This window comes from Colossoma macropomum, unplaced genomic scaffold, assembly GCF_904425465.1.
Source record: "Colossoma macropomum unplaced genomic scaffold, Colossoma_macropomum, whole genome shotgun sequence".
NCBI lineage: Eukaryota > Metazoa > Chordata > Actinopteri > Characiformes > Serrasalmidae > Colossoma > Colossoma macropomum.
In genome coordinates, this window is record NW_023494805.1 from 16655394 (window position 1) to 16727482 (window position 72089).

The window sequence follows — 72089 nt, forward strand, 5'->3', positions numbered from 1 at the left end:
GCAGGAAAGTTAGTTCATGCATTTATTACTTCAAGGCTAGACTACTGTAATGCCCTGCTGTCTGGATGTCCCAGCAAAAGCCTTAACAAGCTTCAGTTGGTCCAGAACGCTGCAGCCAGAGTCCTTACAAGAACCAGAAAGTTTCACCATATCAGCCCAGTTTTATCAGCCTTACACTGGTTGCCAGTTAAATTTCGGATTGATTCTAAAATTCTCTTACTGACTTATAAAGCTCTAAACGGACTCGCCCCTCTGTACCTGAGTGAACTTCTCTCTCACTATGAACCATCACGCCTACTTAGATCACAAGGTGCTGATTTACTATTAGTACCTAGAATTAATAAAGTTACGTCAGGGGGGAGAGCCTTCTCATACAAAGCCCCCCGGCTTTGGAATAGTCTTCCTGTTAATGTTCGGGACTCAGACACAGCCTCAGTGTTTAAGTCTAAGCTAAAAACGTACTTGTATAGTCAAGCCTTTGGTAATTAGTTTTCCCTGTCAGTTCTATACCTGCCAGAGTCTCTTTGTGATCGGTCACCCATTACAGAACTAACTCTGTGTGTTTTCCTCTCTGTGTGTTTTCCTTTCTTTTCTTTGCCGAGTTGAACAGCTGCCCATCCTGTGCGTCTGATGCTGCTGCCTTTTCTGCCTCGATCGGGTGCCACTGCTCGCCAGCCCTCTGGACTGGCTTACCAACATTGAGCCTCCTGCTGTACAACACCGTACAAACCTCACCCTCACAACCTGACCCCACTGATACTACTGCTGTTGCTACATGAACTAATCAAAATTATTCACCTGAACCAATCAATCATTTAAACTAATCAAATTAATCAATCACCCATTGTAGAACTGACTCTGTGTTTTTCCTTTCTTTCCTATGCCGAGTTGAACAGCTGCCCATCCTGTGCGTCTGATGCTGCTGCCTCTTCTGCCTTGATCGGGTGCCACTGCTCACCGTGCAAACCTCACCCTCACAACCTGACCCCACTGATGCTGCTGCTGCTGCTGCTGCATGAACTAAACTATTCAAATTAATTGTTTGTTCCACCTTTTACCCTGTTTTTGTACTATAATACTTTATACTAACAATGTTTTACTATCCGTTGTCGACCAGAGGAGGATGGGTTCGCCTTCTGAGTCTTGGTTCCTCTCAAGGTTTCTTCCTGTTTCTCTTAGGGAGTTTTTCCTTGCCACTGTCGCCACTGGCTTGCTCATGGGGGCTCGGACCCAGATTTCTTTTCTTTTTAATGCTCATTTCCTTGTAAAGCTGCTTTGTGACAACACCAGTTGTAAAAAGCACTATATAAATAAACTTTACTTACTTACTATTTGTGGCTTTTTCTGTATAATAATGTACCATAATGGCTAAATAACATTTAGGGAACCCTAAAGCCCTCCTCAAACTGGCCTAGCCATGCCCCTTACACTGTGTGGTGTTGAATGCATTCGAAACTGATTTTAGCAGTTACTTAGTTTGATGAAAGGTGAGCTACTTTAGATGATTCTGAGGCCTTGTGGTTGGTTATAAACAGGAACAGGAAGCTGGGTATAAACAGGAAGCTGTTGTTTGACTGAAATGGCAGCAGGGAGGTTGTGTGATTTGTGTGTTATGTAAAATATGAACTCACATGCTTCTTTCTCCTTGATTATGGAGTCAAAATAAAGTCGGAAGAGTACTGTCGTTTCTTGAAAAATCATTTCTCACTTAGGATGAAAATGAAGGTCCATCACATGCTTCAACTGGATTAAATGAAAAAGCTTCACAGAAGACAGGATTATAACTTGCCCTGTTTGTTCCTCCACTGTATCTAATTTCAAAGTAATAAAGAGTTTCAGCTTTACGTAAGCTACTGCAAAAAAGTCTGCAACTAAAGCATACATAATTTATGTGTAATTCAATGAAATTGGATTTGTTCTCTGTGGGTGCTGTCATTGTATTGTGGCCAATCAAATCATTATGCTCTCCACAAAGCTCTGCCTTAGCAACCATTGCTGTCCACCACTGCATGGCTATCCGGACATTTCAGCTCCTTCATCATACCCACTCTACTTCATCCTTAATTTTCTGAAAATTTGGCAAGGCTGAAATGTGTTTTGTGAAAATGTCAAAGGAAAGCAGTTGACATATGGGTGGCATGGCGGTGCAGTGGGTAGTGCTGTCACCTTACAGCAAGAAGAGCCTGGGTTTGATTCCTGGCCAGGCGACCAGGGACCTTTCTTTGTGGAGTTTGCATGTTTTCCCTGTGTCTGTGTGAGTTTCCTCTGGGTACTCTGGTTTCCTCCACAGTTCAATGACATGCAGTCAGGCTAATTGGACAGGCTAAATTGCCCCTAGATGTGAATGTGTGAGTGATTGTGTGTGTGGATGTATATGTCTGTCTGTCTGTCCTGCAATGGACTGGCGACCTGTCGAGGGTGTATCCTGCCTTCCGCCCAATGACAGCTGGGATAGGCTCCAGCTCCCCACCGCGACCCAGAAGAATATGCAGTTTAGATGATGTGTGTGTGTGTGTGTGTGTAGTTGACACATCTAATATTTCTCATTTTTAGATTATTTTAAGCTTATTATAAGATTATTTAACTTATTAAAATATTTTATTTGTTCTAAGTGATTTTAGTGAGTCTGATTAACTCACTATATTGGCAGATTCACTAAATTGTCATTTCAGTTGCCAAGATACCTTTTTTGCAGTGCAAATAAGACAAAAGTGGGCCATAAACCTTTTTCATCTTCTCTGTGTCAGTATGCTTTTGCTTACGGTGATTAGGCTTAGGTTTTTAAGTTTGTTGTTTTTCCTTATTTTTGCACATTATAAGCTTTTTGATTTCATCTCAGTCATGTCATCCTCTTTGGGTGCATCCGCTGTGCCAGTATGCTTTAGCCCAGAATGATTAACATTATGTTTATGTTATTAAGTTTGCAGGGTTTTTTCCTTGTCTTTGTACATCTCAGCTGTCTGATTTTAACTGAGTTACATTGCCTTAATTGGGCAAATTTTGATGCATGTTCTATGGTGAAGGGTGTTGCAGTGTTGGTTGTGTTTATGTGAATCTTGCATTCTGGTTGATTGCACTTGTTCTGTATAATGATAGAGTGGAAGCATTAAATAGGTAGGGTGAAGACTGCACTCAGGAATAGGCTACAGCCCAGTATTATGACACTGCTGGACACAACGCATTTACCACACTTACCTTTTTTTCAGTAGTGGCAAATCCAGGATAAAAACTTCCTGCAATGTGCAATGAGCTTAAGTGTTTTTTCTGCCACGTGCGCATTCACTTTTTTTTTTGCTCAGAGAGAGTGTAATAACAGATAATACATTGTGGTTTGGATGTTACTTTGATCTCCTTGTGTTCAAAGCAAACAGAAGGTGTGTGAGTTTTTGTAAAGCGTCTCAGAGACTTTGTATCACTGGGCTCCAACTTGAAGGGCACAATAATAGAGAGCTGTATCTGCCAGTCTTAGTTCTCTAACAGTGAGCTCAGTGGATGATCTGGATGTAGTTGATGAAAATCTAGGGTCTGAAATATGGCTATTACTCATTGATCGAGCACCTTTCCACAGCAGATGCTGCAGTGCTCTGTTAGGATACTGTCTGTACCAGAACAGCCAAACAACATCACTATTTGAGTCATAAGAGCATTTCAGTGTAACAGGTTCTCCCTCTTTTCTAAAAACATCAGTCTCCATATCATTTGGCCCAATTTGATCAGCACCAAACACACCTGAAAGAAAAGTAGAACAAAAAGAATATTTAACATTTTAGTAAAGTGTCATTTTCTAGAGATTCCAGGGCAGCATAGTGTGAGAACCTGATGTGATGATGAGAATGATGAGGAGGTTTCTCTTCATTGTAAATATGATCAGATGGAGTCAGTAGTGTGTTTAAGCTCTCAGTGCTCTAATGCTGATCTGTGTGTTAGTGTGAATCTCTCTGAAGTGAGTGCAGTTATGAGAAACTACAACAGGAAACTCCTGCTCTGGGGAGCTGCTCCACTGTGCTTTCTGTCTTTGTAGAAGATCAAAGCAGAAATAGAAGAAGAACCACAAGCATAAACTAAAATATATTAATATTTAATAGTTAAATGATTACATGTAAAATAAATAAATTAATAAATAGATAAAACAGGTGGAGATTCACACTCAGTAACTCTCAATAAAAACAATACAGGTATTAATTTTTTTTTGTTTGTTTTTAATAAAATAAGTCACAAACCAATGTTCATGTTCAACTATCAAATATAGTTACAAAATTCTGAATCCTCTTTCAAGTTAGTCTGATATGTATTTTACGTCCAGCAACATAACTTTAATTTACTGAATTAAACACAATATTCACTTCATCAAGGATGACATAAGTTGATGATCTCCTGAATCAGGAGACAGAAAATCTATTCTGACAGAACAAACTGTTCAACATTAATACTACATGGCTTAAGTGCTTCAACTAATCTGTACTGAGAACACAAATTTATCAGCTACGTAATATAGTTCTTTGTGTGTGGGGTTCATTAAACTGTTTGTAAGATGATTGTATTTTTAAGCTAACATGTGCATTCATATAGAGCTGTAGAAAGTGGTGTGATGATGCAGTGTCTTATGGGCGATCTGCCAATGTGGCAGGGTTAGTCAGTCTAGCCTGATTCTGAATAGTTGAATGAATCTTTATTTTATACCTTCTTTCCTTGATTTTGGTTGATCTGTAGCCCACAGACTCACTACATACTTTAGCAGAGCTGCCTAGCATGTGGAGCTACATGACTCCAATATCAAAAATCAGAGAAACATCAAGGAAAGCAGGCAGAAAATGAACATTTAGAAATGAAGAGCTCTATTTAACCAGCAAAGCTGTGACAATGCTGATAAACATCAATCTGAAGCTCATTTTTACATCTTAATTTTATAGATTCAACCACATAAAACTTTAAACATCATTTATTAGATTTATCATATTCGGAATCAGAAAGTAACACAAACCCTTCACCGACACCTGAGAGTAATTACTGTACCATTTAAAGTGGAACAGAAAATTCAAACAAGAAGCTGGCGAATAAGAAGCCAATCTCAGCTGTTTGGTGTAGGTACTGATACTACAGCTACCAATCAGTTATCAAAGTTACGCTGTGGTGGCTAATAAGGTTAACCGAGGTATCAGATGATTAGTGTTTATTTGTTTCTCATTAAGATTTTAAACTGATTGCCCTTTCACTGTAAGCTAAAGCCACATGTAATTTAATATGGATTTTCATGGGGTTTAATATAGTGTAGAGTGAAATATGCCAAATTGAGTGAAATGTGCTAGTGGAGGAGTGAAATAAGTCAGATAATCAGTTAAATCAAAGATTATGTGCATCCACTCTGGTTAAATCTGCCAATTGCTGAGTGAAATATGGCAGTAAGTTCACAGAGTTAACCCTCAATTTTTGCATATTTTGCTTAGGCACTTGCATGTAACAAGATACCCATATGATTCATATTAAAATGCTAAGTCTGCAAATTAAAATGCAACTTCAGCAGCTGTAAACTCTCTGCACGCCATTTCACATGTGGCTCCGATGTCGACTTTTGATGTGATGGGTAAGTCCTTTGTGATTTCCTCAGTGTCCATTTGTCAGTTTCACACAAAATGTAGACAGTCACAGTTTACATTAGTGATTTAGCTTTAAACCAGGTAAATTTCAAACTAAACTTAAATCAAAGTTTTTCTAACTAATTATTTGATTATATTCCTATGACTGAGGCAGATTGTGTTGAACCTACTAACCTTATCATATCTTATTGATATCTTTCAAATGATTTTGTGAGGAAACATGAAAAAGTGCTACATACATACACAAATTTAAGTTTTGAATTATTATGAAAGTTATAGTGGACTATTTAAGCATTGTTGTTGTATAGTTGCATAATATTAGAATCAATCTGTGAATATATTTGACAACATTTGTTTTATATTGTTAAAATATTGATTTGGATCTTTTATGTAGCTTTTTGTTCATATTTATACTCACTGATCAAGATCATGAACTTTGGTGTGAATCTAGAATATAGAACATTTTCATTCATAGAAAATGATTCAGTTCACTCTGAATCACTTAAAATAAATATATCATTCCTGAGGAACTACTAAACAGTTCCTTGTTAACCTATTCTGTGTTCACTCGAGGTAAAATATATAACTTTTAAAATTCTTTTAAGCATACATGTTCATAGTATGAGTTACCTAAAAAGAGAAAAAGAATCCAAAGAACAGAACAGAATGTAATGCGTAAAAAGTATTTTTTTTGTCTCAGAACCTGCTGTAATGTCTTAAGCATGTGTAAAACAGTCCTCTTTACTTCAACTTCCACTTAAGAACAAAACAGTTTCAGTTTTTAGTCAAATCTAGATGAAGTCTACCCTCCTGGTTTCCCTTATTACATGCAACTCTATACAACTTTGTTTCACCCTGAAATTACACATGCATAAATCTTCATTTCATAGATCATAATTATGTTCCTAAATATATTGAATATATTGATCAATGTTTTTAAGATTCCAGAGAAACATAATGTTAAATAGACAATCCAAAAATAATGTAAGATCTCTTCAGTTTGACATGTAGTGTATAATGACAAAATAAAAGTCAAACATGTTATCTTCAAGTTTAATCTTCATACTGTAGATAGATTCTGAAAAGAGATCATTATACATTCACAGGCTTTGTACAGAATCTAATGCTTTAAGATGTGTATAGTAGAGGGTATAACATGGAGTTTTTGTACTGTGTAGCTGGGTTTCCTGTGACTGTGAGCTGCAGGGCACAGTAGTAGAGTGCAGAGTCTGATACTGCAGCAGAGGAGATCAACAGATCCACTCGATTATTCTCTTTAACTTCAGCAGACATACGAGGAGCAAGAGGATCACTCTTAGTTCCATGTGGGTAAATGTACAGGAGGAACTCTGGTCTGGATCTGGGAAACTGATGATACCACTGAAGAGCCTCAGTAGTGGTGCTGTAGTTGCAGGAGAGAGTAACTTTATCACCCTCTGAAACATGCATTTCTCCTACAAGTGGTACAATTGTCTGTGCTGATGTGTCTCCTGGAAACAGAAGGTTATTAAAGGGAAAAACCCATTCAAAAGACACAATTTACTTCATTTTTTTTTATGTATTTCGTAGCTTCTCACAACTAGAAATAAAACATTTGTCATGAGTTTTACCTAAATGCTAGGAGAGAAAGGATGGAGAGCAGCATGTTGATAGAGATGTGAAGTGACTGAGAGCAGAGTCAGAGCTGAATGGGATTAGTGCAGCTCTCTGCTGAGATACACAGCTCCACCCATAATGCAGTTCATACGCAATACACTGCTGTCATAACTCATTTCTTTATTTTGTGATCATTTCGGATACAGGTTTATCCTGATTATTATTATTATTTTTATTATTATTATTATTATTATTATATACTATTTATTGTAGTTTGAGGCCTGTTCTCTAAGTTATACTAAAACTATAATCCACCCATAAGGAGGAACCTTATTTGCTGCTAACTGTTAGAACTTTCACTGATCAATGCAGACCAATTTATAGACAGCTTGAAGAAGAAAGTTCTGTTAACAGGTTCAGTATTGATATGTCCCAGTTCACCAACCTGTGAGTTAGAACTTATATATGTTTCTCTATTTTGATTCTTTTTATCTATTTATTAATTTTGTTTCTGTCTGTGGTTCTGAGAGGGGTGTGTGTGAAGTAGTAAATAGCTCTAAATAGCTGTGCACGCTAATTGCAGTATAGAGAAAATCTCACATGAATTGATGAATCTGTCAGTCTGTTAATGATGGGCTGATGATATGTGGTATATTTTCATGGTACCCAGTTGTCTTTCATGGCTTTTTGAAAAGACATTTGAAAACCACAGTACATCTGAATCTGACTGGCAGAATTCAGCTTAATGCACTGATCTTTCATGTAACCAGATATAAATGTAATTAACTAAGCTAAACACAGCATCTTTTTGGACTGTGGGAAGAAACTCATGCAGACACAGGGAGAACATGCAATCTCAACACAGAAAGGACCCTGGTCACCTGGCTGGGGAATTGAACCCAGGCCCTTTTTGCTGTGAGTCAACTGTGCCACAGTGTCACCCAACAAGTGTAGAATAAACATTAAAATAACTGAACACACATGTACCCAGACACAAGATAGATTTCCTTTTAAGAACATTTCATTATTTTCATATTTCCTTTTGGTAGCGTCCTTTCTATGAGGATTTTTCGTATCCAAAAAAAATAAAATAAAAAAAAATAATAACACTCCGAAGTATCGGTTACATTCTTCAGAAATTCCAACCTTGAGGGTCCATGATATAAATATTTAGTATACTTACTAAAAATATTAAAAGACACTAAATAAAGCTGTGTTTTTAAAATAAGCTAATTAGCTAAGAGATGTTAATCTTCCTGTGTCAGAAGAGTTTCTCTGTCTGTCTGTTTACTGTTGAATGCCTTAACTTCATCATTTAAAGCTGCATAATGTAAGATTTGTTTTGTTAAACTGAAAGAAGTAGCTTTACTGAGTCAGAAGAAAAAGGTGCTAAAGTTTGTCATGTGTTCTGTGGTGAAACCCTGTAAATGTTGGCCGTCATCAGAACATCATGAGTCTGATCCCTGGTGATGCTACAGCTGTCTCTGGCCACGAGTCAAACAGATCACAACTGGCCTCATTCTCTCTGGGTGGACAGGGTGGGCCTCTATCACTCTGCATGATGGGTTTGTGGGTTCAGAAGTACAACTGACATTACAAAATGTCCTGCTTTGTGTGGAATCACACATTTAAATGAGAGAGGTCTACAAATCTCAAAGCTTGCTTAGTGTAGCTTTAAGCAGAAGTCTGATTTAGTGATTATGGGTCTAACATTAAACAGAACTTTTGTAATACTTATCTTAATGCTTTCTGAGACAAAGCAAAAGTGACTTCATGCAGGTACGACTCTTGGTCTCTTGGTAGTCCATTTGTTTTTAAACCACCATTTTCAACATTATCATGGAACAATGCTGATATCAGACCTGGTGGAAGAGTGTGTACAACATTGCATAGAAACAAAAATACATGATCAAGTGCAGAGTTTCATTCCACACAGTGTTTTTGTACAGTGTAGCTGGGTTTCCTGTCACTGTGGGCGTCAGGGCACAGTAGTACAGAGCAGAGTCCGATACTGCAGCAGAGAAGATTTTCAGGTTCATAACTTTGCTGTTTTTATCAACTGTAGCAAGTAACTGTGCTGCTTTAACAGGATCTCCAGATTCAGTGGTGGAGAGGAGGAATTCTGGTTTAGATCTGGAATATTGACGATACCAAAACAAGCCATATGGAGAAACACTGTAGTTGCAGGAGAGAGTAACACTCTCACCATCTCTGGCATGTTTAACAGACCCATGAGATGTTATCACATTTTCAAAAGAGTCACCTGTCAGAAAAGAAAATGAAAATGCTAATGTTAAGAAATTCTGATGATAAACGGAATAAAACAGCTGTTTAAAGTATCTCTTACCTGTTAATACTGACAGAATCAGAAATGCACAGAAGAACATGATGGTTAAAGAAAATGACAGTAAGAGGAAAAGTCAGAAATGAGGACTGTCTTCTGTAAAAGTTTCTTTATGAATTAAGCTCACAGGTCCACCTTCTGGCACTCTCTGAGGTTTCCATGTCTGTTACAGCTGTGAGAAAGTTGCACACCCACCCACAGTGTGTTTGAGACCCTATGATAGGATCTACATATCACACTAGAAACAGTGAATTAGAATCATCACAATATCTTCATAGAGTGCACGCCAGTACATCAGTCCTATAGGTCCTTGGTTCGTCAAGGGTTCATCTGTAAGGACAATGGTTTATATAGAGCCATGAACACTCAAAGAACCACTGGCATGCTAACATGGTTCTTTTCATGGTGAAGTGGTTCTTCAGATTGATGGAGAAAATGTTTTTTTGAAAATGGTTCTATATAGCACCAAAAGGGCTTTTCTATTGTTACAAACTTGACAGTGTAACAATAAAGTACCTATTTTGGTTCTATACAGACCCCTTTTTTAGAAAGGTTCTGTATAGAACCATGTACAACACTTTATATTACAGTTAATCAATACAGGATATTCCAGTAAATCAACTTTGCTACTGACTGAGGCTTCAGCAGCTGTACAGCACTACCAGGATCACTGAATTGGGGCTGGCCTGTACTTCCTCCTTTAGGACCCCCAGTCACAGGTGGCCTTTGAAAGGATAGAAAGGATTTGATCTCATCATCTCATGTCCATAGTACAACAGTCAGCTGGTTGTGCCACCCGGAAAATCCTACATTGTACTTATATTCTGTGTCCAAAAAATTTGTTACACTGTTTCAAATTTGTTTTTTTTTTTTTGTCAGAAGTGGGGAAGATTTGTTTTGAGACATGAGCATTTTTAATGTGTGGGCCACCTTTGGCTCACACACCAGTGCTGACAGTGAACTATATCTTTGCAAGAAGTGGTCACATCCACAACACCCAATAAGTCAGCACTGCAAATATTGGATGCCAAATATAGGACTAGCAAAAACACAATATTTTATGTTTTACCTTATGAACTTTTTTTTGTAAATATGCTTGTTGCAAATTTGCTGCTTGCAACATGATCCAAAAAAGTTGAGACAGGAGCATGTTTACCACATTTACCACTTTTCCTTTTAACAGCAATAAATAAACATTTAGTGTATTCAGACTTCAAACGTTTATTAGTTGCTGTTATAAGGAAAAGTGGTATATGTGGTAAACATGCTTCTATCCAGTTCTGAATACAGAATTTTTTGACTTCCGCTGTGCATAGTAGAGTCTTAACTTACTTTGTGAATGCATCGACAGACAGAGTTTACTGATAAGAGTTTGTCAATTTTCGAGCCTATATGGTGACATCAGTCAGAGAAACATGCCCATTTTTTTTTATGCAGTGCCACGCGAAGGATCAGAGGTCACAGGCATTCAGTTGTTTTTCAGCCTTACCCTTTACACACAGAGATTTCTCTGGATTCTCTGATGTTTTTGATGTTATTATGCACCATGGATGGTGAAAAGATGAAGGCAGAGTGAGTAGTTTTATAATAATAATAATAATAATAATAATAATAGTTGAATGATGAGCTAAATATAATCTGGTTAACGTCTTAAAAAAGCCAGTTCTATTACACACTTCTATAACCTAAGAATAGCTCAGCCAGGTGGCATTGGAGTCCCTGTAGTTACTGAGTGTAACGTTTGAGGCATGGAGGCGGGATGCAAATGCGAGTTGCTTTTATTGATTGTAGAGCTAATAGGGTCCAGAGTTGCAGAGGTTTGAATAACTGACAAGTTCATGACGAAAGCAAAACCAAACTACAAAACATCAACAGAGTAACATCCACAATGCAAGACAAAGACTGAACAAACACAGGGGTATAAATACACAGAGGGGAAATGAGACACACCTGGGACTAATGAGGGGCGGAGCTACAGGCAGGTGGAACAGATAACAAGGGGGCAGGACCAGGGAGGAGACACAGAACAACAACAAAAAGCACATGTCACAAGAAAACAAAAAGACACATGGCTACCATAGAGGGGGCGAAAGATGCACTGAGAGGGACAAAGGGAGAATCCTTGACACTGAGTAATAAGCCTTAGTATGTAATAAGCCTGAGATTTAAAGGGATTAAATAATGTGTTTGAATATTACATGTAAACTGTGTTGATTTAAAAGGGCATTTATTAGGACTGTCTTTTCTTGATTCCTGCAACAAGAATTTCACATTAACATTTGATCTGCTTACAGAACATCAGAATAACAGAGTAAATTTGTAAATTATTTTTATATATTTTAATTTTCATGTATTTCTTCTGGTATTTTCATATACTGACAAAGAATCCTGACATGGTCTTATCCAGAAGTGCCCCTACAAAATTATCTTCTGAAACAACTCAGCTTCTGCCCTCACAGAGGTCTGTGGACACCACTGCCAAAATCTGTAATGTTCTTTCAACTGCTGACAATGGGAAACTTATTCATGCCTTTGTCTCACCAAAAAAGCAGCTCAAGGTTTCTTTTGCATGTGTTACCACAAACCATCATTTCAGACAGAGTAATAACAGATAACACATTGTGGTTTGGATGTTACTTTGATCTCCTTGTGTTCAAAGCAAACAGAAGGTGTGAGAGTTTTTGTAAAGCATCTCAGAGACTTTGTATCACTGGGCTCCAACTCTAAGAGCACAGTAGTAGAGAGCTGTATCTGCCAGTTGTACTTCTCTAAGAGTGAGCTCAGTTGATGATCTGGATGTAGTAGATTCAAATCTTCTGTCTGCAGTGTTGCTACCACTCCATGATCGAGCACCTCTATACAGTAAATACTGTAGAGCTCTGTTAGGATACTGTCTGTACCAGTACAGATAGACATAATTACTACTTGAGTCATAAGAGCATTTCAGTGTAACTGATTCTCCCTCTTTCTTAAAAACATCAGGCTTCTGATCTACTGATGGTCCAATTTGATCAGCACCAAACACACCTGAAAGAAAAACTGAAGAGACAGAATATTTAACAGTTTTAAAAAGTGTAATTTTTCAGTTATTTTTAAGCACATCTTCACAGTGAGTACCTGATGTGATAATGAGAATGATGAGGAGGTTTCTCTTCATTGTGAATATGATCAGATGGAGTCAGTAGTGTGTTTAAGCTCTCAGTGCTCTAATGCTGATCTGTGTGTTAGTGTGAGTCTCTCTGAAGTGAGCGCAGTTATGAGAAACTACAACAGGAAACTCCTGCTCTGGGGAGCTGCTCCACTGTGCTTTCTGACTGTTTGAAAGATCAAAATGCAGGACAAAATAGTTAAAACTTTTAAAGCTGCTATGAAAGTCTCAAATGTGTGACTACTAAATAACAGGCAATGAGCATACAACAGTGATTTGTGACCAAGAAGAAACACTTTGACAAAATTCTCTTCTGATTTGAGGAATTTCACATTAGTTACTGCTGCTGTTTTATATCCAGCCACTGGAACTTTAACTCACTACATTAAACACAATATTCACTTCAACAAAGACAACTAAGGTAATAATTTCCTCATTGAAACATGAAATCTATTGTGACAAAGCAGAATATTCGACATGTGCTTTATCATCACAAAAGATAAAAGTATTACGACATGAAGATGTCAGCTAATTCTTGGACAGTTCTTTGTGTTTGGGGCTGAATGCTTAATATTTTTTAAAACTACGTTTGTGTGTGATTGTTGAATGTGATGATGTCACAGTGGCTCTCAGAACAAAGTAGCACATGACAGAGTCACACACATTTTAAATCATCATTATCATATAATTGTGCTATTGTATAATATTTTAAAACAGTACGAAGTTGCCTTGAACAGTTCAGCATTTCAACACTAAAACATGTGTTGATCAGATGATAACTACCTTAAAATGTCTAGCCTGTCATGTACCCCCTCTGACTTTTTTTTAATATGTAACATGCACACCTACAAGCAAACAGTATAATAGAGGATCATTTACACATCTATGTATGTATGCAATTACACAGCTTTTCATATGCAGTCTGTTGAAAGTGATCTTTTTAAAACCTATATACAAATAGAAAATATATTTAGAAAATAATATAATAATAATGTAACTAAAACAGTCAGTTGATTTGTCAAGCCAACATAATGAATAGAATACATTTTAAATTTGACAGACATGCATGTACTGCTGTGAATGTGGTTTAGTCACAGTGGACCTCAGGACACAGTAGAGTCACACAGCTTCTGTATCAGTGAAACTGAAATACCTGCATCAGATCATTTTGTTATTTTCAACTCATCATCATTACTGTATGATTCTGAAAATCTCTTCAGCATGTTCATTCAGAGTTCAGCAGAACACTTTGAAAAATAGTGAAGGCTGAATACTGAATACACTGTCTTTAATGTTTTTAGTAATGTATTCCATTAGAGTGCATAAAAAGAAAACTATTGAGAAAACATTTAGAATTCATTTAAAACATATATTGAAAAGGCAAATGGAAAATCTCAGTCCACTGCTGCTCCCATAATCCCTTGAGCTCCCATAATCCCCTGAGCACTGCTGCTCCCATAATCCCCCTGACTGCTGCATGTCTTCTGAAGTTCCTCAGAAAAAAAAATAATATAAATAAATAAATAAATAAATAAATAAACACTGTAATCTGTCAACCTAGAAATCTTAAAAAATAGAAGAGGTGTCTGGATACTTTGTGACAGACAGTGTAGTCCCTTTTAAAGTTCACCTGCAATCACCTGTCATATTAAGCATTATTACTATTTTGTTCAGTAATAACTTCTGAAATGCAGGTTATAACATCATAAACTGGACACAGTTTTCAGATGTTCATCATTACATGGGGTAAAACATGAAATTATTAAATAATTAACCATAAACTGTATTTATTTACAATAATTTCCTCTTCCTCGACATTTTGTCACCACTTCCTTCATCTGTTAAAAAATAAATTGTGACATAAAGCTCTAATGTTGCTTATGAAACCAAACTGTGTCCTCATTCACCTGAGATAAAATCTAATGTGAAGGTCTTTAAAGTATGTTTGAAACAGTTCTTCTCTTTCTGTCCACTTAAGATTGAACAAAGCTGTTTCAGTGTTCAGTAAAGACTAGATGAAGTCCACCCTCCTGTGGACAGTTTCACTCATTACATCTGTGTTAGAACATTATTTCACTCTGAGACTACACACACACAGGCATTAATTTAGGTCAGAATTGTGTTCTTAAAAATTTAGAGAACTAGATATATTTATCAGGATTATCAGAACTTCAGATAAATGTAATATTGCTAGTTTGAATGTAAGATCTCTTCAGGATGACATGCAGTGTAAAATAAATTTCAGTTTACAAATCTTTATACTGTAGAAACATTCTGAGAAAAATAACATTATTCATTCAGAGGCTTTGTACAGTATCTAATGTTTAAAGCTGTGTATTGTAAGGGGTATAAGAGGAATGAGTCAGCTTTAGTTAGTACAGCCTCATGCTCTGCATTTCTAGCTAAAAGAATGGAATTTAGTGTTCATCATTCAGCTCAGTGTATCACTGGTAGGCTGGCATGATTTCACTAGTATAGCAGACTGACTGCCTGACTCATGTTTCTACAGAGGTATAAATAGAGAAATAGAGTGCAGTTATGAGAAACTACAACAGGAAACTCCTGCTCTGGGGAGCTGCTCCACTGTGCTTTCTGTCTTTGTGGAAGATCAAAGCAGAAATAATAGTAGAACCACAAGCAAAAGCCAAATAAAGTAATTAAGAATAGTTAAATGCATGACAATAAAAATAATTAAAATTAATGTTAATGTATGCTGAAATGCAGATTGTTTATAAATCCTGTTTTAAGTGAATTATTTTGTAACAGATGTAACCACACAGCAAAATCTCCAGTCTTGAATTAACTCTTACAGTGTTCATTTGTGTTCAACAGGACTTTGTTGTTAATCACTCACTGGGGATTTTGCTGTGTGAGTTTCAGTGTTTCTTTTCATTTACTAACATGTTCACACACAAAAGAATTAGCATCATTGAGAAACCTTAACCCCTTAAAATCCCAGGCTTATTACATGCTATGGCTGATTATTCAGTAACTTTAGGGATTTCAAAGCAAACTGGTCAAGCTATTTTAACATTATAGAAGTGTGATATAAAACTTTGGGCCTGCTGGTGGGCCATGACCATCTTGTGGTTCAAAGTAAAAGTTTCGGACTGGTGTATCTGTTTACTCCACAGTCAGCCTCCTGCAGTCATTAATGCGCTAAAGCTTTACTTCAGCTTAGTTCTATTCTGGGCTAGAGCTGTGTAGCCTCACAGATTACACATTACACATTCTCCTCTTTGCTCCATAACAGTCTCTTTAAATCATAAGCTCCGCCCTTAATTGGGTCTGAACTAAATGAATGTTAAAAGACATGCAATTACAGCGAGGTTGAATAAATCAAGCCTTGTAAAAGATTGTCATTATCATTCTGTATATAATCACTGTCATGGTTCTTTGCATGGCAATTTTCTATTCTTTTTTTCTTACTGGTAAGTGTTATTTAACTAGCTTTATTGCACCTCTGTCTACAGTCTCACCTTTGCTATGCTTCCCCCTCTCGCAGGATCACTGTGGATTCTGACAGTTCCTAGAAGAGGACACATTCAGTAGCACCGCCATTCTATTGTAATTAATGTAAGTATGTGAGTATACACAGTTCTTTCTTTAACCCATATACACACACATATGACAGATGTTCCTCTGACATCATTACAGTTTGGTTTGTAAGATGACTGTAACGAACAGGTGCATTTATTATTTATTATTATATCCATGGTTTTCTTCAATTCTCAACAGCAGTTGCCATGACGTCACAACAGTTCCTCTAGAATGGGCTAAACCTCCGTGTAACGCTTTTCACCGAGAGTAGTTACGATGCCATCTAACTATCCCAAAAGCACAGGAACGTTATGTGCTGTCAGAGGGTGTCACAACAGCTATCGAAAGCTTAAAACGATGTTGGAAAATGAATGCTACGAACACAAAGGCAAGCACAGATCAGAATGTCAGTGTCTGAGGCCGTTTACGTTGCACAAGATGCCGAAGGAAGACGAGTCCAAAAGGGCATGGCTAGCAGCTCTGAATTTAAAAAATCCCCCCCGAAATATTCATGTTTGCTTCTTCCATTTTGTGGACAAAAAACCAACTGCTGACAATCTGTATTCTGAACTTTGGCTGGGATATGATCGCCAAGCTAAAAAGAAGAGACGAAGACTTTACCGTCCAGACCCAGGTAACATATCAGTAATAACTAGCACATAAGTGTCATGTTTTTAGCCCCTTATTCCTGAGGCTTATAATTCAGTACATAATTAACTACTACGAATTATTCAGTCACTAGTGTAAAACTAGTATGCAAGTTATTATTAAAAGTAGTTATTCAAAAATGTATACTTGCAGTTATAGGTTCTGAATGATAAGCCTCAAGACTAATTTAATTATAAGCTTTTAATAAAAAATAAAATTCTACTTGAAATCATAGAGCTGTACATCACCAATTAAGAACTTATTTCTTTATTTCTTATTTCTTATTTCTTCTCTGCTGAATTTGATGAAGAAAGTCAAGTAGCCGATCAGTGAAATATCCTGAATGATCAGCTACATTACAGTCATCAGGAGGATCACCCCAGAGCAATCCTAAATGATTTAGTCTCTGTTGGAACTAAGCGGGAGGACCCCATTTTGGAGGAACACAGTTACACCTCAAAAAACAAATGACAAGGTGACAATAGACCAGTCAATGCAGTGCAATCTCCAGAAACCGATCTTGGCAAGTGATCTGAATTCGAATTTGTATACTGGACTGCCACTCCACACATTTTAAACTCTCGTAACTGTGCTGAGGCCATATGCCAATGATTATTTTAAGACGGAAATTGAACATCAAATTTTGATCACATTAATGAAGCTGAAATTAAATCTGTTATTGGAAGATCTAGCAATATGATTTAGTATGTCTGTTAGTCAAGTGAGTAAAATAATATCTTTTTGGATTGATGTAATGGCTCAAGTGCTGAAGGATCTGATAACATGGCTCCCTAGAGAGACTATCAGAGCCACAATACCAGAAGCATTCAAATGCAGCTACCCCAATGTCACCTGCATTCTAGACTGCGGCAAAAGTGAAATTCAAAAACCAAAGAATCTGGATTCAAGGTCTGAATCATACAGCAACTACTATTCCCGAAATACCATGAAATATTTAGTTGCAGTTGCACCATGTGGTCTTGTAATGTTTATTTCAGCAGCATATGGAGGACGCTGTAGCGATAAGTTCATCACCTGTGACTCAGGGATCCTTGATTACCTCAGACCAGGGGATGAAGTGATGGTGGATCGTGGATTTATGATAAGAGACCTGCTGTTTGAGAGAAAGGTGAACCTGGTAATTCCTTACCTTACCACCAAAGGAGCACAGCTGACAGAGGTGAAGGTGACACGCAGTCGCAGGATTGCTAACGTATGGATACATGTAGAACGTGCAATTAGGAGGCTAAAAGTGTATAAGGTGTTGTCACAAACCTTTCCAATTAGTCTTACACCAAAAGCAGACAAGATCCTGAGAATATGTGCAGCTCTAGTTAATCTGCACGGTGACCTTATCCGTGACACTGTCGAGTGACTGCAACATTTTTATGCATTGTCTTTATTGCAGCATTTTACAATTCTGTCTTTCAACAGTTAACATCTGGATGGTCTAACTCCAACACAGTTTGATGATTTACTGAGTTGGGTGTGTATAAGCAGGGACATGACCACACTGTGCTGGACATCTGCCCTTTAGGACCAAAGCACCCCTGGATAACTGTACTTAGAAGTAATTTGTAAATAGATCCCAAGGTACATAGAAATGAATTGATTTAAATTGTGTGAGTATGAACATGTGCATACACACAGCGGTAAATACGTACAGGGAACTGGATTACAATAGTATGAATGTGGAAATGTTTGTAGACTATAAATAACGTCTACATAGAAATGAATTGTTTATAACTATGAACATGTAAATGTACAGATACAGCTATTCGTATTTTATAACTTAAAGTATAACTTCAAACCTGCCAGTGAAAAACTGTCATTATTAAACACAATACTGTTATCTCTTGCTACCTGAAATGTTTTCAGTATTCAGTTTTTAGTAGGGTTCCGAAGTGTGATTTCTCACACTCTTTAAACCTTAGTGACAATTTGCAATATCTGTCACACAGTCTGAGTTGACTTGCAAGGACCTCATCCACTACTCTTGGAGGCATTGTAGAAAAGTAGAAAGCCTTGAGATGAGTAACCTGCTGTGTGACATACTCCTCATTGTATGGAACATTAATCAGCAGATTCTCGTTTGGAGTCCAGACCAGCAATTTTGACATTCTTAGATCAATACAAAACATGCCAAGCATGTGGCACAGGGCACATGCCAAGCATGTGGCACAGGGCACTTGATTTTAAGAAGTTCAGAGTTATTTATTATGCCATCGGGACTTCCTGACATCCATGGCTCTTCTAGACTGACTCTTATGCTTGAGAGGGACACCTGCAAGTCTTGCTGAACTAAAGTGTTTCGTGCCATTGGCTCCTTTTCAATGTCATAGGTTGTGGCTGCATTGCCTCGAAAAGTGGGGAATAGATGCTCACATAAGAATTTGTCAGGATTTGTAGCTGTTTGTACTGGGACACGTTTGGCTGCACTAGCAGTGATCCTTATCTGCCTTGCACTATGCCAGACATCCGACAAACTTTGATTCTGTGTTTCAATCTCCAATTCAGCTGCTGTGGCATTATCAATTTTGACGTACGTATTATAAAATGCTTTACATTTACCGCATGACAGTGCATCACTGTGTTGCTGATGAGCCTGTAGTAGAAGACTGCTATCTCCACCAGCTAGCTTGTCTCCTTGTTTTGATGGGGTGGCATTGTAGCACTTTTCTAAAAGACAGTTCTTTAGACAAAAGAGTGGTTTAGTTTGTGTAGAATCGACAAACTCCCTGAAATCACTGTGTGACCCATAACATGCTGTGGCTGTGAGCCTTTCACCCTCTTCAGTTGCATATACTTCATACACATCATCTGCCCTGTGATGCCTGAAGTTGATCTGATTTAGTCTTTTCTGCTCAAGGTTTCTCTTGGTCCCTGCATTCCATCTGTCATGCTTCTAGCCACGGCATTCTGCACTTTAGCAAAATATCAAAATCAGCACAATGTACTAAGTTAATGACCTCACAGGAAATTGACAACTGTAGTCATATAAAATTTACACAGTTCAGTATTACTAAACCTGTGTGCTCTGATTACATGCATGAAATACAAGAGCCAGTGGACAATGCTGCCATATTTAGAGCTATTTTTTGACTTGCTTTGTTGATGTTTAAACAAACTTACACTGATTTACACTGAGTTGCCAGTTTTATCAGATAGGTGCACTTTATTGGTTTACAACTACAGACTGTAGCCCATAGGTTGCTGCACAATTTGTCAGCCCCCCTCTACTCCACCCATTAATAGAAGTAGGACCACCACTGACCAGATATTCCATATTCAACAATGGAAACCACAATAGGACCAACGTATTATTTGGGTGGTGGACCACAGCAGTGACAGTGATATGGTAGCAATCTGTTAATGTCTATAACTCTGGTAAGAGTGTTTTGTGCACAGTGGTGTTTATGGATTTTTTTTAACATCTGTGTGTCACTGCTTGGTAGAGAATAGTTCACAGAGTCTGATAGGCTTGTACCAGCACCACACACACTAACATGCTGCTATCATATGAGTGTCACTGTTATACTTAGAATGGTCCACCATCCAAATAATATACACTGTGGTGGTCCTATTGTGGTTCCTTTCCATTGTTCAATGAGCTAGAGGGGGACTGATGAATTGTGCAACACCAGATGCAGTCTGTAAACCTAAAATGCGCAACTACCTAAAAAGGCCAATGATCTTAGGTACAAAGATAAAACATAATAAATGCATAAGAGATACACTCTAATAAAAAGAGCGAATAAAGAATGCATACCTAATGGCATTTTAGTCTGCCTACGAAATACTTTGCTGCTGCAGTGCCAAACTAATAAACCATTACGGCTACTGTGGCAGATAACCAATTTTAATGTTTCTCAGAGTAAATGCATCTTAACTAGCTATGTATTCTAGTTTCATTTAAAATCCCTAACCTACCTTCCACAAAACAGCAGCGACGTGGCTACAAGATCTGCCCGGACCAGCGATGCAAGACCATCCTGCTGTCTCTACTACACCGTTGTTTTGAACCATAACCCATGCTGAGTAGTTAGGTTTCCCGACAGACTGGCCTGGCTGTACCTCAGCTTTGAGAAATGTGAACTGTTCGCGATTGTAACACAGAACCAGTTACCACAGAATTTTATTGCTGTGTAGACAATTATAAGCTTCTGTGCTTTTATAATTTCTCAGATCTTCACCGTCTACACCTTCAGAAGAAAACAAAGTAGTTGATAATGTCAACATACGTGACATCTGGCCAGAGTTTCACATCGTCAACCCAGACTCGGGATGGGTTCAGTGGATGAGGAACAGACTGGGTGACACCATTTACAGTTCTTGTTAAACATTCTTGTCCATGATGCCATCACGACACAACTGCCATCTTCTTGTATCCAAAAGGCGAAACCTAGCTAGCTATATAGTTTAATAACTGGCTAATGATACATCTCTTTAGCCTTGAAGCTAATGCGTATGCTATCAGTTGTCAACAACAAACGCATACTGGAAGCCGTGCCCATTCTCAATCCAAAGACGCGCAAAGCGTAGTGGTAAATGTTGTTGTCTAGGAAAACCGTGGATAGAACTGCATGTTTGTGTGTGATGGATAAATGTGACGATGTCACAGTGGCTCTCAGAATACTGAGATACTGATCAGGATACTGATGTACCACTGCAGACTGTTCACACTACCTTCATACTTGCAGGAGAGAATAACTGTCTCACCTTCAAGAGCATGAAGCAGTGTTCTGTTCAGTGATGCTATTGACTGTGCAGAAGAGTCTCCTGTGAAAATCCATCACAGAAATATCACATCAGTGCTGGAAATAACAGATGTGTCCTTTAAACCTTAAATTTCATTGACTTCAAAAAACCAAAAGTATAAGAGTACATAAAAGTATATAAGAGAAAATGTTTTGGTCTATGGGACCTACAATAAAATATACACTATTTATTACTGGTACTTACTTTACACTGATATAAAGAGAGCCAGAGAGCACAGAAACTTCATGGTGATGCTAGTGTACAGATAATGAGGAGATATGACTCTGTTTTTTGATCATGTAAAGGCTCCTCCTACAGCTGTCAGTCTGTCTGTTAGGACGGAAGAACACAGACAGAAATCTCATTTCCTTTCTACAGCCATGTTCCACTTTTACTACTAATCATTATTGTGTTCAAATGTCTCAACCTGTGAGTTAGATCATTTGAATACATGAAGTGATCACTTAGACTTTCAATTTCTGCCTCTGGTTCTAAAAGGTGCGTTTGTGGGCATGATGCAGTAAATAAACCTATGCAAGAAAATGATAATGATAACTAGAAAATGGAGAAAACCTGAGTTCATGTATCTATAAGTCTGGTAGAGGTGTTATGTTGTATGATGCTATGGAGTGTGTTTTCATAGTACACTCTGTTTTGTCAGGGCAACATTTCAAGATGCCAGTAAATCTGAACCTCACTGCTAATCAGGTGTTCAATAGATGAAATCCAAGGCTGCTCATATGATGAAGAATTCAAGCTTAATGGACTGACTTTGCACTGACTAGTGGGAACAAGTCCAAGCAAACTAAACACCAATTCCCTCATAGCTCCACCTTGCCGGTGTATAGTCTGAGACTGTAATGATGAGCAATTTCTGTTAGTCATCTTGCAACCCTTGATCAATGGTAACATTCTGACCACAGAGCCACTTGTGGGTGGATCAGGCTCAAGCAGTGACACAGATGTGTGTAAAAACCCCAGAAACACTGCTGTGCCTGATACACTCATACCAGTGCCACACACACTACCATGTCAGTGTCACTGCTGTGTTGAGAATGATCCACCACCCAGATCATATCTGGTCAGCATTGGTCCATTGATTGATGCAACCACTATGGACTGTGTGTAGAAAGCAGTGAAGAATACTGTTCTTTTAGACAACTTCATAAACATTATGAAAGTATGACAAAATAATGTGTGGCGTTTATGAAGACTATAGAGGAGTTACAAAATACTGACAAACACTGTTTGTTGTCTGTTTTCATTTGATGGTGTTTATCTAAAATCAGCACATCAATTAATATTTGAGCAATGTTTATTGACTCTCAGTGTGCAACTGACTTAGGAAGCATTTGCCTTTTTTGTATAATTTGGCTAATATATATACAAAACTTTATCCTTTGTCAGCTAATAATAAGTATACACTTAACTATATACTTTCATAACTCAGTGTTTGCAACCCTGTTACTTAGTAGGACTTAGTATTCCTTTTCAAATGTTTGGAAAACATACTGTCCCAACAAATTACACTAAAGACAATATTTCACTATGTTGAGCAGATATCTGATTTTTTATAAGTGGAAACAGCAATAAGTTCACTAAGTTCAAGTTAAGAAATGTTCAGACTTATATTAACCCCTTAAAATCTCAGGCTTATTACATACTAAAACTTATTATTCTGTAACTTTGGGGACTTCAATGCAAAGTGGTTGAGCTATTATTAGGTTATAGAAGTGTGTAATAAAATTTTGTGACTGTCAGTGGGCCCTGGCCATTTAAGCACATCCAAGCACAACTGATAATACAAAGCATAAAGCATTATGTAGCACTTTTTATGATTGTTTGCACTGCGGAGTGAATTAGTATTTGACCAAGGGCATAATGGTTATCAGTAGCAGGGCTCTGTTATGTGATCAGGTCTCTCTGTGTATAGATACTCTACACTGAGTTAAGTAAACTCTGAACTTTGTGCTTTTCTACATTAATGACTGTAACTGTCGGTGTTGCTGTAAATATAATTGAACATAATTTAATTCCTCTATTTTTATATACATGTATTTTATTATTGCTCCTGAAAACACAGTTGATAACACTGTATGCTGTAATCAGTCTCTCTTAACAGAACTGCCTGTGTGTTTCTTTGCCGAGCTGAACAGCTGCCCATCCTTGGCTAACTTAACTGGCAAGCAAGCTAAATGTATAAGCTAACATCACTCTTGTAAGCAGTGGCGTGGTGTGGTTTTGCAAAGTGGGAGGGCAGTGCCATTATTTATCAAGTTAAGTGTGACACGTCAACAGAATCCAGACGCTCACGGAGAAAAAGGGCTAAAGTTGTTTTAATAGAGTTAGGCAAAGGTTTGGTCAAAAAACAGGCCTGGGTCAAATCCAAAAGACAAAGGCAAAACACAACGATGATAATATCACCGTGTGGACAAACACCAAGGGGCTAGGCAAAAGGGTAAGTCAAAAAAACAGGCAGAAAGGTCAAAACCAGTGATCAAAATGACAAGCAAAAGTACAAAAAGGGGATAGGCAAAAAGGCAGAGTCAAGTAAACGAAGCAAAGGTCATATACATGGCAAACTATAGATCATACAAAAACGCTCAGCAAGTTCGAAACAAAACAATACCTCGCACTGAACCTCACTAAGCCCAGGCTTATAAACTATGCTGCCTAGATCATATGACATAAGACACAGGTGTAAACAGTTAGTACTCTGGGGAGCGCGAGCGCTGATAGGAGCGCGATAGTCCGTCCGAAGTCATGTGATTCCCCACGGTACTGTGAGTAATGGAGTCCGTTAAGGTTTCCGAGTCAGAAGGAAGTTGTTTAGTCACATGATCTTCCTGAGGGTTTTGGGAAATGAAGTCCATAGCGTCTCGTGATGCTGGTGAATGTGTGACATTAAGAGCAAACAATGCTTCTCACATGGGTAAAAACAAAAATCACAGGCAATTAAGTGTTTAATTACAAACCACAATACACCAATAAAACACAAACACACACAGCACACCAAACATGGTAACATGTTTCCAAGAACACAAAACATGTAATATAATTTAATGTTATTGTGGTGGATTTGAGTATTTAGTAAATATACAGTACCAGTACCAATTATTAGCACCCCTGGTGAAGATGAGTAGAAAGGGTTATAAAAATTCCTTTGGTGAATTAGCCTAATTTCACACTGAAATATAAAGATAAAAAAAATGTGATAAAAAAAGATAAAAAAAAAAAAATCTCATCAAGAACTATGGTGTCTCAGGTTGTTGTTAAGGTCTTCTTACGGTATTCTAGGTTGTTACTAAGGTGTTGTAAGGTACCTTGCTATGGTATCTCTGGTGGTGTGTATGTGTTTGTACATTGTATGAGGGTGTTTATTATTAATAATAATAATAATAATAATAATACTAGTAGTAGTAATAATAATAGTGTTTGTGTGTTTTCAGTGCTTTACTTTGTAACAACTATGTAATTACTGTGTAATTATTGTGCGTGGGTGTATAACAACTGACTAATTACTGTGCATCAGTCTGCGTGTTTGTACGTCTGTATGTAATGTTTAAGGTGGTCAGTGGGAGAGATGTCCATCGTGACATCATTTAGGGCAGTTGTTTTTAACATTCCACCATTCATTTTCTTTGGGGAAAAAATGTGGATGATTACTGCATAAAATCTAAGTCTGATCTGTCTAAAAATAAGTGCATGATTCCCATATATGATGAAAGTTTGCATCAAGGCTGGAAATTTTGACATAATTTGAGCATAGAATAATACTAAGAAAATTAAGAAGAACAGAAAGTTGGCTTTGTCAATTTAATAAGGGACATCAGGACAAACTTACAAAAAAGCTCTAAAAGAAACAGCTCAGCTTCTGGATCATCAGTGGAGCTGTTCTTGTGCTGGAGTTGAGTTTGGAGTGAAATCTCTCTGAACTCTGGAGCTGCATTCTCTTCTCCATGTGAATATTTCAATTAACTATATTTTGGAGAGTTAAGTCTTTTTCTCTCTCTCTTTCAAAACTACAGTATCTGACATTAACAGTAGAGTAGTACTTTATTGATGGTTGACTATACATACCACACAAGAGGTATTTATACAGTCTTCAGAAATGTTCTTCTGGTGATGCAGTTCATCATGCAAAACTCTTAAACAGCATTTTCAAAAGAGCTGCTCTCTGTCTGTCAAATGGCAATTTTAGCATGACTGAGCTTTACTTTACATCATATGACATTTAAACTTACATCATAGTCAACATTTAGAATAAAATATTTGTGATACAAAATTAATATTAAGAGCTAAGGCAACTCTGTATACAGTTTAACTACTTTTCATTATTCTTTGCAGGTGTTCCCACATAGTCTTATCTTTATTGGCTGTTCCTGTGTAATGTCAGTTGTGGTTTGAATTATAAAAGTTCAAAGCAGATAGTCTGATGCTGTTTTTGTACGGCCTCTAAAAGACTTTGTAACACTGTGTCTTTCCAGAGAGCACAGTAGTATAACGCTGTATCTGCTAGATTTAGATTTTTAACAGTGAGCTTAGTGGAGGATTTGGATGTAACAGACTCAAATCGAGGATCAGGTGAATGCCCTAAATGACTCCAAGACCGAGCACCTTTATACAGTAAATACTGTAGTGCTCTATTAGGATACTGTCTGTACCAGTAGAGATAAACATATTCACTGCTTGAATCATATGAGCAGCTCAGTTTTACAGTCTGTTCCTCCTTCACGATGGCATTGAATTCATCTGGTTCAATTCGGTCACCAAGTCCAGCTGGTAATAGAAATTGACATTTCTTATGATAATAGAAATAGACATTTCATATGATAACACAGATAATATATATATATATATATATATATATATATATATATATATATATATATATATATATATATATATATATATATATATATATTTTATAATATTTTTTTTTCGTACCTGATGCTATGATGAGAATCAGCAGCAGTGCTCTCTCCATGCTGAACATCACCAGTTCTCTTTCTGTCTCTCTACAGTTCATAAATGATAAATTCAGGAAGTGCTTCTACAGCATGAGGAGCAAATGCTGCTGATGTTCACTCTTCTGCTCACTAACCTTCTCACTCTTATTTTTCATAACAATCACTTCCTTGTTCTGGCATTATTATTATTATTATTATTATTATTATTATTATTATTATTATTATTTGTGGCAATGTTTCCTATTATAGACAACATTCCCCTCACCAATTAAATTTAGATTTAATTGGATTTTCTGTTATTAAAAAAATGATTTCTATCATACAACAAACAATACAATACTGTAATAAGCACAATACAATTACAACCCCATTTCCAAAAAAGTTGGGATGCTGTGCAAAATGCAAATAAAAACAAAATGCAATGATGTGCAAATCATTTAAACCTTTTATTTCATTGAGAATAGTACAAAGACAACAAATCAAATGTTGAAACTGAGAAATTTTATTGTTTTTTGAAAAATATTTGCCCATTTTGAATTTGATGCCAGCAACAAGTTCCAAAAAAGTTGGGATGGTGGCAACAAAAGTCTGGGAAAGTTGTGTAGTGCTATAAAAACACCTGGTGGTTAATTGGCAACAGGTCAGTAACATGATTGAGTATAAAAAAGCATCTCAGAGAGGCTGAGTCTTTCAGAAGTAAAGATGGGGAGGGGTTCAGTACTCTGTGAAAGACTGCATGATCAAATAGTGCAACAATTGAAGAATAAAGTTTCTCAACATAAAATAGCAAAGAACTTCTACTTTTCATCATCTATGGTACATACTAACATCAAAAGATTCAAAGAATCTGGAGAAATCTCTGTATGTAAGGTCCAAAAACCAGTATTTGCTGGCCATGATCTTTGGGCCTTCAGGCGGCACTGCATTAAAAACGTACATAATTCTCTAGTGGAAATCACTGCATGAGCTCAGAAACACTTCTGAAAACCACTGACTGTGAAAACAGTTAATCGCTGCATCCACAAATGCAAGTTAAAACTCTAAAATTCAAAAAAGAAAGCAAATATAAACAGGATCCAGAAATGCTGCCACCTTCTCTGGGCCCAAGCTCATCTAAAATGGACTGAGGGGAAGTGGAAAAGTGTCCTGTGGTCCGATGAATCAATATTTGAAACACTTTTTGGAAATCATGGATGCTGTGTCCTTTGGGCTAAAGACCACTCTGCTTGTTATCAGTGCACAGTTCAAAAGTCAGTATTCATGATGGTATAGGGGTGTATTAGTGCATTTGGCATGGGTTATGTGCACATCTGAGAAGGCACCGTTAAGTTACGCTTACAGAGTATTGTTAAAAGAAGGGGTGATAAAACACAGTGGTAAACATGCCCCGTCCCAACTTTTTTGGAACGTGTTGTTGGCATCAAATTCAAAATGTGCATATATTTTTCATTTAATACATTAAAATTTTTCAGTTTCAACATTTGATTTGTTGTCTTTGTAGTATTTTCCTTTAAAAATATGGTTTACATGATTGTGTATCATTGCATACTATTTTTGTTTACATTCTACACAGTGTCCCAACTTTTTTGGAAATGGGTTGTAGTATTTCACTTATATTTTTTTTTAACAAAGATAAAATATAAACATATCAGCTACTTTTTGTCAGCTCTTTGTGTGCGGGATTGAATGCTGAATGTGTTTATTGTTGAGAATTTCATGTTTGTGTATGATGGTTGAATGTGATGATGTCATAGTGTCTCTCAGAACACAGTAGTATACAGAAGAGTCACAATCACATTTTCCCTTATTATTTGTAAATGATTGAAATAGAAAATGTATGTATGTGAATTTTTGAGCTGATGTTAGAATGATACTATCCATCTTATGCTTCTTTCAGCTTTCAGATATACAAATGCAATATGCAAAAGACAGATCACCCTACATCGTAAGGTTTACAGCTGACACATGAAAAGTCTCTAACTCCACAATAATCTTAATAACCATCAGCTCTGATTCACTCTTTAAGGAGTGATTTTGTAAATTTGTTGGGAGACGGAAAAAAATCTAATAAATAATCATGTAATGTGCACTCTTACAATATATGAATTAAAATGTAACACTATTTGCATTGTGGTTTGGATGTTACTTTGATCTCTTTGCGTTCAAAACAAACAGAAGGTGTGTGAGTTTTTGTAAAGCGTCTCAGAGACTTTGTATCACTGGGCTCCAACTCTAAGAGCACAGTAGTAGAGAGCTGTATCTGCCAGTCTTAGTTCTGTAACAGTGAGTTCAGTGGATGATCTGGATGTAGTTGATGAAAATATACATATATATACAATGTTAGTTATAGTGTTATGTTTTAGAATAATAAGCATGTTAGTACTTTATTAAACCTAAAGCTTCTGCTTATGATCTGTTGTGATTGCTTGCTAGCTAGCTAGTTAATTTAGCTATTGTGCTAAGCTAATGGGCTGCAAAACTTTGTTGTTCAGCCTTACCTGGCCCTATGTGAAAAAGTTATTGCCCTTAGCTACTAAATCAACCAGTTAACCAAATTCCATTGACTATTGAGTTCAATTTCACTATCCACACCCAGACATGATTACTGTCAGACATCACTTAAATAGAACCTGACAATAAAGACAATATTTTTTTTCTATATTTTTTTACATACCCTATTTCATATACCCTTACTTAAAGTGTTATTTCTTTAACTAAGAGGATGACATCCCCTTACATCCCTCCTTAAATGCAGCCCTATGTATTAGGCAGAATCACAATACATAAACCTACATTACAAATTTGGAAAAAAAAGAGGAAAGTTCACCAGATTTCAAATTTTCACTAAAGGCTAAAGGTATGTCCTCCAGACTTTCAACATACTAAGCTGTTTGTCCCATAATGGTAGAACAGTAACAATGTTCACATCTGTTGTCAGGCTATGGATCCAGGAATGTTCTTGCATGTACCCACTGATTAGACTCAGGAAAGATAAACAATTGTAATGGTTAAAAAAAACAATGTGAGTTTATTGTAGGCAACTAGGTGATGTATGGTATTTCAAAAGAGAATAAAATTATGAGCAGTAGGCTGAGAAAGCTGAAAGACTAAATGAAAAAGCCAAATAGCTCCCCCTCCATTGCAAGCAAGCGAGCAAGCAAGCAAGCAAAGTTTATTTATATAGCGCTTTTTACAACAGGTGTTGTCACAAAGCAGCTTTACAAAGCATTACAGAAAGAAAACCGGGTCCAAGCCCCCATGGGCAAGCCAGTGGCGACAGTGGCAAGGAAAAACTCCCTAAGAAACAGGAAGAAACCTTGAGAGGAACCAAGACTCAGAAGGGGAACCCATCCTCCTCTGGTCGACACCGGATAGTAAACATTGTTAGTACAAAAACGGGGAAAACAGGTGGAGCAAATGATTAATTTGATTAGTTTAGTTTATGCAGCAGCAGCAGCATCAGTGGGGTCAGGTTGTGAGGGTGACGTTTGCACGGCATTGTACAGCACGAAGCTCAATGGTGGTCAAGCCGGTCCAGAGGGCTGGCAGCAGTGGCACCCTATCAAGGCAGAAGAGGCAGCAGCATCAGAACGCACAGGATGGGCAGCTGTTCAACTCGGCAAAGAAAAGAAAGAAAGGAAAAACACACAGAGGGTCAGTTCTGTAATGGGTGTCAGTTCTGTAATGGGTGACTGATCACAGATTACAGTGTTAGCAAGGCAGCAGAGACTCTGGCAGGTATAGAACTGACAGGGAAAACTAATTACCAAAGGCTTGACTATACAAGTAAGTTTTTAGCCTACTTTAATAACTTTATTAATTCTAGGTACTAATAGTAAACCAGCACCTTGTGATCTAAGTAGGCGTGATGGTTCATAGTGAGAGAGAAATTCATTCAGGTACTGAGGGGTGAGTCCGTTTACAGGTTACAAGTCAGTAAGAGAATTTTATAATCAATGCGAAATTTAACAGGTAACCAGTGTAGGTTTGATAAAACTGGGCTGATATGGTCGAACTTTCGGGTTCTTGTAAGAACTCTGGCTGCAGCATTCTGTCAGCTGAAGCTTGTTAAGGCTTTTGCTGGGACATCCAGCCAGTAGGGCATTACAGTAGTCTAGCCTTGAAGTAAAAAATGCATGAACTAACTTTTCTGCATCCTGTAGAGATAAAGCATTTCTCAATTTAGCAATATTGCGGAGATGCAGGAAGGCTGTTCTAGTAATATTGGTTATATGTGCATCGAAGGACAGATCAGGGTTTATCATGACACGAAGATTTTTTACAGAAATTGTTAATTTTAAGTGTAAAATTACACAGTTTGTTTCTAGCTGCTTTTGGACCAAGAAGTAGAACCTCTGTTTTATCCGAGTTAAGAAGGAGAAAATTACTTGACATCCAGGCTTTTATGTCTTTTATACAGTCCTCAATCTTGCCAAGTTTAATTTTATCGTCCGGTTCACTTGCTAAATATAACTGAGTGTCATCAGCATAACAGTGGAAATTTATGCTGTGTTTACTGATAATGGTGCCCAGTGGTAGCAATGGTGCCCAGTGGTAGTGCAGGAGCTATCACAGGAGTCATATGAAACACTTCTTGCACAGTGTAGCTGGGTTTCCTGTCAATGTGGGCCTCAGGGCACAGTAGTAGAGTACAAAGTCTGATACTGCAGCAGAGGAGATCAACAGATCCACTCTTTTCACATTTACATCCACTTTAGCTTTCAGTCATGCATGGCTCTCATCTTTTGATCCTGGAACAATTAGCAATAAATACTCTGGTCTGGATCCAGGATACTGACGATACCACTGCAGAGTTTGGACATAACTATCATAATTGCAGGAGAGATTAACTGTCTCATCCTTAAGGGCAACCTGAGTGTTGTTTCTTCAGTGGTGATATTGACTGTGCAGAACAGTTCCCTTTAAAAATTAAAATAATACAAATAAATAAACAAATAAGTAAATAAATAATTTAAAAGTTGCATTTAGTATTTTAATTTGTAAAAGTTTTAAAAAATAGATTAAGCACACATTTCACCTACATATAAATGTGCCATGCATACCTACTATTATCAGAAACACAGTCAGAGAACTCAGAAACATCATGGTGGTTCCAGTGGTCAGATAATGAGGAGAGACTTCTAGAGTTCTACTGTTTAAGCTTGTAAAGACTCCTCCCACATTTGTCAGTGGATCTGATATAAGAACAGAGGATGCAAATCAGGAGAATAACACAGTTCTTTAATTTCACAGCTGACAAAAATAGTTTCTTTATTTTTAATAACAGTTAAAATGTCATCTTTGTTTTTTTGTTATTGTTGTTTTTAGTTTTACTCTCTGCCTTCTTTTTATTGATAGTCTGAAGTGTATGAGTTTGTAATCATGTAAGTTTAAAGCTTTATTTTCACTGAACTGCCAGCTTATTGGCTACACATACTTTCTACTTAAACTCACTAGACATTTTATTAGAAACACCTACCATTTAGGTTCACTTTGTAGGTTTACAATAATTGATTGCGGTCCATATATTGCTGCCAAGTTATCATCCTAATCTATAACTTTCTTCAATGGACAGGGACCACCACTGGATTGCTAAACAGATATCTTTTGGTTGGTGGACCATTCTCAGCACAGCAGTGGAGCTGAAGTCTACCAATCTAAATATTCAGCTAAAAAAAGTCTACCAATCTAAATATCCAGCTAGCAGTGGTCCACTGATGAAGGGCTAGAGGACGATTAACACACATAGATATAAATCAGCCCTAACTGTATCAATACTCTACAAGCTGTATCAACAAGGTAGGTGTGTCTCAGGAGATTTAAAGTCTTTGGAGTTGTTCCTCAATATATGTATATATATACTTCAGCTGTATATCTCTGTGTCAGCAAATCTAAATGATCAAGAATCTTCTTTTTTAGTAGACTGTGCAAAACACTGGATTTCTCATACATGCATTACATCTGTTCTTCAACTAAATGCAATGTAATGTGCTGCTTTTGTGTGTTGCACTGTGAGCCTGAAGATCAACATTTCATTCCAATGTACAGATTAGTGAGGAATGACAATAAAGACCACTTGACAGTGCCAACAGTGATTCTCTAGTGAATATATTTCTGTAGTCCAGTGTGGGGCCTAATCTAGGCCTGAAGCCTATCCTAATTCCACACAAAGCATGACTTAGTTTAGTTCTAATGTTAATGTGCTGTAGCTGAGTGTTCCCACAATGCCAGTTTCAGACTGTTGGAGTTTACAAATGAAAAAAGGGATACTGAAAGCTAAATAACTGCATTTATTAAGCAGAGTCAGAAATGCACTCTGGTTCTTAACAATTTCTCAGTTGCATCAAGCTCATCTGTAAAAAGCCTTGGTGTCATTATAGACCCTGTTCTGTCCTTTGACGCACATATAACCAATATTACTAGAACAGCCTTCCTGCATCTCCGCAATATTGCTAAATTGAGAAATGCATTATCTCTACAGGATGCAGAAAAGTTAGTTCATGCATTTATTACTTCAAGGCTAGACTACTGTAATGCTGGCTGGATGTCCCAACGAAAGCCTTAACAAGCTTCAGTTGGTCCAGAACGCTGCAGCCAGAGTCCTTACAAGAACCAGAAAGTTCGACCATATCAGCCCAGTTTTATCAGCCTTACACTGGTTGCCAGTTAAATTTCGGATTGATTCTAAAATTCTCTTACTGACTTATAAAGCTCTAAACGGACTCGCCCCTCTGTACCTGAATGAACTTCTCTCTATGAACCATCACGCCTACTTAGATCACAAGGTGCTGGTTTACTATTAGTACCCAGAATTAATAAAGTTACGTCAGGGGGGAGAGCTTTCTCATACAAAGCCCCCCGGCTTTGGAATAGTCTTCCTGTTAATGTTCGGGACTCAGACACAGCCTCAGTGTTTAAGTCTAAGCTAAAAACGTACTTGTATAGTCAAGCCTTTGGTAATTAGTTTTCCCCATTACACCCATTACAGAACTGACTCTCTGTGTGTTTTCCTCTCTGTGTGTTTTTCCTTTCTTTTCTTTGCCGAGTTGAACAAGCTGCCCATCCTGTGCGTTCTGATGCTGCTGCCTTTTCTGCCTTGATCAGGTGCCACTGCAACATTGAGCCTCCTGCTGTACAACGCCGTGCAAACCTCACCCTCACAACCTGATACTACTGCTGTTGCTACATGAACTAATCAAAATGATTCACTTGAACCAATCAATCATTTAAACTAATTCAAATTAATCAATCACCCATTGCAGAACTGACTCTGTGTGTTTTTCCTTTCTTTCCTTTGCCGAGTTGAACAGCTGCCCATCCTGTGCGTCTGATGCTGCTGCCTCTTCTGCCTTGATCGGGTGCCACTGCTCGCCGTGCAAACCTCACCCTCACAACCTGACCCCACTGATGCTGCTGCTGATGCCGCTGCTGCTGCATGAACTAAACTATTCAAATTAATTGTTTCCTTCACCTTTACCCTGTTTTTGTACTATAATACTTTATACTAACAATGTCTACTATCCGGTGTCGACCAGAGGAGGATGGGTTCGCCTTCTGAGTCTTGGTTCCTCTCAAGGTTTCTTCCTGTTTCTCTTAGGGAGTTTTTCCTTGCCACTGTCACCACTGGCTTGCTCATGGGGGTTTGGACCCGGATTTCTTTTTGTAATGCTCATTTCCTTGTAAAGCTGCTTTGTGACAACACCTGTTGTAAAAAGCGCTATATAAATAAACTTTACTTACTTACTTACTTACTTCTGGTATGTACCACAGTAAAGTTGTAAAGTTTGGAAAGGCAGGGTCAGATTTTTGTAGCCACCATCATTAAAATGAAGCATGATTTTCTTCTTTTTTTTGTCATTGGGTACGGATAAAACAGGTGGATAAGGGTGGCCATGATGTTGCAGCATGCAGGTGCAGACAAGAACAGTAGATTTTAATGGTGCAATTTTGGTCTTTGTTTTATTAATTTATTTTTTAGATACTGTAGTTAGTAGAGAATCTTTTTTGCGCATGTGTAGCCTCACTACACAGCAACATGTCCAGATCTGGAATGCTGATGATTCCACATCACTCCACAGTTTTTGGACATTGTTCTTACATCATGATCGCACACCACGCACACTAAACACACCACACACACACACACACACACACTCAAAACACCACTTTACTTTGTTTCCTATTTGTTCCAGCAGCAGGTGTTAGCAGTGTTGTTATCTGGGTTTGTGGTTCACTGATATCATGGTGTAGTAAGGAAATAACTTTTTGTACAGCCTCTCAGGGACTTTGTATCACTGGGTCTACTCTAAGAGCACAGTAGTAGAGTGCAGAGTCTGTGAGCTTTAGTCCACTGATACGAAGTTCAGTAGATGTATCAGTTGTTGTTGTTTTAAGTCGAGGGTCACTGGGGGTACTCTGGTCCCAGCTGCGTGATTTTGCTCCTTTATACAGTAAATACTCTGGAGCTTCATTAACACGCTGTCTGTACCAGTAAAGCCAAATGTAAGTACTGCTTGACTCGTATGAGCATTTCAGAATAACAATGTCTGCTTCTTTTCTAACAATGTTGGCATCTTCCTCCATCGGACCAATTGAATCTGCAAAAACACCTGAATTAAGAAGAAAAAAGTATATATTGAATAACACACTGAAACATCATATTGAATCATTAGTAACTACAGGTCAAGCTAATGTACATTAACTATTATTTTACCTGAAGCTGCAATGAGATAAAGTGTTATACATCTCTCCATGTGCAGTTTGATGCGTCTTTGAGCCATTCTGGAGCGCAGTGGTCTCTGTGTATGAAGATGGTCTCTGTGTTTAGCTCTTTACATTTACAATTAGACTCCCACCCAGGAAGTGCTTGTGCTGGAGTATTACATCATGTAACTGGCTGCTGTTGGGTTTAAGATTGTGCTGAATAATTATGGAGTAGACTACAGGACCTTGTAGTATCACTATTATTTCTTCCATGGAAAGATGGGATAGCTATCAGTTTTGTTGTTGCTATGTTTGAATCTCTCAGATCAACACATGCAAAATCAATTTCCTCCTGAATGGACCACAATGATCTGAAATGTCCACAGAGACCAAGTGTTGATCATGTCAGTCTTAAAGAGTCATTCAGACAAACAGCCTAACACTGGGATCAGACTGGATGGAAATGTTCTAAAAGTGCTTTTTACATGTGTGTTTTGGCAGGATGGACACAGCTGACCCAGGGTTGATGGTCTGTTCCACTGGCATACAGCCTCACTGTGAGGTCTGAATAATCTCACAGAATACAGTAAACTCACTTTCCTGGCAAGTGAAGGACCCCCACTTAAAGTAAGTCAATCTCATGCAATGAGAAAGGCTGAGACTACTGAGGTGAGTTTAACATGATGGTATTTTTTTATTGTAAATGTAATTTTTTGTGACTGAATGTTTGAATTTAGAGAGACTAGCTTGTTGTACTGATTCTTAAACACTCAAATGTTCTTTTCTCTTTTCTTTTTTTTTCTTTTTCCCCAGCTGCAGGTGTTACCACAAATGTTATCAGTGATTGTTCTTCACTGATAACAAAGTGTGATAAAGAAATAACTTTGATCTTCTGTGGTTTGAGGAGCTTCATATACGCCTGTGAGTTTTTGTACAGCCTCTCAGGGACTTTGTATCACTGGGCCTACTCTAAGAGCACAGTAGTAGAGCGCAGTGTCTGTGAGCTTTAGGCCACTGATAGTAAGTTCAGTAGATGTATCAGTTGTTTTTGCCTCGAGTCGAGTGTCAGCAGGAGTGCTCTTGTAGCTGCTATATGACTTTGCGCCTCTGTACAGTAAATACTGTGGTGCTCTGTTAGAGCGCTGTCTGAACCAGTAAAGCAAAATGTCATTGCTGGTTGACTCGTAAGAACATTTCAAAGTAACAATGTCTGTTTCTTTACTGATAATGTTGCCATCTTCCTCCCTCGGTCCAATTGTATCTGCAAATACACCTGAATTATGAAAAAAGAGTAAATGTGTAATTCTGAAGTTTTTAAAAAGGCAGAGACACTGAAATACATGGACATCAATTAGCAGTTCATTACCTGATGCTACAGTGATAATCAGTGGTATGTATCTCCTCATGTGCAGTAAGTTGTATAGTTGAGGCATTTTGGAACAGAGCTGTGTGAAGTCTGTCTGTATAATAGTGGTGATATATGTGCTGAACTCACATAAGGAAGTAAGTCAGGAAGTGCTTGTGTTGCAGCATAACAGCACAGATCTTCACTCTTCAAGTGAAAAAAGAAACAATGAAATTGCTTTTCCAATTTGACTATTCTCTTAAAATAGTGACTGCAGTCAACAGATTCACTTCCATCTGACGTTTTTGTATGAGGGGTGAACTTGTTGCTACCACAGTGGACATCAAAGTGCAGTAATACACAGCAGAGTCAGAAACATGCAGATTCTGGATTGTCAGTGGAACTAAACTGGAATTGGAATATAAAGTTGCACTAAATCTGTCTTTAAACTCCAGTCCAGTGTGTCTTTGTCCAAAGGTTAAATTCATCAGAACAAACTGAGGAGATGCTTTACTCTGTTGTTTGTACCAGAAGAGATACGGTGACTGATCAGCAGTGCTGTACTTGCAGTTTAAAACTGCTGCATCTCCTTCAGTAGCAGTCATTAATTCTGTAGATTGTTCAACAGAGTCTCGTCCCCTGCAGACTGAAAAAATAAGAAATAATGACAATAGCAAAAGAATGACTTTGAAAGTAATGCTTTTTTCCCCATGTAATTTTAATGCAAATAACAACCTCTTACCAGAATACAGTGCACTTGACAGAACTGCTATTTTCACCAGATGATCCATTGTTAAGAACAGTCTCAGTATTTTTACTCTTAAACTCTCTGCTATTGTTTCTTATCTGAACTGAAATAAACAGAAGCTCAGCCTCTGAGCAGATTCTCAGCTGTGCTCACATCATGCTCACATCACTGCTGCCCTCTTGTGTTCGATCAGCACAATTTGTATATAAACTATGCAGTGTCAGTATTGTACTATATGGTAGTGTTTACTGCCTAAAAGAGGTCATCTTGATTCATCGTCATAATACAAATTAAGAAGTCACATTCACTGCATGAAGAGCCAGGCAAGTGGTCTTATCACTATAATGATGAGACAATGATGAAGACTAATATTAAACAGAATAATGTATTTCATTCAAAATCAATAGTTCTGCTTCATTTGTTTCTTTTAAGATCTTTAGTCAATGTGTGATTAAATAATACTAAAACTCTTCTTCTCAGCAATATCAGTTACAGAGGTCCTTCATGTCTTACTAGAATCTCACCTGTAGACAAGAAAGTTTCAGAGATTAAAGTTTGTGAATGGCATTTGTGAGTCTGAATGTCATATTCACAGCAGCTTTCACAGCACAGTATTACACTACAGAGACATGGAGGTTCTGGATCATCAGTGATAATAAGCTTGTTGAAAAATCATAATGTGCTTTAAATCTGTTCCTTCTAAAACCACATTTATTATGTCCTTCACTAACATGGAGTCTGTTCAGGATGAGCTTAAAAGCATCATTGCTGGATGATTAGGATGATCAGTTCTTACCAAGAAACTTACCAAGAAAGGAGGTCATTTAATTTGAAATAGTTTCCAGTAAAATACAGACCAAAATCATTTCCCTTTTCAGGGATGTTTTCATTCTGACACTGTGGGAATGTAGAAGTTTTCTGGAGAGGAACTGAGATGAAGTAACATTATAGAGCTGCCACCTTGTGGTGGATGACTTATGTCCACATTTTCTATATACAGTCATGACACTTTGTATTCATTTGAGATACGTTGTTTGATAAACAACACTATGTTCTTAGCATCTTCTTCTTCTGTGTAAAGCATTCAAGGGTTTATTATTGTAGCCACACAGTCTGTAGACTATATGTAATTTGAGTTGAGCTGACAGATCTACACAGGTTTTTGTACAGTGTAGCTGGGTTTCCTGTCACTGTGGGCTGCAGGGCACAGTAGTAGAGTGCAGAGTCTGATACTTCAGCAGACGAGATCATCAGATCCAGACGCTTTATATTCTCATGAACTTCAGTAGATAAACGAGGATGAGGAGGATCTGCAGTCTGATTTTGGCCTGATTCCATCACTAAAACAAGGAACTCAAATGCAGCACTGGTATTTTGCCGATACCACTGTAGATTGTTCATAGACACTTTGTATTCATAATTACAGGAGAGTCTAACAGTTTGCTTCTCTTTACCACTGACAGCAGAAGATGTAGGAGTAATACTGTCTTGAATGCTGGAACCTGAAAATGATTTTCATATTGATTCACAAATTACATATTTGTAATATTTGAGAACAACTGAAATCCTGTTTTCATGAAAACACCTCAAAAACTTTGAAGTATCATTTGACATACATATATAATGTTTAAAGGTATAAAGAGTAAATGACACTTGTTGATCCTACCTGTGAGTGCTGTAAAAAACAGAAGTGAATGGAGAAACATTGTGCTCTACTTTCCTTTCCTGGAAACTGCACTGTAGTATTCTTTTAGTTTACCCTCAACTACTCCAGCCTGACATTTTTAACCAATCAAAATGCAGTATGCTCTGCTGTAGAGAGTGCAGACAACCTATTACACTGTGAAGAGGCAAGAGGTAAATATATGTGTTTAAGGCTTTGAGTCATATTCACAATAATCATAATTCAGTTCAATTTTGTCTCACATTTATGTTTTATGACAAAATAGAACAGCAAATATCAGCATGACAAAACTGAAATACTTATTAACATGACATCTATAATATGTGTTGTTTTCATTGTGCAAAAATATAGTCTAAAATGTGGCTTTCTGTCTCTACTTGACAATTGACTTAAGGTAAATTGGACTTTGTATTTGGTTTCACCCCAACTCTCCTCTACTGTGTACATCATCTTAAATATTAAAGTAGCTAAACACTCCCTGAATGTATTTATATATATTTTTTAATGCAAAAAAGTATATCAATACAGCCCTGTCATAAACACCTGTTTATTGCTGTTAATGTACTGTGGATTATTGTTGATCCATATTTTCATGGAGTACAGTGGTGGAAGATCTAATATTTTATTATTTTATAATGATGATCTGAATAATTGTACCCCATTGAATGGTTATATCTCACATTTTAGACAAATAAGAACTTCCTTTAAACCTGTGCCACTCAGTCACACTCTCTTTGTGTTTATCAATGTGCAGTTAAAGAACTCATGTAAAAATATTCTGATCTAGTCAACAAATCTTTCATGCCATCTCACAGCACATCTGAGCCACATAATCAACACTGAATGCCAGTATGTTCTATGATTCCCTCAATCTGTTGATCCTTTTTTTAAAAAAGGCTGTTTAACCGTTTGCTTGTACTGATATAAAATGCATCATCAACAGCTCAACAGCAATGCTGTAAAGTATATTATTTAAAAAGTATTTTTAAAAGACTAGTCTTGAATAAAAAAATGCTAGATTTCAAACAATTCTAAACAGCACTATGACAACACAAACCCATAAACAACATGTGAAATATGATGTCACATTCATCCTGTAATAAAATGATGTCACAACCTTCCAAGTTCTGAAATTGCATCTTTATCGGTGAAGCCAATGAGAAAAACACACTTAATGTTTAACACTTCACTACAAAAACTTCTTCACTGATAATTCCTCAGCATCTAACTGCCCTCTTCATGCTTTCCTGAGGGGGCCAAAGCTTTTAAATTGATGAACTTGCTTTTCTTATCACCACAAGTGGAAACACTACAATCAAATCTTATGTCTGTGATGTTCAAGTGAAGCAGAAGCTTGGCTTCTGTCATGACCACTGAGTTGAAGATGTTCCATGATGATATGTGATATGTTCTTAACACGCGAGTCCTCTGTGGGTGTATGGTTGAGTTTGGTATTTGCGTTGGTGAACGTTTATTACCTAAAGTATGAACATTAATATTAAGGTCTTAGGCTTAATTATGAACTTAAGTGCTGTTCAGACACATGAGCACACAAGGCAGTTTGAGTAATAAGCAGGTGTCTCATTTGTCCACAGTTCAGACTTGGAAATGAAGGGGATGCATACTTCGAGGTGTACACTGACCACAGAGCAAATCTCACTGAAGTAAACAGGCTCTTTCCAGGTTCTGTAACACAGTTCTCTACAGGGAGAACTAAATAACTCAGACAGGCTGTTTAAGGACACAATGTTGGTCAATGTTGGACTTATTTTCAAGTGGAAATAAAACAATATAATTACAGTCTAAAATAAGTAGACCAGATGTCTAGGTGTCAATCACCACAGGGAGAGTTCCTCTGATACAGCCATCCACACACACACACACACACACACACACACACACACACACACACAGAGAGAGAGAGAGAGTTGTATGAGTTGATTTTTGTAGAAAAACATAAGAGCTCTTGCTTCAACTCTGCTTACAAAGTCAAACAGATTTTCACTGTCTCTCTCTCTCTCTCTCTCTCTCTCTCTCTCTCTCTCTCTCTCTCTCTTTCTCTCTCTCTCAACCAATAACTTCATATTAAACACAGCAATATTAACTATGTACTGTTTTTTACAACATCATTTCACACTAACAAACATTCCTATTTTATTTAGTCTGCTTTCGCTCAATGACTGCTGGGATAGGCTCCAGCCTGTGACCCAGAAGGATACTCGGTTTAGAATGTGTGTGTGTGTGTCTGTATTTATTTAGTCTTATATTTACGTGGTTTTACTAAAACACATGACTAACAGTGCTTTGAGAAGGGGACAGTGATATGAAGAGACAGACAGACATGTTCCTTTGTTCTTAAATTCAGTTTTCTGTAAAAAAAAAAACCTACAGGAGCAACACAGTGATCTGAAATGTCACATCAAGCCCATCTGATGTAAATACCTGTAATCGAGGCTGTTAAACGTCAGGATTTCCTCTTGACTGTAATAATGGATGTTTTCTCTTGAAGACAGTCCCCCACTGACTAATGTAGAGATGTAGCTGCTGAGTAAACAAACATGCACACAATCAGAAGGAATCATTTGTCAAAAATACAATGAAAACAAATGTGATACTATATACACTGTAGTGGAATACAGACAATAAAAACTATTCTTAAACAAGAAGAAAGAGAAGAAACGAAGAAATTCTCTTTTAAAAGAGAAGAAATTAATCATAAAATGAAAAATTAAATTACAAATTAAATTAAGACAACAGTGTACCATTACAGGAGAAAAGTGCAGTAGAGAACAATGTTTCAAACAGAGCTGAAAGCTCCTCTAATAGGAACTTTTTAAAGCAGATCTAAAAATACATTTTACACCCCTATAGAACATAAAAGTAGTAGAATGACAGATAAACTGAATACTGTAGTGCTTACTTGCCCAGAAACCTGTCAGTGTCTCTTAAGACAATGTCCCAATAACAAAGAAGGGATAGATGTATTAAAGCCATCCTCCATATTCACCTCCATAAAGAGGCTGAAGATATGAACATTTTAATTCAGCTTGTGTTTTATTGTTGTTGCTTTTGTAAATAGTTTTTGTGTGTTATTAATGTTTTCTTTAAATTGTAAACTTTGTTAAAAACCAGGGGCGTTGGCTGAGCATGTGAAGATCCAGGGCTCCGTCCAGTTCACTGTAGATTTTTTATTTTTTTTTTTATTAACCTATAAAATGCGCAGTTGCAACTTTTTTATTTAATGCGAGGATTTTCAGATCAACAAAATATGCAGCGATTCTATAAAATGCGCAGTTGCAACTTTTTTATTTAATGCGAGGATTTTCAGATCAACAAAATATGCAGCGATTCTGCAACAATGATTGACATGTCTTGTAAACAAAATCATAAAAAGCAAAAAGAAAATGAAAAACATCAACCAACTCTTCTACACGCCTCTTTTGTAATGTCTTGATAACAAAAAATAAATAAATAAATAAATAAATAAAATATCCTATAGTTCACTTAATATTACAGTTTTGTGAACTCAAAAAATGTAACACACATTGTTCTGTTAACTGACTATTACATGTTCAGTAAACTGTAAAATCCATCCATCCATCCATCATCTAAACCGCTTATCCTTCTGGGTCGCGGTGGGGTGCTGGAGCCTATCCCAGCTGTCATTGGGCGGAAGGCAGGATACACCCTGGACAGGTCGCCAGTCCATCGCAGGGCAGACAGACAGACATACACATTCACACACACACCTAGGGGCAATTCAGCATGTCCAATTGGCCTGACTGCATGTTTTTGGACTGTGGGAGGAAACCGGAGTACCCGGAGGAAACCCACGCAGACACGGGGAGAACATGCAAACTCCACACAGAAATGACCCTGGTCACCCGGCTGGGAATCGAACTCAGGCCATTCTTGCTGTGAGGCGACAGCGCTACCCACTGCGCCACCGTGCCGCCTAGACTGTAAAATGTAAAACAGAAAGTTTACTTACTTCTATAAATTAAAATGATTATTTTACAGTGTAGTAGATTTGTCTTTTTTACTGAGATTTCAGGCACGCACGCATTTTCTCCCTCTCTTGCGCGCGCATTCTCTCTCTCTCTCTCTCTCTCTCTCTCTCTCTCTCTCTACGAGAGAAAGCGCGCGCTCTTTCTCCCTCTCTCTCTACACGCTCTATCTACCTCTCTCTGTGGCGCGCGCTCTCTCTTTCTCTAGCGCGTGCTCTCTCTCTCTCGTAAACGTTATAGTCTGTAGCTGTGGAGTTGTGGGTGAATGTGCCGCTGAATGAGGCCGTGGATGATGGTAATGATGTTTAACTGAATCTGGCTTAAATGTGTGGAGTTATAAGTTTATAAGCGTTATAAGGTTCGGGGCTGGTTAAAAAACATTCGGGACTGCAGCCACGGAAGCCCAGACCAGGTGACGCTCCTGCTCAGAATATACTCAGATATGAAACAGACAGTAAGAATAAGGACCAATACACTAAATACATACGTCCTGCTAAGACTATTAGTCATGTGATTCTAGTTGAACTTGTTGTTTTCACAGTAGGTCCACTAACAGAAAAAAACATGTTTTTATTGTTCATGCGTATAAATTAAGCAGGATGAACACAAGTCAGTCATTACTTTTAACAGTACCAGAGATTTTTATAATCCAAAACATTTGTACTTAATTTAAAACCACTGTTTGCAACATTATATTGTGAGCAATACTGATATCAAGGTTTATATTTTTCAGAGTGAAATGCAGCTGTGAATCAGTACAACACTGTGTAGAAACATAGAAACATGAGTAAGAACAGAGCTCCATTCCAAATAGTGTTTTTGTACAGTGTAGCTGGGTTTCCTGTCACTGTGGGCTGCAGGGCGCAGTAGTAGAGTGCAGAGTCTGATACTGCAACAGAGGAGATCGTCAGGTTCAGAACTTTCCTGTTCTGTTCTGTTTTATCAACTGTAGCAGATATCTGTGCAGCTGAGTCAGCTTTAACAGTTCCTCCAGAATCAGTGGTGGAGAGAAGGAATTCTGGTTTGGATCTGGAATATTGACGATACCAAAACAGGTTTAATGGAGAACCACTGTAGTTGCAGGAGAGAGTAACACTCTCACCATCTCTGGCATGTTTAACAGACCCACGAGATGTTATCGAGTCTTCAGAAGAGCCACCTGTTAGAAAAGAAAATGAAATGTTCAGTAGAATTTCAGATGATAAACTGAATGAAAACAGGAGTTTAAAATATCTCTTACCTGTCAGTACTGAAAGGATCAGAAAAGCACAGAAGAACATGATGGATAAAGAAATGTCAGTAGATGAAGAGTCAGAAATGAGGTCTGTGTTCTATAAATGTTTCTTCATCATTTAATCACACAGCTCCGCCTTCTGACTCTCTGAGGTTTCCACATCTGTTATCACAGAGAAAGCTGCATCACGCCCGTTCAGTGTGTTTGTGAACCTGTGATTAGAACTACAGTTGTATGCAAATGTTTGGGTGTCCTCAGAAAAATTATATGTCTTATTGATTTTCTGAGTGAAAATAATACATTGGTGCCATAGTTCACTGTAGAGCATGTGTTCATTTTATGTAGACAACCAAGAAAACAGAGATTTTGACTGTGGATATTCACATTTTTACATATCACACACTAACTATTTCTAAGAAACTAATTATGAAGAAAAAAAAAATAAATAAAAACACGGCAAACTAGCCAAATAACCAGATAGAAATAAAATGATTCATAGACTCATGACTTTCTCAACTTACTGTACATTACAGAACAATCCTTGCCTCAGATTTACAGGACACTGTTGCCACCTACTGGATATATTTTGAACTGTAGTAACAAACAAGCTCACAATTATATTTATGAATGAAAATGTATATTATTTTTAAAGGATATTTTGAGAATGAGTATTTAAAGCAATGCTATGTGGCTCAGCTCTACATATTATTTATTTATAGCTGTTCTTAACTGCTCTTTGTGCTTCAGGTCTTTATTTTATGTGCATCAAAGCCATACACCAATAAATAAAAAAATGTCAGAGAATAAGCACAATATAATAAGAATATGAAGTTTGACACTTTAAGGTAAAGAGAAACACTACTTCTCAGTATTCTCAGTGTTTTATCCCCCTGACAAAAATTAGTGTAATTTCTTATACCTTGTGTTACTGAGCTGTGTTTCTAAGAGTAACAACAGTGAGCGTGGGTCTTTCAGATGTGGGTGATTTTTGGTAGCACTTTACAGATCAGTAATAAGTGGGTAATGTTATAGTAACATTATTGTAATAAGTTGTTCTAACCTAAAAATGACACGCTACATTTGTAGTAAAAATAAGTTTTCTAGATTTTCACACATACACCTTTTTTAAGCTGCTGGAGCCTCATCCGAGCACTCACTGGGCAGAAGCCAGAAAAAACACTGTCTCCAAACTGTCACTGAGAAATTTATTTAAGAATCTTCAATTTGATGATTGTGATACAGTCAGACATATTGTAGCTTGTTTAAATCTTCATACTGTACATGAATTCTTTTCAGAACAGTAATCATTAATGTTTCAAAGTCAAATAAAAGTCAGCTTACATTCTACATTACATAATGTAGCTACTTAAGTTCATTACAATGTTGAGAGATTCTCAGTTTAAGCTCTTGCTATATTAAGGTGTTTTTGAACAGTGTAGCTGGGTTTCCTGTCACTGTGGGTTTCAGAGCACAGAAGTAGAGGGCAGAGTCTGATATTGCAGCAGAGGAGATCAACAGATTGACACGCTTTTTGTCATTATGTAGTTCAGCAGACATACGAGGGGGAAGAGGATCACTCTTAGACCCTTGTAGGTTAATGTACAGGAGAAACTCTGGTCTGGATCTGGGAAACTGACGATACCATTGAAGAACATCACCAGTAGATCTGCTAGTGTAGTTGCAGGAGAGAGTAATTTTATCACCCTCTGAAACATGCCTTTGTCTTATAAGTGGCACAACTGTCTGTGCTGATGTGTCTCCTGGAAACAGAGCAATTAGTGATGAAAATAAAAGACTGCGAACAATGTTCAAAATAATCTGCTACTAGATTTAAAACTTTCACAAATTTTCTTTCACGTATCGTGTGTTGTTTCTCACAGCAATTAGGAAATAAATGTCATTAAAGTTCTCTTACCTAAAAGCAGTGCTAGGAGAGAAAGGATAGAGAGCAGCATGTTGATAGAGATGTGAAGTGACTGAGAGCAGAGTCAGAGCTGAATGGGATTAGTGTAGCTCTCTGCTGAGATACACAGCTCCACCCATAATGCAGCTCATACACTCAGTCACAATATACTGATGGACAGGTACAAGTTTACCCTAACTTTAATTTAAGGATTTTGTCTGGTTACACACAAACATATCTGATGCTGTGTGTAACCATATTAGAAATGTTTTAAAAAATAAATAAATAAATTCTTATTATCTTTATCCCTGAATATCACATATATTTGATTTGTGCTCCTTTGTGAACGAGGGATGCATGGAAAATTTTGGTTTGACCCCTGTGTCACTAATTATGGTAAGATGTCAAACCATTGATGAGGAGGAACCTTTATTTTGCCTTTGTAATAGTAACATCATGAAATGCTAGGTCAATTACCAAACAAAAACTGACCCATAAAACATAATGTATACAGTTTGGCAAACAAAATTCTGTCCAAGGGTCAGTCACTCCACTGTTAGGAAGTGATCACTGGTCACTAATATGTTCAATGATCCACCCCCATATAAAATCTGGTCAGCAGTGGTCCTGTGGTGGTCCGTTTCCACTGATGAATCTAATCACAGTAGATGGTGTGTGGACAGCAGTGAGGAATGCATGTGAAGCTGGTGTGAGGCAGTCATGAATGCCAGAAGAGGAGTTAAAAAATACTGATGAACATGCTTAAGTTGTCTGGGTCCTTTTTTTAATGATTTAAATTATGCATCCTATTATTGAAATGCTAATTTGCATTGTGACCTTAAGTAATAATAACTATACACTCAAGCGTGTTCAGTAGAGATGTCCCATTTCCAATATTTTGAATCTCTTCAATATTTCATACTAGAACAAATTACAGTGAAGGAAAATTTTATTGATGCTAAGCACATATCTGATCCTTTCAAGCTAAAATGGCCATAAGCCAACCTGACCGTTAGGAAAAGTTATGAGCTAGGGGCAGATACTGACTTTCATGTTGGGACCACACGGGGGCACCAACCACCTCATGTATGCCTTTTTTAATTGTGATGGGGCTCAGCCAGAGGAAAGGAGACCAATGGCGGGAAACAGTGGTTTTGTTGGAACGGTGAGCAGTGGACCTGCGGGGCGTTTCTCTTATGCTCTCGTTCCCCTTTTGTGGACATTCCTTTTGCTTATATTTTGGATTTTTGTCGGAGCACCCATTCCATTAACTAATAAAAACCTGAACACTATAATGGACATGGATTGAGTTGGTCGACCACAGGCTCAAGGCTTGAGCTGGCCTCAACCCCTTTCCAGGTGAGTTAGAGACAAAGCCCAAGTTGGCCTTTGGTTGGGGTCTCCATCTAGATTTAGGCATACACTTTTACTTAAGCTCATGCTTCATGCTCATTCGCAACACATACGGACAGTGTGCCCTTGTTACAGTCAGGACTAGAACATGTAAGTTAGACCCTAGACAACTTGCCATTTCCTTTTGGCTTTAGTGCTTCCTGAGCTCCTAACACTGACCTAAAAGATTTGTATGTCACATACAGTATCTGAAGCTATGATGAGTATCAGTAGCAGTGTTCTCTGTGTTGAATGTCGAATGTGATCAGAAAGTGCTTTTCTACAGTAATGGGTGTCCTGATAAAGCACTTCATCATGCATCATCCATCAACAGCAAACCATGCAAGCTGCTCTCTGTCTGTCTGCAGTTAGGCTTCTTTTCTTTACTAAGGTACGTTTTTTTAACTTAAAGGATGGGGCAGCATTTCCAAAGCTAGAAGTAGGACAGATTTTGAAATATCTCCCCCTGTTGGTGCATTGTATACTTCTTCAGTTTTTAGCCTGACTGAACTCAAAAAGGGGAATGATAGTCTGCTAAGAATCTGATGTGAAGTGAAAAAAACATGATATATATTAAAAAATAATATTCGATTTTTAATAGAATTTTAAATGTGACATTGAATATAATAGAACTTAAGAATATTTTGAATTATTATCATATTGTAGGTTTTGTTACTTCTGGAAGCAGATGAGGGTGAGGTTCTTTATCTCTAAAACTTATTTAGATGTCACCACTCGATGTCAACTGAATATAAACCAACGAACATACAGTGGGGATCTATTTCAGTCTGATCTTAACAACACGTTTGTGGAAGTGTATCATGGCACAAACAAAGGAGATTTCTGAAGACCTCAGAAGAGTTGTTGATGCTCATCAGGCAGGAAAAGGTTACAAAACCATCTCTAAAGAGTTTGAACTCACAGTGGCTAATGTTAATGTTCATGAGTCTACCATCAGTAGAAATGAGAAACATTATGTTTGGAGAAAGGAAAACACTGCATTTCAGAATAAAAAACCTTATCCCATCTGGGAAACACAGTGGTGGCAGTATCATGGTTTAGGCCTGTTTTGCTGCATCTGGGCCAGGACGGCTTGTCATCATTGATAGAACAATGAACTCTGAATTATACCAGGACATTCTAAAGGAAAATGTCAGGACATCTGTCCATGAGCTGAAACTCAAGAGAGTGTGAGTCATGCAGCAAGACAGCAACCCTAAGCACACAAGTCATTCTACCAAAGAATGGTTGAGGAAGAATAAACTTAATGTTTTGTAATGGCCAAGTCAAAGTCCTGACCTTAACCCTATAGAAATGTTGTGGAAGGACCTGAAGCAGCAGTTACTGTGAAAAAACCCACCAACATTACTGAGTTGAAGTTGTTTTGTACGGTGCGACAGGCTAAAATTCCTCCAAGCCAATGTGGAGGACTAATCAACAGTTACCATGTTTTGTTGCAGTTATTGCTGCTCAAGGGGGTCACACCAGGTACAGAAAGCAAAGGTTCACGTACTTGTCACTCACAGATTTGTAATATTGGATCATTTTCCATAATAATTAAATGACCAAGTCTAATATTTTTGTCTCGTTTGTTTAATTTGGTTCTCTTTATCTACTATTAAGACTTTTTTAGGTCATATTTATGCACAAATAAAGAAAATTCTAAAGGGTTCACAAACTTTCAAGCACTACTGTACATCCACTTTTATTATTAAATGGAAAAAAATAATTAATGAGGTAATTAATGAGATTTTGGTACCAGTGAACAAACAAAGATATCATAGAAAGGATCACTTAGATCCTCAACACGCAGCTATTTTATTTTTTGTTCTAATTAAACATGTAGAGACTGTTTTATACAGTCTGGTTGTAGATTGATTGTTGACACTTAGTAATGATAGAAAAATGTTCAGTTTCCAAATTACCTCAGACAGACCAACCTTACCCTGAGACCAGTGCACGACTTGAGGCAAAATGATGTGAAGACAAAGCCTGGAATTGAGGTCTAAAACAGTACTGGATGTACTGATATGTCTACATGTTGAACAGTGCTACTCTATTTTACTCTCAGGGGCTCGAGCCACTAGGGGGCCCCTTGTGAGCAATCATGACAAAGTAGTTTGGCTGAATACTTGATGGTTATTATTTGCTGGGAGGCATGCATCTACATTGCCAAGCATGCCCAGATTTTTCCTGACTGTGTGATCATGGGTATCTCCGATTTTGAGAGTGTAGACCATAATTCCTGGTTTCTTTTTGATACGTAAAATTACATACATAAGAAAGTACTAAACCAAGTATAGAATTATAAATTAAAACTTACTAATGAATCAGTCTATGTGTAGTCAATGAAAACAAAGCTGCTCTGTCATAAAGAACACAGCGGTCATAATTGACCAACAATTAGTAATAAATCTTAAAGCACCATGCCAAACAATGTCTAATGGTACAAAGGTGTGTGCATATAAGTGACACCTCTGTAATAAAATGCTGTTAAAAAAGTAACAAACACTGGTTTGTGCCACATCTCCAAAACTGGTGGGACAAAACTTATTGTTTCCAAATAAATAAATAAATATATAAAATAAGCAGTTGGATAAACTGTTGATGAAATGCAACTGCAACTGATTAAAACTACCTTTCATGTCCTGTTGATAGCATGTCTATATAAATCTTTTGATGAACGGTGTCAGTGTTTGTTTGACCCTATGCTTCATGAAGTTCACCCTCAGATAGCAAACTTTGATAGCTAACATCTCTGAAGAATCCTAGCATAAGAATGAATCTCATGAAGAACTTGATAATTACGTGCTGGATTACGTGTGTTGTTGCAGACAAAACTGTACATACATATATCTGTATATACACTCTGTCTGACTCGGCTCTGAATGGTCTTGTCGCTGTTTCCACACAGAATGTCATTATAAATAAAAATAAAATACTGCCAAAACTACCAAAGTTCAGACCTTTGTGTACTCTTGGTAGTTGTGCCTATCTTGCATCCCAAAGAACATTTACAAAAGCTTGAAAAATATTCTGACAATTCTGAATGCCTCTGATCCTCAAAAGGCTTAAGAGTTGTGGGAGGTCTCAAACTCCAAGACCTAGGATCTAAATGTAGATGAAGTCCTGAATGAGCCTCCAATAAGCGATTTTGTTATCTTGAAATTTTTTTGAGGAGTAGCAATTGAGGGCATAAAATCCCACAGTCTGCATCAAGCCTAAATGTCTTATTTTGTCTGCCACATGTGCCTACAGACCTTTTTATTACCACATTCAGTCATTTCCGAGAGAGTATAGTAACAGATAATACAATGTGGTTTGGATGTTACTTTAATCTTCTTGTGTTCAAAGCAAACAGAAGGTGTTTTTGTAAAGCTTCCCAGAGACTTTGTATCACTGGGCTCCAACTCTAAGAGCACAGTAGAGCTGTATCTGCCAGTTTCAGTTCTGTAATGGTGAACTCAGCCTCGACTTTCAAATACTGTAGAGCCCTGTTAGGATACTGTTTGTGCCAGAGAAATGCTCTGCTTGTTTTCAAAGAACATTTCAGTGTAACAGATTCTCCCTCTTTTTTAAAAACAGTCTCCTGATCGTTTGGTCCAATTTGATCAGCACCAAACACACCTGAAAAAGAAGTAAAACAAAAAAAAGAGAAAATCTACATTTGTAATATATGGTGTATTCTCACTGATTGTCAAGCATATCTTCACAGTGAGTACCTGATGTGATGATGAGAATGATGAGGAGGTTTCTCTTCATTGTGAAGTCAGTAGTGTGTTTAAGCTCTCAGTGCTCTAATGCTGATCTGTGTGTTAGTGTGAATCTCTCTGAAGTGAGTGCAGTTGTGAGAAACTACAACAGGAAACTCCTGCTCTGGGGAGCTGCTCCACTGTGCTTTCTGTCTTTGTGGAAGATCAAAGCAGAAATAATAGTAGAACCGCAAGCATAAGCTAAAAGATAATGATCAACAAATACTCAGAGTAATGTATAACAATAACCTAAAATTAATTGAAAGGACTATCCAAGCCTGCTAAAAATAAACATTTTATATGGATCTTGTTACACCTGAAATATTTTAATGCAACCATACAGAAAATCTTCAGTGTTAAACTAACTTTCATAAAGTTATTATTAAATAAAGTTATTATTACAAAACAATAAAGATAGCTTCCTACATTCACCACCACACCAGCACAACCTCCACTCTGTAGGAACCCGCACAGATCAATTAGTGTCAGCATCACCAGTAAAAACAATGCACAATTTTCCAGTCAAAACATGAAAACCAGGCACAGTTGACCATTGTATTTGAAATATGTTGCATTGGTGTATTTATATTGTGATATATGTGATATATGGTTACCGTTTGTGTGAGGGGTTGAATACTGAATATGATCTGTAAGATGATTGTAACATGAAGCTAACAGGTGCATTTGTAGGCTTATTGTTTAGAACTGCATGTTTGTGTATGATGGTTGATTGTGATGTCACAATCTATGTCGTCAATAACGTCTATGCTGGTCAGTGTGGGGTCGTCCATTGTGACATCATTTGTGGCAGATAGATTTGGATTTTCTGAACATTTTGCCATTCATTTCATATAAGAAAAAAACAGGACAATCGCTTTATGAATACTGTATGTCAGATCAGTCCAAAAAGCACAAGCGCACTATTCCCATACACAATAAATTTTTGTGCCAAATTTTATAGTTGTACCTCAAAAATTGTGAGCTTTGAAATGTTTCAAAATATTTTTGAGCGTGCCAACAAGCGTACAATAAACATTAAACATTTTAGACTTGCATATTGCAGTTTTAGGGTGAATCATATGTACTTACATTCAAGTCTGTGAAATCAATGATGGAGTTGTTTAGCATGTTTGCTAGCTGTTAGCAAGCTGACCAGCACAGTTCTAGCTGAGAAAATAAGTTTCGGCAGCTCAGTTTAAACAAAAAACAGGTTCTGGAATTTAAACTTAAAATTCAGTTGCTGCGATTCCTGATTAGAAGAATAAACTGGATAAGATGTTTTAGTAGTGGTCACGCTATAGATAGATAGATAGATAGATGAATAAATACATGAATAAATAAATGTGGGATGTGGAGCTCAAATGATCTTTGCTGGGAAAGCAAAGTTGCTGTAATGTTTACATTTTTGGGCAGGATTTTTTTTTGACATCTCTGTTCTGACTTCATTTACTGTGATTAGAATGCTCATTTGTTTATATAGAACAAAGTATGATCTTATTTTATTTTATCTGCCCTGCGTTTCAGGCAGAATCAGAAGTCTATTCACCATGTACATTCAAAGAGAATGCTTCACCAAATTTGCATAATTTCACTAATGACTAAGGGCATTATTGGATATGGCTTCCAGGAGTTCAGCATGTTATGCTGTCTCATAATGGATTAACTCACTAATTCGACTCAGGGAAGATAAAACTCAGAAAAGCATTACAAGCTTATTTTAGATAGTGGGATAAGGTATGATCTTTCAAAGGGGACTGTTATCATAGACAGTGGGCTGAGAAAGTCTCAATAAAAAAGGCAAACAGCTCCTCCTACCTGACACCAGCATTTCTCCATATGAATCATGTGACACTGTTCCCTCAGTTCACTCTAGAGAACACGTTTCCATGGTTCCAGAGTCCAGGGATGGAATGCCTCACGTCAGGGTTTCTCAACCTGTGGGCTGCAGACCACCAATGGGCCATGAACAACCTCTAGTGGTCCGCGGGCCTGTACTCAGGGGAAGGCAGTAGTTCGTAGTCGGTCGGTAACGTCACTTTAAGTCATAAAAACATTAGTGGACAAAAGATTAACTCAATAATGAAAAATACGAGAATCAAACATTTTCAAATTATAACCAATATAAATATTAATAGAGACGTACACATAAAAACACTGGTAGAGTAGACTAAATAAACATCATCAGTTTGAGACACAGCTGAGGGGCGCGCGATGCAGACAGTTAGCAAGAGATGGAAAAGTTCCTCAGGGCGCTTTCACACCTGCCTTGTTTGGGGCAGACCTATCACACTTTTTCTTTAGTTTACTCAGTTTTTAAATATGTAAACATTTCACCCATATTCAGGTCTGCAACAGAAAGCAGAACCCGTCCAGCAAAAACCTGCAGGTCTCGGTCAAGCAAACCCTGGTTCGGTTCACCAATCACCCGTGTGTGTGTGTGTGTATGTGATGAACTGGTCTGATCTCTTTCAGGCCCTAATTCTCAGGTTTTCACTGCCAGCATTTAGGGGAAAAAAAAGAAAATTAGTATTTAAAAAAGTTTATTTCAGTTTTCCTGTTTTTAAGTTATAAACAGGTGGGCCTTGGGGTGGAAAGGATGAGAACCCCTGCTTTACATCACTTCAGCTGGGCATTGCACATAGTGATCTTGGGCTTGTTTGTAGAAACACATTTCATGAAGCGGCTGACACATTCTTGCGCTTTCATTTCTTCCAGAGGCAGTTTGGAACTCTGTAGTGAGGGATCCATCAGAGGATAAGTGATTTTTATGCTCTATAAGTCTCAGCAGTTGGCCGCCTCACTCTGAGGGTTTGCATGGATGTTGTGGGTAAGATGTTTCTCTGAGATGCTTCCATTTCACAATAATAATAAAAAGCAGATCTAGCAGGTCTGAAATTTCACAAATTGACTTGTGACATCTTGCAGCAGTGCCACGTTTAAAGTCACTGAGCTCTTCAGTACAACTCATTATATTGCCAGTGTTTGTCTATGCAGAATGCATAGCTATGTGCTTGATTTATACACTTGTTGGCAAAGCGGTATTGAACATTTGAACATTGACTTGAATATTTGAACACAACAATTAGCGAGAGTGTCCACATACTTCTGACCATATAATGTATGTGGAAAAACTAAATAAGATACTTGTCTAAATATTCTTTTCCAAAAAAGTATGACAGGAATTAAAAGTATTCTGTATATGTTGAGCTCTTTACATCCATATCTATGTATACAGTCTTATGCAAAAGACTATGTTCCTCTGCTCAAATAATACTTTGATTTTAAAGTTTATACATTTGTTTAAAGATATATTTAATGCTTTAGTGGGAAAGAGAAGTTTCAGTATTTTTTTAAAAAACTAATAAAAAAAAGATTCCCACAAACCACAGAGTGGTTAAAACTGGCTAAAAGAAGGGGGGTCTAATAACAGATAATACTTTGTGGTTTGGATGTTACTTTGATCGTCTTGTGTTCAAAGCAAACAGATGGCGTGTGAGTTTTTGTAAAGCGTCTCAGAGACTTTGTATCACTGGGCACCAACTGTAAGAGCACAGTAGTAGAGAGCTGTATCTGCCAGTATTAGCTCTCCAACAGTGAGCTGAGTGGATGATCTGGATGTAGTTGATGAAAATCTTTGGTCTGCAGTATCACTACTTCTCCATCCTCGAGCGTCTTTAAACAGTACATACTGTAGAGCTCTGTTAGGATACAGTCTGTACCAGAAGAGTCGAACATATTCACTACTTGTTTCATAAGAGCATTTCAGTGTAACAGATTCTCCCTCTTTTCTAACAACATCACTCTCTTGATCTACTGGAGGTCCAATTTGATCAGCACCAAACACACCTGAAAGAAAAGTAGAATAGAAAATGTATTTGAAATTATAATACAATTTATTCAAAGATTGTTAAGTGCATCACAGTGAGTACCTGATGTGATGATGAGAATGATGAGGAGGTTTCTCTTCATTGTGAATATGATCAGATGGAGTCAGTAGTGTGTTTAAGCTCTCAGTGCTCTAATGCTGATCTGTGTGTTAGTGTGAATCTCTCTGAAGTGAGTGCAGTTATGAGAAACTACAACAGGAAACTCCTGCTCTGGGCAGCTGCTCCACTGTGCTTTCTGTGTTTGTAGAAGGAAGCACTGATGAAAGAGTCACAAGCATATATGTCAAAAAGACTTATGAATAAATCACATGGCAGAATGAAAAAAGTGTAAAATAACATTCAACCTTGCAGAAAATACAACTTTTTAGCTCCATTAGCTAAGCATAAATTAATACTGTAGTATATGTTAATATGTTGTAAAGCAGTAATTTTACTCAAGCTAAAGAGTTCTGATTATTGATTTTTGTACAGTGTGTCATTTCACCACCTTATTTTTCCCCTTATATTAAAGATTTCCACAACTATATCTCTGTGCATGAAGAGGAAATATTGTTTGATTGTTTTACCTCATAAACAGCACAATACAGCGCTGCAGTACCACAAACCCACTGAGTAGTAGTGAGAAGTAGTAGTAGTGATTCACTTAATAATGAATTTGTCATCATGAGTTCATTTAAATAAGGAGCATACAAGCTCTTCACAGTGAGTCAAATCAGTTGGCTCAGTTAATCATAAAGGCTCTTTCAGCTCCCAAATGGCTCTTTACACAGTAGCAGCTCATCTTCTAAATTATTAATCTGTGTGTTTTCACATTATTAAGTTATTATATCTCCTAATTAAATAATTACCACAAATCATATGTATATTATATACAACTCCATTTCCAAAAAAGTTGGGACACTGTGCAGAATGTAAATAAAAATAGGATGCAATGATATCCAAATCATGTAAACCATATTTTTGAAGGAACATACTACAAAGAAAACATATCAGATGTTGAAACTGAAAAATGTTATTGTTTTTTTGAAAAAAAAAAACAAAAAAAACATGCCCATTTTGAATTTGATGCCAGCAATACGTTCCAAAAAATTTGGGACGGGGGCCACTGTGTTTATCACCACTTTTAACAACACTCTGAAGGCCTTTGGGAACTGAAGAGACCAACTGCTGTAGTTTTGAAAGTGTTGAAAACTGTCTTGCTGAAATATGCAAAGCTTTCCCTGAAAAAGACATTGTCTAGATGGCAACATATGTTGCCAAAACGTGTATATATCATTCATCATTAATGGTGTCTTCACAGATGTGCACGTCACCCAAGTCATGTGCACTAATGTCCTTCTGTACCATTATTAATACTGGCTTTTGAACTGTGCACTGATAACAAGCTGAGTGATCTTTAGCCCTGAGGACACAGTGTCCATGATTTCCAAAAAAATATCAAACATTGATTTGTCAGACCACAGTACACTTTTCCACTTCCTCTCAGTCCATTTTAAATGAGCTTGGGCCCAGAGAAGGTGGCAGCATTTCTGGATCCTGTTTATATATGATTTCTTCTTTGCGCTTTAGAGCTTTAACTTGCATTTGTGGATGCAGTGACGAACTGTGTTAACAGACAGTGGTTTTCAGAAGTGTCTCTGAGCCCATGCAGTGATTTCCACTACAGAATCATGTCTGTTTTTAATGTGCTGCCAGAAGGCCCAAAGATCATGGCCAGCATATACTGTTTTTTGGCCTTGTCCCTTGCATACAGAGATTTCTCCAGATTCTCTGAATCTTTTAATGATATTATGCACCATAGATGATGAAAAGCAAAAGTTTTACGTTGAGAAATGTTATTCTTGAATTGTTGCACAATTTGATTGTGCAGTCTTTCACGGAGTGGTGAACCCCTCCTCATATTTACTTCTGAAAGACTCTCTGAGATGTTCTTTTCATACCCATTCATGTTACTGACTTGTTGTCAATTAACCACCATGTGTTTTTTAGCATTACACAGCTTTACCTGCCTTTTGTTGCCCCGTCCCAACTTTTTTGGAACATGTTGTTGGAATCAAATTCAAAATGTGTGAATATTTTTCAATAAACAGTAAAATTTCTCAGTTTAACATTTGTGTCTTTAGACCATATGTGGTCTACACATTTTGTCAAAGCACATACACTGCTTGTGATCAATACTGTATGAAGTAAGGTAGGACATTATGAAAGCTTAGATAAAGAAACATATAGAAACATATAGAAACAATAAATTTGACGCACAGGCGAGTTCATGGACCCCAGAGGGTTAAAGGCAGAAACATTTCTCAATACTCTTAAGTACTAACTGCCATTACATTTTTCTACAGTGTAGCTGGGTTTCCTGTCACTGTGCGCTGCAGGGCACAGTAGTAGAGTGCAGAGTCTGATACTGCGGCAGAGGAGATCAAGAGATTCACACTGATTTGCTCATCATTTAAACTTGCAGACACTCCAGCAACTGGAGGGTCAGCATTTCATTGAAATTTAGCTTCACTGACCAAGATCAGGAACTCAGATCTGGATCTGGAATACTGACGATACCACAGCAGAGAATCAGCTGTAGAATATCCAGTGTAACTGCAGGACAGAGTAACAGAGTCTCCCTGTAGAACACTGACAGTGGAGGAACTTGGTTCTATTCCCGCACCAAACACGTAACCTGCTGAAGAGAATTATCATAAATGTACAAATAATATTTTGTTTTAAATTTTTATCAGAAAAAAGGTTTTATAAATCAAACCATTCCCCTACTGCATGTTTAAGAAGAGGTAACATTTTCTGTTTTAAAAAGCTCTGCATTAATTGTATGTATCTTACTTAACATGAGAAAAAAAAGCCACCAACAGCTAAGACTACCACGACTGAACAGCATCTCTTATAGATCAGTTGTTTTACACTGTTTGTGCTTTATGTTTGTGAGTTTCCCCTAAAACAGTAAGACATGACGCCATCTGTGTCATTTCTAAAACAATTTTAGAAGAAATCTGCCCTCTAATGGAGGATCTGTTTACACCACCATGTATGAAGCGAAACTCTTGCTATAGTCAGGTTAATTAAAACATCTAGACAGTCATTGTTATTTAAGCTGACTATCGCAGCATACTGAAGTTACAATTAATGAATATGTGCTCAAAGAGCCCCTTATGGAAAAGAAATATTAATATATGTATTTTTAATACATTAATATATATGTTTGTCTGTCTGCCCTGCGATGGACTGGCGACCTGTCCAGGGTGTATCCTGCCTTCCGCCCAATGACAGCTGGGATAGGCTCCAGCACCCCACCGCGACCCAGAAGGATAAGCGGTTTAGATGATGTATGTATGTATGTATGTATTTTTAATATGTGACATACATTTCAAAATGTCAAATGCATTATTTTAAATTGTGTTTAAAACACTAAAGTACATTAAGCACATAACTACATTATGTACATTAACTACATAACTTAAAGATATTTTTAAATGCATTTGAAAAATATGATTCCCATCTTTCCATTTAGGATTTGATTGGCTTACAAGCTACAAGGTCTGATATGATTGGCCAAGCTGGGAAAATTTACTCTTTGCTAAACAGTAAAAGATTTCTTCTCATATGTTATGTTAGAAAATCTTTGGCAGCACAGCTGAGCTAAATAACCAGTAAATAAACATAAAAAAATCACATTTAGAGAGGCTAAAGCTAAAGCTAAAGCTGGCCTAGTGATGCCCCTGACTCTGTCTGATGTCAAACGCATTTGAAAACTTTAATAATAACTGACTTTAGCAGTATAGTTTGAAGGTATGTGAGCTAGGTTAGATTGTTCTAAGGCCTTGTGGTTGGATATAAACAGGAAGTAAGTTTGCTGTTTGAGTGAAACAGCAGCAATGAGGCCGTGGTGTTATATGTGAAATGTAACCTCACAGAACCCTTTCTGGTTGATGATAGAATCAAAATAAACTCTGAACAGTCCTGCTATTTCTTTAAAAAACATTTCTCACATAGGTTGAAAATGAAGCAAGCTGCATTCATCTCTCAGACTTAATCACTTTGCGTGCATGGTCAAGAGTGAAGCCCAAGAGCATGAGACAAAGCACAAGAGCTAAATGATCTCAAGTAAAAGCAAATAAATGAATAAATGAATGATCTGTTTCATAGTGACCTGAAATGCACAAATACACTATACTGCTTCAACTTAATTTCAAAGAGATTATTTACTATTATAAGTAGTTTACATGAATACTGATTTTATACTTTCACTATGAGTATGTTTAATATACAATATTCATCCACAATATTACGCTTACACGCACAAAACATATGCAATAAATAGGAAAATACAACTCAGCATCATCAACTTCCTCCTGTGTGCCATTTGGGTCAGTTTGTTCTGCATAGTTTGTCTAGTTTACTTTTTTTTGTGGTTCCATAACAGATCAAAATGTTCACCTTTAAACTCAATATAATATTTATAGATGGTTTGGATCTAACCTTTCAACTTCTTGTGTTTATCTGCTTGGTTCCTTACAACTCCTTATAGTAGTGTCTTTAGCTTGATTATAGCTAATGGTCAAACTTTATTCTCTTGTGAACTTGGGTCAGTCTCTGCATTAAATTTATGTAATATTGATTACACTATACACATTTTTTACACTATACACATTTTTAATGTAATTTAAATGTAAAGAATAATTAAAACAGCACATACATTTAACACTAGCATACTTTGCCAGTCATCTCCAAATACCCCCACCCCCACCACAATGTGCATAATGTGTTTTTTTTTTTGTGTGTGTGTGTGTGAAACAGATAATACATTGTGGTTTGGATGTTGCTTTGAGACTCTGTATTATCAGTAGTAGCTCTCTAACAGTGAGCTCACAGTGGAATATCTGGATGTAGTACATCTGATGTATGGCTTCCACCTTCTTGTCAAGCTCCTCTCCACAGTAAGTACTGTAGAGCTCTGTTAGGATACTGTCTGTACCAGTAGAGTCATAATTGACTACTTGAATCATAAGAGCATTTCAACGTAACAGATTCTGCCTCTTTTCTAAAAATATCAGTCTCCTGATGATCTGGTCCAATTTGATCAGCACCAAACACACCTGAAAGAAAAATATCAGACCAACAATATCAAACATTTTAATAAAGTATCATTTTTCAATTATTTTAAACCACATCTTAACAGTGAGTACCTGATGTGATGATGAGAATGATGAGGAGGTTTCTCTTCATTGTGAATATGATCAGATGGAGTCAGTAGTGTGTTTAAGCTCTCAGTGCTCTAATGCTGATCTGTGTGTTAGTGTGAATCTCTCTGAAGTGAGTGCAGTTATGAGAAACTACAACAGGAAACTCCTGCTCTGGGGAGCTGCTCCACTGTGCTTTCTGTCTTTGTGGAAGATCAAAGCAGAAATAAGAACCACAACCATAAGCTAAAACAAATGAACAATGATACATACATCATCTAAACCGCTTATGCTTCTGGGTCACGGTGGGGTGCTGGAGCCTATCCTAGCTGTCATTGGGCAGAAGGCAGGATACACCCTGGACAGGTCACCAGTCCATCGCAGGGCAGACAGACAGACACACACACACACACCTAGGGACAATTCAGCATGTCCAATCAGCCTGACTGCATGTTTTTGGACTGTGGGAGGAAACCGACGCAGACACGGGGAGAACAGGCAAACTCCACACAGAAATGACCCTAGTCGCCCGGCCGGGAATCAAACCCAGGCTATTCTTGCTGTGAGGCGACAGCGCTACCCACTGCGCCACTGTGCCAAATGCATGGCCATGAAAGAGAAATAAAACAGATGCAATTGGATGCAGGAGTTAATTCAGCGATGTTGTATGTATGTCACAAGTGGCAGATGCAAGATTATATACGCAGACACATACCAGGAGGTTCACACATTACAACTCCTATTAAGGTAACTACATAAATATTAAAATTGAAATTTACAAAATTACATAAAGGAATAATGGAATAATGTATGAACTCTGACCTCTGATTCCAGTATCAGGGCATCAAACTGACCCAGTCCATAAAGTGAATTCCCCTACAAGGTTTACCACTGTAATGTTCCTCCTAAAAATAATAAAAAAAAACATTAAAAAAAAACCTAAAGTGAGATTTTATCAGTAATTCATGAATGTTTTTTACATGCACATGGGTAGTCTTATAATGAGAAAAACCCAGGTTTATGTAAGTCAGGCAATAATCAGATTTCTGCTTTGCAACCTGCCAATAAACTCACAGAAGAAGGCATGACATAAATATAATGTAAAACTCAAATTGAGAGTTGAGGAAGCTGAAAGTGTAAATGTAAGGAAGTAAACAGCTCCCCCTCCTGAGAACATCACTGCTCTGCATGATTCATATAAAACACTTTTTGTACAGTGTAGCTGGGTTTCCTGTCACTGTGGGCATCACAGCACAGTAGAAGAGTGCAGAGTCTGATACTGCAGCAGAGGAGATCAACAGATCCACTCTGTTTACAGTTACATCCACATTAGCATTCAGGCGTTGGAGCAGAGAACTCGCACGAGTTACAGATTTTGTTGATGGAAAGATCATTAGTAAATACTCTGGTCTGGATCCAGGATACTGACGATACCACAGCAGATTTTGCACACCATCATCATATGTGCAGGAGAGATTAGCTGTCTCATTTTCAAGAGCATGAACCTGCTTTTGTTCTCCAGTGGTGCTATTGACTGTGAAACAGTTCCCTGTGGAAAAAATAAATAATAATAATAATAATAATAATAATAATAATAATAATAAAATGCTTCAGTGTTCAGTGCTGAATAAAATATCAATTGTCACACAATCAAATGTTCATGATCATAAAATAAATGGCACAAATATGCTGTATTTACCTAGCATAATCATAAAGACAGTCAGAGAGCACAGAAACATTATGGTGGTTCCAGTGTTCAGATAATAAGGAGAGATTTGGTGCTACTGTTCAAGCATGTAAAGACTCCTCCTACATTTGTCAGTGGATCTGTTATAAGAACAGAAGAATGTAGATCACAGGAATCACACAGTTCTCTGTAGGTTTACACTCACTGACTGTAGTCCTCCTGTGTTGCTGCACAATTCATCAGTCACTTTCAGCCTCATCCATCAGTAGAAAGGGACGACCATAGGTCCAGTTGTGCAGTTTATTGGTTATAACGTGGTATAATTACATAATTTGAATGGTGAATTATTCTTCACACAGCAATGATACTGACATGAAAAATGTGGGCTGTTAGTGTACGTGATGCGGGAAGGGTTGTCCTTGTGTAAGAATATAGATGAGCCCTAATAGCCAGGCTAGTTTAATTTTGGGCAGGGACACTGAAGTAAAATAAAGAATCATGGGTCTATATATTTGAAATAAGTAATTTTGTTTTTGTTATCATGCACTTTTGTGATAATATAGATAATATGATCACTTTATGCAGCTGACATCTTGTGATTTTATTTTTTTATTTTATGTTTTTGAATGATGCTGTTAATTAACCACTTGTGGTTCCCTTAAGAACCATTTATAAAAAGAGAATGAGTGAGAGTGAGAGTTTCAAAGAATTTTCACATAATGTAAATGTTGTAAATCTGCACATGATGTAAAGAACCTTTGTGGAGGTTTTTAATCCTAAAATAAAAAGTTGAAGTTGAGCTTTATTGTCATCTCTAATTATTTACAGTTACAGTACACAGTGGAGATGAAATGACATTCTTCAGATCTTCGGTGCATAGACACTAAACATTAAATATATATTAAAACTTAAACTATTAGTGCAATTTAAACAAGACAATGCAGGAAAACACTGTGCAGTTTACAAGGCAAGACAGCACAATACAAACAATCTTTGTTTCTCTTTACTTCATCTTCCACTTACGGCACAAGAACAAAACAGTTTCAGTTTTCAGTTAAATCTAGTTGAAGTCTTCCCTCCTGTGGACAGTTTCACTCATTACATGCTGTGTGTCAATACAACTTTATTTCATCCTGAGACTACACATACATGAGCAATCAATTAGATCATAATTATGTTCCTAAATTGAATATATTGATGTTAGCAATATTCTGGAGAAATACAATATCAGATAGACAATCCAAAAAGTATTTTAAGATCTCTTCAGTTTGACATGTGGTGTATGATGACAAAATAAAAAAGTCATACGTGTTATCTTCAAGTTTAAATCTTCAGGTAGATTCTGAAAAGAGATCATTATTCATTCTGAGGATTGTACAGCATTCAGTGCTTTAAGTTTTACACTATTACATAGTTTTTGTACAGTGTAGCTGGGTTTCCTGTCACTGTGGGCCTCATGGCACAGTAGTAGAGTGCAGAGTCTGATACAGCAGCAGAGGAGATCAACAGATCCACACGATTATTCTCTTTAACTTCAGCAGACATACGAGAAGGAAGAGGATCACTCTTAGTCCCATGTGGGAAAATGTACAGGAGAAACTCTGGTCTGGATGTGGGAAACTGACGATACCACTGAAGAGCCTCAGTAGTGGTATTGTGGTTGCAGGAGAGAGTAACATTATCACCCTCTGAAATACGCATTTCTCCAATAAGTGGAACAATTGTCTGTGCTGATGTGTCTCCTGGAAAATGAAAAACTAATTCAAAAGACAAAATTTACATTATTTTTTAAGATTTATTGGCTTCTCACAACAAGACATAAAACATTTTTCATTAAAGTTTTCTTACCTAAAAGCAGTGCTAGGAGAGAAAGGATAGAGAGCAGCATGTTGACGTGATGTGACTGAGAGCAGAGTCAGAGCTGAATGGGTTTAGTGTAGCTCTCTGCTGAGATACACAGCTCCACCCATAATGCAGCTCATACAATCAATCACAATACACTGCTGTCATGCCTCGTTTCCTTATCTTGTGATCATTTCAGGTACAGCAGGTTTAGTGAGTTTATTATTATTATTATTATTATTATTATTATTATTATTATTTGAATTCTTAATTTGGCACACATTCCCTCATATCGTTCTTTCATATTTATCTGTGGATATTTGTTTTGTTCTTTGAAGGAGAAAATGGATGGATTGTAGTTTAAGGCTTGTTCAATAAGTTATGCTAAAACTATAATCCATCCATAAGGAGGAACCTTATTTGCTGCACACTGTTAGAGAACTTTCACTTATCAGTGCAGACCAACTTATAGACAGCTTGAAGAAGAAAGTTCTGTTAACAGCTTCAGTACCGGTATGCCAAATCCACCAACCTGTGAGTTACATCACATAGATACTCAACGTCTCACCATTTTTATCTTTATTTATTTCTTTTGTTTCAGTCTGTGGTTCTGAAAAGGATGTGTACAAAGTAGTAAACAGCTCTAAATAGCTGGGAATGTTATTTGTAGTATAGAGAAAATCCCACGAGTTGATGAATCTGTCAGTTTGTTAATGGTGGGGTGATGATATGTGGTGTATTTTCATGGTACACAATTGTTTTTCATGATTCTTTGAAATTACATTTGAACAGCACAGTATATCTGAACCTGCCTGCCAATCAAATGCACAGTCAGATGTCTAAAGTCATCCACATGACCATAAATTCAGCTCAATGCACTGATCAGTCAAGTCACCAGATCTAAATCTAATTGAGGTAAACAAACTGTGGGAAATACTGGAGTGAGCATTATACAGAGACCCTTTCAGCACCTTACTGAGCTGCTCTGGGTGCAAAATGAAGTTCATTTTTTGGAAGATATTTCTAAAGTTTTGTTAAGTCACTACATAAGAGATTAAAAACTAAACTTTTTCTTGGGCCTCGGAAAAAAATTCTTAGATATTGTATTAATTTTACATAAACATCAGTAAGGTTTTGTGTGTCTTAGTTACATGCAAGAACTGAACAGAGAACAGTGAACAGAAAGAAGACAAGAAGAGGTGTTTGTGATGATAATAGCTGGTCAGCCACGCTGGTCAGCCATGGACAAAGACTGAAGAGATAAAGGTATGTCTGGGCCTTTAATTTTAAATAATGTAAAGGGACAGCCACTTACCTGTTTCCTGGAGAGAGTGACGGCATGGGCCAATCGGTCCTCGCGCTGGGTCTGCAGGCCTGGGGGGGACACGGATGGGGTGCACAGGTTGACCTTGAAAAAGAAAAACAAAAAGTGTTAATTACCTAATTGCTAACATTGAACATGTGCCATGAATGACATCTGTATAACTATATACTTGAACTAAATGCTGAACATGTTTGTATCTTGAATGGGAATGTGACTGTTTTTCCTTGATAATGCCTGAATGTCATTTTGGTTTAGTCCAGTGGGAGGGGCTACAGGTATTTAAGGAGAAGCCAAGGGAAGCTAGGAAAAAAGCCCTGTCCATGTATTGAACTGTCCAGCTGCTGAGAGTAAGATGGCTAGGACTAGGTCTCGCTGCCTATATACACCCTTGAGGTAGAGAGGGAAAAATAAGTGAGATTAGTCTAGGAAAGGTAACTACAGTGCCTCATCAGTCATGTATTTGAGTTTTTTTTTTTTTTCTTTTAATTGTAAATAGTTGTGTGCAAGTGTCTCTTGGGTGGAGGATCTTTTATGGTACAACCTGTATTTTGCTGATGTGTGTGCAATAAATAAATGTGGAAAGAGAACCATTTATCCAGCCTTCTGCTCAAACTTCTTCCAAACAAGCCAACAAGGTAACCTCCAGGCCACAGTGTTTTAAGGATTTCTTTTCCCTTCAATAAAGCTGTTAATTTATGCAGATGAAGAAATGCATGTAATATTTAAATATTACTGAAATTTCTTAATATGTTTATACTGAAGGTAAGAGCTAATGGATTACAAATAAATAGAGATCTGATCATTTTATTATCTTTGTTTGTTCCATAATTTCAATGTGGTACATAACAATATAGACATAAGCAGTTTCAGTTCCTTTATCAATCATTTTTATTAATGACAGCAAATGCACATTAGACATACATTATCAAAGCTGCTTATCCTCCTGGGTCACAGGGCTGCTGGAACTTATCCCAGCGCTCATTGGGCGGAAGGCAGGAAACATCCCGGACAGGTCGCCAGTCCATCAGAGGGCAGACACACAGACATACACATTCACACCTAATTTAGCATCTCCAGTTCACCTGACAGCACATCTTTGGACTGAGGGAGGAAACCCACACAGACATGGGGAAAACATACAAACACTCAGTTTAATCTGACGTAGTGTGTTGCATTCCTATGGAAGGCCAATCTTTAGGGTCCATAATATAATATAATAAGCTGGCTAGCTAGGAGATGTTAATCTTACTGTGTATCTGTCTGTTTACTGTTGAATATCTGTCTTAACCTCATTTAAAGCTGCACAATGTAAAATTTGTTTTGCTAAAACTGAAAGAAGCAGCATTACTGAGTCAGAGAAAAAGAGTGCTGTGTTCTGTGATGCAACCGTGTAAGTGTTGGCCTTGTCATCAGAACATCATGAGTTTGATCCCTAGTGATGCTACAGTTGTCTGTGGCCAGGGGTCTAAGAGATCACAATGGGCCTCACTCTCTTTGGGTGGGTAGGATGGCCCTCCCTCTCCCTCCATCACTCTGGGTGGTGGGTTCTGAAATACAACTGGCATTACACAGTGTTCTTCTGCTTTGTGTGGAATCACACATTTCTGTGAGAGAGGTCTCAAAGTATACTTAGTGTAGCTTCAAGCAGAAGACTGATCTGGATTTAGGCATTATGGGTCTTTAAGCAGAACTTTTAATCACCATTTTCAACAATATCATGGAACACTGCTGATATCAGACATGATGCAAAAGTGTGTACAACATTGTATAGAAACAAAAATACATGATCAAGTGCAGAGCTCCATTCCACACAGTGTTTTTGTACAGTGTAGCTGGGTTTCCTGTCACTGTGGGCGTCAGGGCACAGTAGTACAGAGCAGAGTCTGATACTGCAGCACAGGAGATCGTCAGGTTCATCACTTTGCTGTTTTTATCAGCTGCAGCAGATAACTGTGCTGCTTTGATAGGATCTCCAGAATCAGCAACGAAGAGGAGAAATTCTGGTTTGGATCTGGAATATTGACGATACCAAAACAAGCTAAATGGAGAACCACTGTAGTTGCAGGAGAGAGTAACACTCTCACCATCTCTGGCATGTTTAACAGACCCATGAAATGTTATCACATTTTCAAAAGAATCACCTGTCAGAAAAGAAAATGAAAATGCTAATGTTAAGAAATTCTGAAGATAATTTAAATAAAAACAGGAGTTTAAAGTATCTCTTACCTGTTCTGATAGGATCAGAAAAGCACAGAACAACATGATGGTTAAAGAAAATGACTGCAAGAGGAAAAGTCAGAAATGAGGCCTGTCTTCTGTAAAAGTTTCTTCATGAATTAAACACACAGCTCCACCTTCTGACACTCTCTGAGGTTTCCACATCCATTCCCACTGTGAGAAACCTGCACTCCCACACTTAGTGTATTTGAGACCCTTTGATTGGATCTACATATCACACTAGAAACAGTGAATTAGAATGATCACAATATCTTCACAGAGAGCACGCAAATACATCAGTCCTGTAAGTCTTACACTCTAAAAATGTGGTTCTTCAAGGGTTTTTTTGTAAGGACAGTGGTTTTATATAGAAACATAAACACACTGGCATGCTAACATGGTTCTTTTCATGGTGAAACAGTTCTTCAGATTGATGAAGAATGTGTTTTATATGGATCTATATAAAACCTTTTTGAAAATGGTTCTATACAGTACCAAAAATGGTTCTTCTAAACTTGACATTGTAACAATCGAAGAACCCTTTTTGGTGCTATACAGACCCATTTTCAGAAAGGATGTATACAGAAACAAATACAATATCTAATAATACAGTTAATCAATACAGGATGTTCCAGTAAACCAACTTTGCTACTGACTGAGGCTTCAGCAGCTGTACAGCACTACCAGAATCACTATACTGGGGCTGACCTGTATTTCCTCCTTTGGGACCCCCAGCCACAGGTGGTTTTTGAAAGAATTCAATGGATTTGAACTGACCTCTCTCATGTTCATAGCACATTAGAGCCACAGTCAGTTGGCTGCACCACTCGGGAAATCCTAATATATATATATATATATATATATATATATATATATATATATATATATATATATATATATATATATATATAAATGATTTTTTTAAGTAATATTGCTAGCTTAAATGTTTAAGTTAATCAAATATCAGATAATAAGTTTTATTGTTTTCTAACTTACTTTCTGATGTTTAATGATGAAAAAATTTAAGGCAAATAATTTTAAACTATCATCCCTGTTTAAAAAATAAATGGTCGTCATTTAGCTGGAGTCAGCACAACCAGTCTTTGTCAGAAGTGGGGAAGATTTGTTTTGAGACATGAATATTTTTAATATGTGGGCCACCTTTGGCTCACACACCGGTGCTGACAGTGAACCATGTCTTTGCAAGAAGTGGTCACATCCACAATACCCAGTAAGTCAGCACTGCAGATATTAGTAATAGATACCAAATATAGGAATAGCAAAAACACAATATTTGATGTTTTACTTTATAAAATTTACTGTTTTTTATAAATACACTCATTGCAAATTTGATGCTTGCAGTATGTTTCAAAAAAGTTGGGACAGGACCATGTTTACATTCACGACTTTTCATTTTACCAGCAATTAATAAATGTTTAGTGTCTTCAGACTTCAAACGTTTATTAATTGCTGTTAAAAGGAAAAGTGGTAAATGTGGTAAACATGCTCCTGTCCAGTTCTGAACACAGAATTTTTTTATTTCCTCTGTGCAGAGTCCCTTCCTGGATCGGGGCCTTTTCGTGGCGGAAGGGCTTGTGTGGTCTAGGGGATCTTCAGAGCTAAGTCGTCGGGAGCAACATGCTCCTGGTAGGGTCTCCCAGGGCAAACTGGTCTGGAGTGAAGACCCAGACTAACTCGATCAAAAAACCTCCATGATAAACGGACACAGAACATCGTGTACCCTGCCAGGGAGAGGGTCACCGGGACCTACCCCTGGAGCCAGGCCTGGGGGTAGCGTCCCTCGGCGAGCGCCTGGTGGCCGGGCAGCCCACGTAACCCGGCCGGGCTCAGCCCGAAGAGGCAACGTGGGGGGACCATGTGGGCCCACCACCCGCAAGGCCCAGCATGGGGGAGTGGTGCAGTGCCTACAGGCAGTGGGAGATTGCACGGGGGCCCTTGGTGGCCTAGGCCCCTGCGGCAGAAACTGGCTCTTGGTACGTGGAATGTAACCTCACTGGGGGGGAAGGAGCCGGAGCTTGTGCAGGAGGTTGAGAGGTACCAACTAGATATAGTTGGGCTAACCTCCACCCACAGTATCGGCTCTGGAACCAAACTCCTGGATAGGGGTTGGTCCCTCTCCTACTCCGGGGTTGCACAAGGTGAGAGGCGCCGGGCGGGTGTGGGGATACTCACAGCTGGCGGCAGTGCAGTTGAAGTTTGTCCCGGTGGACGAGAGGGTCGCCTCAATGCGCATTAAAATCGCAGAGAGGAAAACTCAGACTGTTGTGTGTGCTTATGCACCAAACAACAGGTCGGAGTATTCGGCCTTCTTGGAGCAAGTGGGCGAGGTTCTGGAAAGGGTCCCGCCCACAGACTCCATAGTCTTACTGGGAGACTTCAATGCTCGTGTTGGCAATGACTGGGAGACCTGGAGAGGCGGGATTGGGAAGAATGGCCTGCCCGATCTAAACCCGAATGGTGAATTGTTATTGGACTTCTGTGCCAGGCATGGATGGTCCATAACGAACACCAAGTTCGAACACAATGATGTTCATAAGTGTACATGGTACCAGAGCTCCTTGGGTCAAAGGTCATTGATTAACTTTGTTGTCGTTTCATTTGACTTGGGACCATATGTTCTGGACACTCGGGTGAAGAGAGGTATTGAGCTGTCAACTGATCACCATCTGGTGGTGAGTTGGATCAGATGGCAGGGAAGACTGAGGGTTAGACCCGGGAGGCCCAAGCGAATAGTGAGGGTGTGCTGGGAATGGCTGTCGGAGGCCCCTGTTCGGAATGATTTTAACTCCCACCTCCGGGAGAGCTTTTCTCATGTCCCGGAGGAGGTAGGGGACACAGAGTCTGAATGAACCCTGTTCAAAATCTCCATTGTGGAAGCTGTCAGGCGTAGCTGTGGCCAAAAGCTTGTTGGTGCCTGTCATGGCAGTAACCCAAGAACCCCCTGGTGGACACCGGTGGTGAGGGAGGCCGTCAAGCTGAAGAAAGAGGCCTTTAGGGACTGGATGGCCCGAAGGACTCCCGATTCAGCAGATAGGTACCGACAGGCAAAAAAGGTGGCAGGTGCAACGGTGGCAGAAGCAAAATCCAGGGCGTGGGAGGAGTTTGGTGAGGCCATGGAAAAAGACTTTCGGTCGGCCTCGAGGAGGTTCTGGACAACTGTCTGGCGACTCAGGAGCGGTCGGGTTGGCTGCGCCCAGGCTGTATTCAGCAGGGGTGGAGAAACTCTGACTTCAAATGAGGATATTGTCGGTCGGAGGAAAGAGCACTTTGAGGAACTCCTTAATCCGGGAGACATGCCTCCCTCACAGGAATCAGGGCCAGAGGCCTCTGGCGTGTCAAGCTCCATTTCCCTGGTGGAGGTCACTGAGGTAGTTGGCAAGCTCTTCAGTGGCAAGGCACCGGGGGTGGATGAGATTCGTCCGGTGATGCTTAAGGCTCTGGATATTGTGGGGCTGTCGTGGCTGACACGCCTCTGCAATAGTGCATGGACCTTGGGAACAGTACCCTTGGACTGGCAGACCGGGGTGGTGGTCCCTATTTTTAAGAAAGGGGACCGGAGGGTGTGTGCCAACTATCGGGGTATTACACTGCTCAGCCTCCCTGGGAAAGTCTATGCCAAGGTGCTGGAAAGGAGACTTCGACCGATAGTTGAACCTCAGATTGAGGAGGAACAATGCGGATTCCGTCCTGGCCGTGGAACAATGGACCAGCTTTTCACCCTCTCACGGATTGTTGAGGGGGCATGGGAGTTTGCCAACCCAGTCTACATGTGTTTTGTGGATTTGGAGAAGGCTTATGACTGTGTTCCCCGAGATATCTTGTGGGAGGTCCTCCGGGAGTATGGGGTGCCGGGGCTATTACTCCGGGCCATTCAATCTCTGTACGCCCGGAGTGAGAGCTGTGTTCGTATACTCGGCATTAAGTCGGACTCTTTCAGTGTTAGCATTGGACTCCGCCAGGGTTGTGCCCTGTCTCCACTCTTGTTTGTGATATTCATGGACAGGGTGTCAAGGCGTAGCCGGGGTCAGGAGGGCATTATGTGTGGAGGCCGGAGGGTGGCATCTCTGTTATTTGCAGATGATGTTGTTCTTTTGGCTGGATCACATGGATGCCTCCAGCGTGCACTGGAGCGGTTTGCAGCGTGTGAAGCGGTTGGTATGCGGATCAGCACTTCCAAGTCAAGAAGAAGGATTGTGAGATCGACCGCAGGTTGGGACAAGCGGCAGCAGTAATGCGGTCGCTGTACCGGACTGTAGTACGGCTCAGCTCTCTGTTTACCGATCGGTCTACATCCCGACCCTCACCTATGGTCATGAGCTGTGGGTAATGACCGAAAGAATGAGATCGCGAATACAAGCGGCGGAAATGAGCTTTCTTCGCAGGGTGGCGGGCTACACTCTATTTGATAGGGTGAGGAGCTCGGCCATCCGGGAGGAGCTCGGAGTAGAGCCGCTACTCCTCCGCATTGAGAGGAGCCAGCTGAGGTGGTTCGGGCATCTGATCCGGATGCCCCCTGGACGCCTCCCGGTGGGGGTGTACCAGGCACGGCCTACCGG

At 38.2% G+C, this 72089-nt stretch overlaps 1 protein-coding gene and 1 gene segment (V, D, J or C); one reads left to right on the forward strand and one right to left on the reverse strand.

Annotated features, from left to right (window-relative positions):
• The first annotated feature begins 16805 nt into the window (after positions 1–16805).
• Positions 16806–18245, forward strand: si:dkey-56d12.4 (uncharacterized protein LOC799220 homolog). Its single transcript, XM_036595952.1, is given in 2 exon segments — positions 16806–16856; positions 17493–18245. Coding segments are annotated over 2 exon segments (804 nt in total).
• A 17261-nt stretch (positions 18246–35506) lies between these two features.
• LOC118825361 lies at positions 35507–36750 on the reverse strand. The segment is given in 3 exon segments: positions 35507–35653; positions 36270–36574; positions 36668–36750. Coding segments are annotated over 3 exon segments (519 nt in total).
• Between the last annotated feature and the right edge of the window lie 35339 nt (positions 36751–72089).